This window comes from Beta vulgaris, chromosome 2 (assembly GCF_026745355.1).
Source record: "Beta vulgaris subsp. vulgaris cultivar EL10 chromosome 2, EL10.2, whole genome shotgun sequence".
In the NCBI taxonomy this organism is placed as follows: Eukaryota; Viridiplantae; Streptophyta; class Magnoliopsida; order Caryophyllales; family Amaranthaceae; genus Beta; species Beta vulgaris.
The window spans coordinates 19,235,822-19,307,910 of NC_079203.1; the positions used below are offsets into that span (position 1 = coordinate 19,235,822).

The window sequence follows — 72,089 nt, forward strand, 5'->3', positions numbered from 1 at the left end:
TAATTTCTGAATTTTAATTAAACCTAATAAACCAAATACCCTAACTAATTAACCTACACTAGTTGAAATAACCTTAAATGACACAAAAAACTCATCTGTTTCTACCCAAACTGAATCCCTTAATACCTATTTTTCTACACGTAAAAAAGTGGATCAACTAACTAATCCGGTTGGCTTTAAAATGGGATCTAACATTAAATGATCGTTTTTTAGAGTCGGATCAATTAGCTATCGCCCTCTACAAAAGGCACATATGAACAGAAGCCCGACCCTCATTTTCCCTCTCTCACACAAACCCTCCCCCACACACTCTCTCTCACCTGCTAAACCCTAAACCCCCCACCCCTTCTCCCCCATTCTTCCTCTCCCACACACCGCACCAACAGATCAACACCCCCGACTCCCCATTCTCCCTCCCCATTCATCCTCTCTCTTCCCCCCTCTTCCATCAGTCGTCGTACCAATCTCCCCCCTCTCCGTCAACTGTGGATCGAGCTTAACTCCCCTCACTCAACATCCTCATCATCTGCGAGTCAAAGAATCTACCGTTTTCTTTCTCGCTCGTCCTCGTCCTTGTTCTATTCGCCGCTTTCCTCTTTAATTCGGCCGCACTCGTCCTCATCAAGGAATACCAACCTCGCCATTAACGAACATCCATCGTCGTTTATGTAGGGTTTTAGGTTTTTTAATTTTGGTTTTGATTAATTTTTGGATCTAGATTGTAAATTCTGAATTTTTAATTATTTTTTATTGTAACAATAGGAATTGTTTTTTTGGATCTAGGTTTGAGTTTATTTTTGTTTCCTAGTTTTCTTTTTTTTTTTTTTTTTTGTTACATTCTTGTATAATTTTTCGTTTCATTTTTTTTATATTCTTGTAAAGTATATACTTCCTCCGTTTCTAAATAAGTGCAACATTTGCATAGTGTTTACTATTCACAGTTTAAACTTTAATTAGCTTTGGTGATTTACATTTTAGGAAAAACATAGTCATGTGGGATCTTGTTAGATTCGTCTGAATATGAATTTTTATAATATCAACTTTGTATATTTTTTACTTATTGATAATTGAAGATATTAATGGTTAAAATGATGCATTGGCAAACGTGAAAACAAGAAGTGTTGCACTTATTTAGAAACAGAGGAAGTATAAGTTTTCGATCGTTTGATTTTATTTTTGTTTCTAAATTTCTGTATAATTTTCACGTTTTTAATTTATGTAAAAATTGTTGTATATGCTTGCTATACTCAATTTAATTTAGTTTAATCAAGGATTTTTTTTTACTTAGAATAATACAAACTTTTGGCCATTCGCTTGCAAAAATATAAAATTTTGATTTTTATGTAATATAATAAACTTTACATCAAAATTTTCTATAGTAGGTCAATGTGACTTGTAAAAGTTGTTTTTTCTTAAAAAAAAATATCTCTCTCCCCCCCCCCCACCAAGTGAAACCACCCCCAATCCTGGCCCCTCCCCCTGCCGAGACCTCCGCGATCATCCTCCCACAGTTAATCGAAAATATTCTCCGGGTTCACCCATGCCTTCCGCTTCGCAAATTGCCCCACCAACCTCTCTCCAGTCTCCGTGTACGCCACCACCGACGGCATCATGTGGTACCCCTCTACTTTGATCACTATCATCGGCTTCCCTCCTTCTACAGGTGATCATTTTGGCCCGGCTTGGCCTATTTTTGGGCTGGGTTTTGGGCAGATTTTTCGTCCTGCGGTCGGGCCCGACCCGAATTTTTTTGGCTTTGGGCGGGCATTGAACAAGCCAAAAACGACTTTTTAGTCTATTTTTTGGCCCGCAAAACCCGCTAATTTAGGCCCGAAATAGCGGGCTTTGGGCACAAAAATTCGGCCCAAATTTAGGCTCGGCCCGGCCAATGGGAAAACTTTTTTGCAACGGCCCGACCCAAAACCGGCCCCGCCCATTATCACCTCTACCTCCTTCCATTGTAGAAATCGTTGAATTCGTTGTTCCGAGGTCGATTCCTACAACCTTCTTGTTAACGAATCTTACTAGAGCTCTTGCGGAGTCGGAAGAAGGCAGATTTAGGGGGGTCGAAATAGGCTCTACTAGGGGATAATTTTTGGCCGAAGAAGATTGAGTTTGGCCGAAAAGAGGAAGTTTGAAGTTGAAGATGTGGAAGGGGTGCCTTCAAGAATGTGGATTTGAGGTCATTTCGTGAAGAAAGTGTGAGCTTTCGAGCTTTCTTCAATGGAGTGTTGGTAAGAGAGAAATTAGGATTAGCTAAAGAGTGAAAGTAGAGGAGTGACGATAAGGATAGGGGGCGGTTGTGGTAGGTGGGGTTCATGCGGGTGGTGGCGGTTGGTGGCGTTGTCGGCGAGGGAGATGCCGATGAGTGGAGGCCATGAAAGAGAAACGGTGAGGGAGGGTTGGGTAGGGGCCAGGGGTGGGGTGGGGAGGAAGGCAGGAGAAGAAAGAACAAAAAAAGTTTGTTTTTTTTTCCAATTTAAAATAAAATTTTAAACAACAACCAATAGATGACGATACATGTCTTGGTCAGTGTCACGTCAGCTCATGTACCTCCTATAATAAGTTAACAACCATTATTGACTTACTGAGGAATTTTTTTAAAAAAGTTTGACATATTACTAAATAATCAAAAGTTTGTCTTATTATGAGCGAGCAGACAAAAAATTGTATTGTATCCTGTTTTTCAATTTTATGTATATATGTTAAATTATTATGTATGAAAGTATCCAGATCTTTGGTTCTGATTTGTAATGAAAGAGAACTTGAGTAGGCGAGTTATTCTGTGCTGTTAACTGTTAACTTTTGTTTCTATCTGATTTAGCACGGCATGGAAAGTAAATTAGTGAGCGCCATATAATGTAAAGCTTAATACAAATTCTACCACGCCTCACTAGTGTACCTGTTGTGAATCTTTTTTTTGTAGCACATATTCCGTAACTGATATGGTTAGTGGAGAAAACTAGACCAGTTTGAGTGCATTAAGTGGTCTGGGTTTGAACCATCACTAGTATAGAATCAATGATTTGCGTAGGATACTAGGGCCCCATTAGCATCGTATCAAACTTGACACAAATATGAAACTGTTTCCATCAGACCCTAACGACGTCCGACGCACATGAGGCTTGATCCCAGGCATCAGCAGAACACATCATGCATGAAACTTGGACTAACTAAAACCTGTTCTACTACATCTCAATCAAGCAACCAACCAAGGTTCAATCAACAAAATATTTTTCAACCTACAAATACAAATACTAACAATCTAGTTTCTTCGACGACCGCTACAAAGTGTTCCCCCCGAAGTTCTTTGATTTCAGTGATCCCTCAAAGAAGTATGGCTTGGTACTTCTTGGAAAATCCTATACTTAAAAGTTCTTTAAGTATCAAACTTATTACAAATAACGAACGAATTTACAACACATATATACCTTACTTAATTTATCTGAATTATTGTAGAAGCGAATAATGTCAACCATGTATTTCATCACGAAATAGCCGCATTCGGTTCCTTCCGGTTGTTGAACACACTACACCAGATTATATATATATATATATATATATATATATATATATATATATATATATATATATATATATATATATATATATATATATATATATATATATATATATATATAGGGTTGGGTTCTAATGAGAACCCTCTTATGGTGAGAACCGTGAGAACCACTTAAAATGAGCAAAAACTTCCTAAATGAGCAAAAAAAAAAAAGTAACAAATGAGCATAAACATAAAATGAGTAAAAAACATTAAGTTATCAAAAACGTAAAATGAACAAAAATGTAAAAGAAGAAAAACGTCAAATGAGCATAAAAAAGTTCAATGAGAAAAAAAGTAAAATGAGCAAAACGTAAAATGAGCAAAAACGTTGATAAATGAGCATAAAATTGTTAAATGAGCAAAACCATAAAATAAGTGAAACAAAAAATGAGCAAAAATATTATGAAATAATCAAAATCTTCGTAAAATGAGGAAAAATGAGTGGTTCTCACGGTTCTCACCATAAGGGTGGTTCTCATATGAACTTAAACCTATAGAATAATCCTTTATTGCTGCAATCTTCCAATGGCATATTGTTGCGGTTCTCGCACTGCCGCAAATCAAGGCGCGACAATAGGTTAATTTAATATCTCGAGTTTTAACTTTATTTTATTAATAACTAATCTTAATTATTAAACTAAAAATGACCAAATTTTAGTAAATAATAATCAATAAGTTGATTTTAGTTATATTGGATTTCTAAGTTATGAAAGTGTGTTGAATAATTTGATAATAATGATAATGGATTTTGTTTGTATTTAAGCCATACACATTTCCTTTCTAATTAACTTTGCAATTATCATAGGATTTGGAACTTTGGTTATTTTGTGAACTTCAATAGTCCTTAGTATAAGTCCATATGCCCAAACAACAAAAAGAAATTCATACGCTGAAAAAGCCCAGCAATAGTCTTCCCAAACTTTAGAAAAACAAAATAAAAGGAAAAGAAAATGAAAAGAGAAAAAGAGAAAAGAAGAGAAGACCATCATCAATGGCGTGTGAGACCAACACACCACAACCATGGTTTTGCTTCTTTTCCCTTATATCATAAAATCAACAACATATCCTACAAAATCTTACTCTCACGTTTGAACCATACCCACTGAATTCAGTTAAATTAAGCCCCTGCTTTTAGTCCCTGTTTCTTCGAATTCCATGGATTCCCCATGATTTTGAAATTTTTAATTGAAGGAAATTGGTATGGAGTTGGACCTTCCTCTATAAATAGGGGAGTTTGAGTTCGTGTTAAAGTTTTGTGCCTTGAACTCGTCGAAATTCATCAGTTTTTGTTTTCGCGGGCCTTCGTGATAGGGCGTCCGTCATGAATTATGATCGGGTGGACGTTGTCCGATCAGGACCGAGGCGTTAGCATCTTTGGAGAGATTGACCGCCCGATCGGGCGGCTTAGCAGCTACGCGTTTTGACTTATTCTGGTTTTCTGATTTATCTTTTAGGATTTGTATGGGGTTCCTTATGTTTTAAAAGGGCTTTCTGGTGTTCATTATGAAAACACACAACTTTAGAAACACTTTTAGCCTCTAATATTTTTAGGACTCGTTGTATTATTCTCTATGGTTTTTCTCCATTATAGTGAAGAAGCTCTAATCCTCCATATGTGGACGTAGGTAAAATTTGACAATAAATTGGTTAATAAATCTAATAATTCTGCTCACACAAATGCTTTGGTTGCTCATGGTGGAAATAATTCTGGCAAAATCTGTAACTATTGTCATGTGATGGGTCACATTAAATCTTATTGTTGGAAATTAAAGAAGAAAAATAGAGAAAGGTCCAATGAGTATCAATCTGCAAATATTGCCGACGTTGTTCTTGATGATGATCTTGCACTTTAGGGTTACAAGATTTGGGGTTGCGGTTTCTACGATCTCTTTATGTTTGGTACCCTTTTGAGATATCTTGGTAAAACGAGAAACCGTGTAAATTTTCTTTTTTGGAGTCTATGATAGATTGTTTTTGAGTTTGTAATAAATTAACAATCTTGGTTATGCATTAGATTTTTTTTTTGTTTCTAGTTATGCTATTTCTTATCTCAAATTTGGTACTTTTGTGTTTATTAAGTACAATTGCAATTCGAAAATTATTGTTGTCATTCAGTTTTCTAGAATTGCTTTTGAGTTTGTTGTGGAGATGAAGATGTGTTTGAAGAGAGTTTGGTCAATTTGAGGGAGCATGTTTGGCGTTGGTGACTTTATACTCTCGATCTAGGCCATGTGATAATTTTTATACGGATTTTTTGTGTTCGAAGACCCATCGGTACACAATTATAGAAGATGTCCATTTTCTGGTTTGCCTACAATTGATATATAGGTTTATGAAATTTTGTTTAAGGTGGAGGTTCTATGGCTTTTTGGGTGAGCATTACTTCTTGGTTCAATAGGTGGAGTTACCTTATATGATTGGATCGGGCACGTACGCCCTATTGCGCCCGAGGCATTAGCAGCTTTGGAGAGATTGACCGCCTGATCAGGCGGATGTTGCTCGACTCGATCAGGCGGCTACGCGTTTTGACTTATTCTGTTTTTCTGATTTATCATTTAGGGTTTTGTATGGGGTTTCATATGTTATAAAAGGGTTTTCTGGTGTTCATTATTAAAACACACAACTTTAGAAACACTTTTAGCCTCTAGTATTTTTACGACTCCTTGTATTATTTTTTCTGATATTTCTCCATTATAGTGAAGAAGCTCTAATCCTCCATCTGTGAACGTAGGTCAAATTTGACTGAACCACATAAATCCTTGTATTCTTTGTCCTTTCATCTTTATTGTTTTTCTCATCACCTTTATTATTTCTTTGATTTTGTTCCCCATTAATCAAACTACAATCTGTTTCCTAACCATTCGAAATTTCATCAAAAATCAAGAAACCTAATTCAGAAAATAAAATCAATTAAAAGAAATTGGAAACAAAAATTCAAATTTTAATTTTCTCTGTTTTCTTCGATCACCAGCACAACCACCACCTCAACCACTACTGCCCCCACTTCTCAATCACCACTATGCACATCCTCCACGTGCACATTTTCAGCACCATTTAATTTGTAACATCGTTGTTGACGTCAACGGTCGACATTCTGCATGTCAAATTACGGTTACGTTGTAATAAAATCGTATAACATTCCCATTTCCCGTATCCTACGCTCACACTCATTTTATAAATATTTTTCACCATTTTTAGTTTTCAATTTACTTAATTCAATTTTTTTATTAACGATAATTCCTAATTTTAACTATAATTTAATCAATGAATCCTTAAATCCCTTTAATCATTTTTAACTTAAAACCATGGGGTTAAACATTATGGTTCAGAACCGTTTGCTCTGATACCATTCTGTAACGCTTCAACTACTAATTCACTATTTAAGATAATCTAATTAGCAGCGGAATACCTATTTAGTCGAGGCATTACCGCCGCACCTTCGGTTAGAAAGGTGCAAGGCTACAATCATATAACATATTTAAACATTAAGAGATATAATAATGATAATTTAAACATCTTATATTATATATTAAAGTAGACAACGTTAACGTTACTTGACATAACAATGATAACTTATGTTAAAGTATATGGTCTTACATTCTAGATAAGTTAATGTAACAGCCCGAATTCTCCCGACCAGCTTATAAAAGATTAAGCACAGCGAAAGAGACTCTAGTCGAGATAACCCGAACTATTACCATCACACTCACCGAACTACATCGGAAAATGTGGGACTCAATTCCTAACTCTATTCAAATAAATTAACTATTATAACTATGCTCTGATTCTCAGACTCTATTCTCATGAATTTCTACAGAAAATCCGGCAGAGTTTCCTTTGAAAATAGGACAACGCTAAAGCGAGAAATAATATGAACCTGTTGCAATTTCAATTTATAAAATATTTCCAAATCCCAAAGCTGAACAACCTCAACGCTTTCGCGGAGCAATAACCAACAGAGAATCAGAAGCACTAGTTAACAATTCTTAAATGAAGAAATAAATTATAGAAAATAAACGATTAACTATTACAAGTGGAGCGTCCTCACTTCAATAATAAATATAATACTGCACCATCTCGTATCCGCTTCAGCTTGCAAAAGAATAACTCACGGCTTCAATCTGAAACATATAAGATACTGCCACCCACCAAGTGACAGGCCACAGAAATGACAAAACAACATACACACATCAGCAAAGCTGAGTACTAACCCATAAACAAGAGTAACACATGCTTTGGTGGCTTTTACTTGAAAACGACTCAGCCGTCAACATAAGTTCAATAAACCTCCATCATAGCATGCTTAGCAACAATAATCTTGTTGAACATACATACTATATTTCTAATTCCACATTTCATAATACATCATTAATCACATAGTGACAAACACGCTAAGGTGACTCTTAACAATGATACGTTTCATATATTCTTATTTAATCGACTTTTCAACTTACCATGATTCCATAATAGGAGTTTGAGGTCACCAACTTTGATATAAGCTATATACTTTATTTCCTTTAATTGATTTCTTATCAGAATTCCAAACTTATGTTTTCATACTCTATCAATCATTCTCCTATATCGTCCTACACAAACCCTTATCAGGCAATAAATAACACAACGACTTTCATCATAACGATTCCTTATCGGGAATCCAATAACGAGATACGATTCCTCATCGGGAATCCACACAACAAGATACGATTCCTTATCGGGAATCTAACGTTAGTATCACTTACCATGATATGCCTCCTTATCAGGAAACTAATATCGATATTCATATTCATATACTGAATAAACATTCATTACTTACCTGATATGATTCCTTATCGGGAATCCGATATCGAAACTACTTACCACGATATGATTCCTTATCGGGAATCCATTATCGATATAACTTTCATACTTTGAAATGACATTCCTTTTTAACCAGGGGGAAAGAGAACGCGGCGGAGGAGACAAAGCTTACACTCCGACAGTGGGGGTCGTCACCCAACCATTCGCTTTACTTTTGGCCAATAACCGCGACTAGTCCGGAATACATTTTTTCCGCTGATTTCATCAGCCATCCACAGTTTCACATTACCTGATATAACGCCCGATTATCGCCCCACAGAGCAATGGGCACGTTTCCCTGTGGGGCCCCCAAGGTTCACAGTCCATGGGGCACTGTTCATGTCACCTCATCCGTCGACTCAGACAAGGCTACTTTCCCCTCTCAGATTCTTTTTGATTATCGTTTATAACCTAATCGCCATTCTTAGAACTATTCCATAGTTATAGTAATCCTTGACAATCATTGAACAACAAGTAAGGCTTCTTCTTAGAGAGTTATAATCGCTTTAAGTATTTTGAGGCCAATATAGTTATGCATTTCGATTCAACTCAATTACAATTACAAAACATACTTACCACACAATAATGATAATACCGTTATCAAACACCATCAACAATTACAATAAGTCTCTCTCTTAGAATTAACTAAGGAGAGTTAGTGTAGATTCCACAACTCGAGATTCATGAAACAAAGGTCGATTAGACATAATCGAATATGGGTCATGTCTTCTCGTAAGTTCGATTCCAATAACAACCTTTAGTGGATCATATTCTTACTTAGTATAGCGAGTCATATTCCCTTGTAATTAGAAGTTATTTCATTGGGTAACTCAAACTACTTTAAAGTAATGCACAAACTTGCACTTACTTAAGTAATCTCATAAACCAACTTAATCTTCCGAATTCTAATCAATCAACATCACTTCATTATATTATTCTATTTATAGTTATCCAACTAAAATACTTTATCAAACACATTTTCACCGATCTACTCCATAGTTAAGTAATCTAATTCTCATACTCTTCATATTATTATAGTATCAGTTAATCCTTTCTTTGACTTCATGTGAGGTTATTAATTAGGTTGACCCATTTAAGCAGTCTACTCAAACTATTCTTCCCCATAGTATCAATGATTAACTATAGTCAGATTTTCATAAAACTAATCTTTTATTTATAGACTTACACCCAACCAATGCTAGAACATTTAGCTATAAGTAGAACACTATCACACACTTACCACATCAATCAACTTATTAATATAGTATATATTTTAACAAAATGATAACGTACATTTAGAATTCTAATTATATATTAGGTATACCACCTTCCACAATTAAGTAAACTTCTATCAACAACGTAGAAACAACTTTCACGTATCGCATAAACAAAATCAATAACATAATTTCATTACTATATCAATCTGGTACCCAAGTCGCCTTTAAACGCTAATAAAGACCATTTAAGCCAAAACCAGGACTTTTCTAACATAATTAACAATGAACTCGAACAACTATTCAGATTGATAACATGAATATTATTCAAGGATTAACCACTTTCTATTAACATTAGAACTAAGAAAGACAGATTGTCTCTTATTAACTCACCACATTCCAATTTAACTAATAACAAGTATTTCTTATCTAGCTTAATTACGTAAAACTAGCTCAATTACTTTTCTTAAATAAAGAAATTCTCTCTCATGAATCTAACATGTTCATCCTTATGCAAATAACCTTCTAAGAATAATCATGGCTCCTCAAATAACTATTCGCTCCATAACTCAATCCATGATTCCACTTCAATAATATTAAATAATATCAATTATTATTTCTTACTACTCTTAATATAAAACATCCTACCACTCTAGATGACAACCCCTTATCGAATAGGTAATTCCATCACACAACTTACAATTCGATATAACTAGAACTAGGCTTCCATTAATCAAGCTAGACTAACACAATTTACTAAACTAATTTCAGAACTTATAATCACAAATAATTTCCAAACCTAACAATACTCCAACTTAATTCATCACTTGATTAAGAAACAATTCCAAACCAAGTTTACCAACAATGACTAACAATCCAATAATACAACACTTATGAAATCACCAACACAAACACAATCAATTGAAAATAAGAATTCACATCCAACTCTGATTTCATCAAGGATTAACATTAACCAAGTCTTCCAGATTAATTCAAATAATACTAAAAATTAGCACACTTGTAATACTTAAAATAACTCAAGAATCAAATTCAAGCATCAACAATTAATACTCCAAATTTCAGAATTCAGAATCTCAATGATAACTTCTAACATATGAAGAATAGTAAGAGGAGAAAAGGAGGGTATAGTACCACTAAGTCCTGCCCACATCGAGAGGCGAGCAAGGAAGAGGAGATCCGGCGAGCTACTGAATTGTGGTGCCAAACTAGAGCAACGGCGACAACAACGACCAACAGCAGCAGCGCGAGCCGATGAGGGAAACTCCGGCGAAGCCAACGGCTGTGGTGCGACGCGACGCACGAGGAGCAGCAGCGCAGGGCGACACCTCACGAACGACACTAGCAGCGACGAAACAGAGGAGGAGAGAGTGGTGCGGATTTCCGGCAGCCTCGGAGAACACCAGCGAGGCGAGAGTGCAGGCTTTTGAGGGATCTGGTTTTGGGTTTTCGCAGGAAAGATGAGGGGCTTCGGGTTTTTCACGAGGAGGAGATAAATACGGGGGTTGGGTTTTGGCTTCTTCGATTAATTGAAGAATTAGAAGGTCAGTTTTGGTGGAAGAGTGATGATTTTGTGAGAAACCTCTGTGGCACCTTGAACTGAAGACACGAAGCAAGAGGAAGAAGGAAGCAGTGGGTTGATTTCTTTGGTTTCTTGAACATAAGACACGAGAGGAGAGAGAATGAGAAAGATGGGTTTGTTCTCTCTTTTTCTTTTGGACTACCACTCTAAACGCAAGTGGACTTATTTTATTAAAACATAAAACATAAAACACTAGTATAATAGATCATCTAGTAGCTAATATTAAATTATTAATAACTTCATAAAATTAAATTAAATAATTATTTTACAATACGACAAATAAATTTCATACTCCATAACTCAAATAAAATAAGATTTTCGGAACATAATTAACTCAATAGTTATAATTAACTTTTAAATAAACGCTCTTAAAATTAGGGCTATTACAGTTAACCTTACAAGTTAGTAGCACTATTACTAGATGATTTAATAAGGTGGTAATCCTTGCCAATACGCAGTACCATCGTCCCCAGCAGTACCTAAAAACATAGATACAAAACGTTATGAGCCGAGGCTCAGTAACAAACTACCCTAGCAACGTAAACTCATTTCAACTCATTTTATTTACAAAACAGGGAGAAAGAATAATTCAAACATTTACAAAAACAATACTCATTCAATTCACTTTAATATTGTATGATTCCATTTCATCAGTTTTTACTCTGGTTGATGTACATCAGTCAGTGCTGGGACGTCTCCCAGTATGTGTATGCACCACTGTGCAAGGGCCTTGGCCCCGGGCATTACTCTACACCAGTAAACAGTAGTGGGCCAGTGCCCCAGTAAACAGTAGCGGGCTAGTGCCCTAGTAAACAGTAGATACGTGCACGACCTTCAGTCAGTCAGTAGGTACAACCAACCAGTTCTTTCACTTTACTTTATCATGTTACATTTCTTTTATTTTAACAGTGACCAGTGTATTTCAGTAACTCAGTAACTTCCATGAATATTTCATAAACAATATCATTTTCAATGATCAGTATACCTCTGTAACTCAGTATCTTTCAGTCTTTTAGAATTATATAAATCTCAGGATACGTAATCAAAACATGTAATAATATTCCCGCAACTCAAAAACACATGTTCATAAATCATCATCTCAATATCATATTAAAACACATTTCAAAGGAGTTGCGGGTACCAACAGTAGTTGTTACCTTGATTGCAGAATAATAATAATAATCCTCTTCTTATGTCCTTGATATTGTCCTTACTGAGCTCCGAGGAACGAGTTCTTTTAGGTTTCAAAACGAGTATTTTTATAAGTTAGAAATTAATAGAAAACATTAATATAAGTGCTCTTTAAGTATGATTCTTAGTTTATAGTATTGATTATATAAGTTATATAATCTAACTTATTTAGCGATTACGTAATACGTTGAAGTTATAATAATTTATCCAAAAATCTTTATACTTAATACAAGTAATATTACTTAAAAATCGAATTAAAAGTATTATCCCTTAATTAGTCATATTATCATGTCATAGTTTTATAATTTAATAATTGCACTCATATAAGTTAGTTACTTATTAAAATTACAAGTGATTATAACTTTTAAACTTATATAGGAGTATATGTTAAAATATGCTATAACTTAAATAACATGAGACTTGATAACCTATAATTTATAAGTGATTTTTGGTTTAACTATTTGCATGAGTATATTAATCTTGGTATAACTTAGCAATTAGGAATATGTTACATGGGAGCTGAGTATATCATGTAAAATCTTTAAAAAAAAAAGAGTGATTTAGTAATATGAGCAGCATTATTAAGTGGGTCATTTTAAATTACTACCTACATATACATTTATAAAAGGTTGAGAAACAAATTCCACAACATAAAACTTACCCAGAATAAGGAAAACTGATTTTCCTTCTCGACACACACTCACGCACAAGGAAAGAAGTAGGGGAGGAAAGACGTGGGTCTTTCAATCACGATGGAGGGCCTGCCGGTGGGCGGAAATTCGCTGCGGTGAAGGGCGACGGAACAACAACGAGTAGAAAGGCAGTGGTTGGTGTGTGGTGGTGCTGTGGTGTCACGCAGAGGAGAGAGAGTGAGGCGAGTGTGTGTGGGGGGGGTCGAAAGAGACGAGGGGGTGCGCGAGAGAGGAGGGGAGATGGTGGGTGCGGGTGGCGCGACTGGGTGCGGCTGGGTGACGGCGTTCCGCGGCGGAGGAAAAGGTCGGCAGGTGGGGCGGTGGTTGTTGTGTGGTGGTTGTAGTGGTGGCCGAAACAGAAGGACAGAGGAGTTGAAAGATTTGAAAACTTTTGTTTCAAATTCTTTTAGTTGATTTTATTTTCTGAATTGTTGTTGATTTTGTGATGTAAAAACACAATCCATTCTTCCCTATTTATAGAGAAATCCCCATCTCAGTAGATGATTTTCAGAATTTTAAAATCCTCAAACCACTTGAGTCCATAGAATTCAAGAAATCAAGTGGCTAAATTCAGGGGGTTTGAGAAAAATCCGGTGGATTAAGGGTGGTTGAGAGAGTGAAATCTCAATTAAGTATACTGAGGTGGTTTTTGACTTTGTTGAACAATCTCCATTCTTGTCCTTCCACGTATGGAGGAGGAAGAACATGGAGTTATTTCTTTTCTTTTAATTTGTGTTTTATTTTCTGATTTTGGAGGAGATCGAATAGTGCTGGGCTATTTTGGTTTGTTTGGGCTTCAAAGAATTTGGGCATTGGGTCCAACAGCATTTGTTACTAACCTTAAGTCTTACATTATTTACAAGATTGATGCTATGGTTTAGTAATTTAATTTATGAACTTCAAAATTACTAAACAAAATAACTTAGAAATTATCTTAGAAATTTTAATTTACTATAATTGGTTCACTTTTAGTTTAATAATTAAGATTAGTTATTAATTAAATAAAAGTAAAACTTAGGATATTACACTAAAAAACTGTTCTAACATTATATTCAGATAATTTGGACAGTTTGTTAAATTTCCTGTAATTTGATTGCATAATAATATGTCACCAAAAATTAGTCTTTTGTTTGTTTAATGAACCAACATAGATTAATATTCATATTGTATCGAAATAATATTATGTGGTTATCTATACTCATAAATAAAAATATGAATCAATATTAAGTAGAGTTAATCAATGGGAAAATTTGATTCTTTCATTTATTCGTACCCTCACCCTCGAACTCAATCTTAGGTTCATTGACCATTAATTGAGTTATAACGACGAAATCTACCTTGGATAAGTCCATAAATTGTCCATATTATTTACTAATATCTAATTAAGCTTATGAGTCTTTCTTTAAAGAGTTGTTGGCGACTTCCAAAATAATTTTCAATCAAAACTTTTACAATGAATAAGTCAAATATGCATTCATCCAGCGTGTGTAATGAAAACCACGCCTACAATAATGTTCTTATCATTTGTCATAACTCGATGTTTATTTGTGAGTCAATCTTATATCCATACACACACTTTAAATATGTGTTCATGATCTTTAAATATGGACGTGTCCACCATCTACAAATTACCTATTTAAGCGTACACGTGTTCCCATGTTATTCTAAAACGTGCCGACATCTCGCCTACACAGAATCGACGGATTTGCAACTCATCTATTAACCCTTTCACTGTTAACAGTTAACAGTTAGCGTCCTCAAATCTCAATCAATCTTTCAATTATTGCTCGTCGACACAACACATTACACACCCTCCTCTCATTTCTCTGAAATTTTCGTTGACTGGAGTACATAAATCCCACATAAAATCAGAGAGAGAATCAAATTCAGATCATCATCAAAAATGGAAAATCCCGAAAGTGAGACAACAAGTGTCAATGGTGAACAAGAAGACGTGTACAACAAAGACAAACGTAGAGTAGAACCCGATGATGGTGAAACTTCAAAGAGCTTATACGGCGCCGTTTCATCTCTACTGTTGCCGATCTTCTTCCCAGATCCTCACTCTTCCTCCTCTTTCTTCCACCGAATTAAAGCGTCTTTCAGAGATAATCTTCCGCATATTCGAGAAGCTTCTACTGCTACTGCCTTAGATGTTCTTAGCTGGGCCCGCAATGGCAGCTCTTTTCGCTTGCTCCTTGTTATCTCAGTCAGTCCCCTCAACTTTTTCTTCGTCATTTCCTGTTGTAGCCGATTTCTTGAATTTCTTGGATATTATTCAGATTTTAGAAATTTGTTTCTTGTTGACTTTAAATATTTTAGAAAAAACTAGTTTTTTTTTTCTATAAAATAAGTGAAATGTTTATCTCTATGTGTGTTCTTTAAGAGAAGCATTTCATTTATTAATTCTAAAATGGAGGACGTATCACATTATTAGGTAGTAGACTAGTAGTAGACCAGCATGGCCGCATGGGCGAAGCTACATGGGGGGATGGCTGCAGCCCACCCCCACGGTCCATATTGTTAAAGTTAGGCTCATGCATTTATTTTGTTTATACAATGAATGAAGCTTTTATACATCTAAAGGAGATTGTTGGCTTGGTGGTTTATGGCTCGGTGAAAAGTTTGAGTGGTTAGGAGGACTTAACAACAAAAAGTAAATTCCTGTCCCTGCCGTGTATGCTAGTAGTACACACCTAACAAGATTAGTTACCTTGTGTGAATTCCAGAGGAGCGAGAACTACTGACCCAACTTGTGTTCATGCTACCAAAACTCAAACAGCTCGTTTGGTCAGTGGTAATAGTAATGGTTTTTAGTGTAAATTTGTGAAGATATTTCCAAGTTAATATCCATGGTAATGAATTTGATGTCAAAACATGGCTTTTCCTTTATAAATTGTTATTATCACTCAATACCACCTTATTCACTGGTAATAGATGGTAATAAAATTTTAGGAAGAAAATTGGTATTTTGTGATAAAGTAGCATTACCATGGATGTTGACTTGAGAATGCCTTCATAAATTTACACTATAAAACATTACCATTACTATCATTTAATACCACTAACCAAACGGGCCGAAAGTCCAATGAAGTTATATAATAAAGTTAAAATTTGACAAGAACGGTCCCAACTATTGGTGTCATGTCGTAAAAGGTTCAAACTTTGAATATCTCACAACAAGCCGAACTTTATGTCATATTTTACAAAAGCGGTCCTTGTAGGTCATTTACTTGCTACAACAGGTAAAATGATCACGTGTAGTTCACATGACCATCTTCCAAACACTCCCTTCCTTGTTATTTTGTATTTTCTTCCTACATCATTAATTTTTTTGACGGAAACACACCAATATATCATTAATCAGCAAACTTGTCACAAATTACAGCATTAGCAACCTCCATGGGTGCTTCCTCAATCCACACTCTCAGCTCCATGGCAGATTTGCACATTTGAGCTAAGAGGTGAGCTACTTTGTTTCCCTGTCTTTTAACATGAGCAAATGAAATGCAAATGAAATAAATGAACATTGAGAAGCATACTCTAAGATATCTGCAACTATTTTCCCAAAGGGAGACATCTCATAGGTTCGCGCCTGCAAATAGTTAAAGAGCTTTTTGCAATCAACCTCCATAATCAAGTTCCTCAATCCCGCTTCCACAGCAATTTGAAGCCCATGTCTCGCGCTTAAGGCCTCAGCTACCTCAACATTTGTTATACCTATCATTCCACAGCAAGTGGCCAACATAACATCCCCATCGGAATCATGAACCACTCCTCCCATACCAATACCTTTGTCCTTTATCATTGACGCATCAGTATTGAGTTTATAAACATCCCCTATTGGAGCTCTCCAACGAACTTCTTCAACCTCCCCATCCGAACTGCCTTGCTGTCGTGTGGCTACCATGTTGAATTCCATGGCTCCCCCACTGCTCTACTCACCATCTCCGTAAACGAGATTTTTTTCCTCTCAAAGGCCCAGACATTTCGGCTTAACCAAATATTCCAACACAAAAACCAGAACATAGCCCACCACTCATCTTCCCGTTCCCTAGCCAGCTGCATCTCCACCCAATCACGCACCGTTCCTGCCTGAATTTTGTCCGTCTCCAATCGAAGGGGCGAGCCATACCACACCCGTATACTCTCCTCACACTTCATTATCATATGTTCCACCGTCTCAGCTTTGTCTCTGCATCTCTGGCAAACTCTATTAACCGCCATACCTCGATTTGCAAGATTTTGGTTAATTGGTAGCCCATTATTAAGTAATCTCCAGCCAAACATCTTCACCTTCTGTGGAACATTTGCTCCCCAAATCATCTTCCACACTTTCCTACTAGGTCTCACCGACGCCGATGGTTGTGAGCTTCTCACACTAGTTAACTCAATGAAATATGCATTACGTACCGTAAATTTGCCATGGGTCGTATGGCACCACATCCACTCATCATTGGTACTGAACTTGGGCAATGGTATGCATTGAATAGCATCACATTCATCTGGACTGAACAGCTTCTGAAGGACCTCCACATTCCACATCCGACTCATCATCAATTCACTCACTTTTTGCGGCACTCCTTCATCCTCCGCTAGTGTCGATTCTTTCACACGGCATTGTGGCAGGCCTCTTCCAGATACTCGTACTCCGTCCATCTCTAATCACCCGACACATGCCTTTTAGAATCAGGCTTTTGGCCGATAAAATTGACCGCCACGTAAAACTAATGTTTGAGTGAGCCTTCATAGTGGGGAAATACTTGGCTTTTAGAACCCGAGTCATCAGCGATCTTGGCATCGTTAGAAGCCGCCAAGCTTGTTTGGCCAACAAAGCTTTATTGAACACCTCGAAATTCCTTATACCCATGCCTCCTCTTTTTGGCAAAAACATTTTATCCCATGCCACCCAAGCTGGCTTTCGTTCCTTCGCTCTTTGTCCCCAGAAAAAGTTTCTGCCCATATTTTCAATTTCATCCGTAATACTTTTCGGGAGCTGAAAACACTGCATCGCATAAGAAGGGATTGCTTGAGCCACCGCTTTTAACAACACTTCCCGTCCAGCTTGTGAGAGATATTGTTCCTTCCATCCTTTTAACTTTTTCCAGACACGATCCTGAATTGATTGGAAAACTCTTTTTTTGGAGCTCCCTATATAGGTAGGTAACCCAAAGTATTTATCATGTCCCTCTACGGCCTTAAAAGTTAACTTCATCTGAAGGATATTAATCTTTTCTGGCTCTATATTTCGGCTATAAGACATTTCAGACTTTTCCATGTTCAGTTTCTGTGTAACTATTAACTAGCAGTAGGATCCATTACAGGGAAGAATGGTGGGTGGAACGCACTCCCAGAGGCTCGATTAACTAGAGGCAGAGGTGGTATCCTTAAAAACCACCATCACTGAAGAAGTAACTAATGTTGGCCGTGAATTTGGAGAAGAGGACCTCGCAATTCAAGGAGGACTTGAAGGAAACCACCCTCCAACTAGGAGGAAGGATTGACCAGAGTCGTGAACAAAATGACTCCATGGTGGCTCTGAAGCGGGATCAGGAGAAGTTTCAGAGTGAAATCCAGAGAACAATGGAGAGTGGGCGTCACGTGAACAGAGAGCGAGAAGACGAGAATGGTGGAGGGGATGATGGTGAGTTCAATTGGAGCAGGGGAAGGGGAAGCCAATTTCTGGAAGACGGTGGCGACGGAGACCCAGATTTTGGTGGTGGTGTTCACGGAGGTCCGGGAAAGGCGAGTTGGCGATATAGAAAATTGGATTTGCCCATGTTTGACGGGACAAATCCTAATGGTTGGATACTTAGGGCAGAGCGATACTTCAAATTCCACCACCTGGACGAAGAAGACAAGGTGGAAGCCGCGGTGGTGGCGCTCGAAGGAGATGCGTTGTTATGGTTTCAGTGGGAAAGTACAAGGATGCCGATGATCCACTAGGATGAACTGAAGTTGATGCTCCTCTGGCAATTCCGGCCGACCGACGCAGGAAGCTTGTACGAGCAATGGTTAGATATAACACAAAGAAGGGACGGTTCAAGAGTATCGGCGACGGTTTATTGAGCTCGTCGCTCCTTTGGTGAGGGGGCCAGATTAAATAGCAAAAGGAAATTTCATAAAAGGGCTCAATCCAGAACTGAGGGCTGAAGTCAGGTTACATGGGCCTAAATCCTTGGATCAGGCCATGGACTTAGCACTAAAAGTGGAAGACAATTTGAAGTGGGCTAAGGTCCAACAAAGGGGACCCACGCGTTTCACTTACAAGGGTGGTACAGGGTTTTTTCCGTATAATTCAGTGTCAACCCACAAGGGGGATAGTGGGCTGAATATAAAAAAAGGGTCCAACTTTTATAATGGGAGTTTGTCAGCTACAAGCTCACCTGCCCATAGCAAGGCCCATTTCAGAAATTAGAAGGTCAAGTGAGAAGGAGGTCCAAATCAGAAAAGAAAGGGGTTTATGTTACGCATGCGATGACAAATGGAACCCTGGGCACAAATCCAAGAAAAAGGACTTGAGTGTTCTGCTCATTGGGGATGACGATGATGACGTCACGGTGGAGATGGTGGTGGCACATAACGCAATAGATCATAAAGAAAAGGAGAAAACAGAAGTTCAACACTGGAGATTTGCCTCAATTCTGTCATGGGTATTACAAGCCCAAAGACATTAAAGATGACAGGCACCATTAATGGACACGAGGTGGTGATAATGGTGGATCCAGGGGCCACCCATAATTTTATCTCCACCGACACCGTGGCGGAGCTTGAAATTCCTCTCCTTCCAACGAAATCTTTTGGAGTGGCGTTGGGTATCGGAGAAGCGGGACACGCGCAGGGTGAATGTAAGGGCGTGGTGATTGAAGTGCAAGGAATCACAGTGGTGGAGGATTTCTTGCCGTTGAAGCTCGGGAATTCTGATCTGATATTTATCATACAGTGGCTTGAAAAGCTTGGCATCATGTCTACCAATTGGAAGACACAAACATTGAAGTTCCAAGTTGGGGGCAAAACGGTCACACTCAAGGGGGATCCCAGTTTGGGAAGGAGCAAGATTTCATTAAAGGCTATGATTAGAACCTTGAAAAAACAAAAGCAGGGGGTGCTAGTTGAATATAATACAGGAGGAGGAATTTATGAGAAAAATTCCTGATCTTTTGCAAGGGGTATGCAGCAAGTATCGCAAATGCGTGCTGGATTACCTCGGGAGAGAGGTCATGAGCACTCCATAACTCTTAAAGAGGGGGCGGACCCAGTTAGCATACGACCATACCGTTTTCCCCAAGCACAGAAGGATGAAGTGGAGCAGCTTATCAGGGATATGTCACAAGCTCATATCATTCAACCTTCCCGCAGCCCCTTCTAGAGCCTGGTTTTATTGGTGAAAAAAAAGGATGGATCGTGGCGATTTTGTGTCGACTACAGAGCCCTTAACAAGGTAACAGTTCCTGACAAATATCCTATAACCATCATTGATGAATTACTTGATGAGTTATATGGTGCTAAGGTGTTCACAAAGTTCGACCTCAAATCCGGGTATCATCAAATAAGGATTAAACCTACTGACATTCCTAAAACAGCCTTTAGGACTCATGAGGGTCATTATGAATGGTTAGTCATGCCCTTTGGGCTAACCAATGCACCGGCTACATTCCATTGATGAACGATGTTTTCAGGCCCTTCCTTAGGAGATTTGTGTTGGTGTTCTTTGATGATATCTTGGTTTATAGCCAAGACTTCGAGACACATGTGGGAGCAAGTTTTGGGTTTATTGGCTCAACACAGGTTGTACGCTAATGGGAAGAAATGTGATTTTGGGCAACAGGAAGTGGCCTACCTTGGTCATGTGATCTCTAGCGGAGGGGTTGATGCAATGCTCAAATGGCCTGCACCTTAGAACCTTAAAGAACTCAGGGGGTTCCTAGGCCTCACCGGGTACTACAGAAATTCATAAAAGGCTAAGCTCAAATAGCCCACCTACTCACGGAGCAATTGAAGAAAGACAGCTATGGGTGGAGTTCGGAGGCCACAACAACTTTCAATACTTTGAAGCAAGCTATGACACAAGCCCCAATTTTAACAATGCCAGATTTCACTATGGTTTTTGAGGTGGAAACAGATGCATCAGGGTATGGATTAGGTGTTGTCCTAAGTCAAGAGGGACATCCTATTGCGTTTTTCAGCAAGATACTCGGCTCAAGAGCGAGGCTTAAATCCATTTATGAAAAAGAACTCATGGCAATTGTTTTAGCAGTTCTTAAATGGAGGCATTATCTTTTGGGTAGGAAGTTTGTGGTTAGAACGGATCAACAAAGCTTGAAGTTTCTCATGGAACAACGAGAAGTGGGGTCAGAATACCAGAGATGGGTTAGCAAGCTGTTGGGGTATGATTTCGACATTACATACCGAACTGGCACCTCCAACAAAGTGGCAGATGCTTTTTCCAGGGAGTTTCAAGGAGAACTCAGTTTCAATACAGCTATAACTACATGTACAGTACAATGGGAGGAGTTATTCAGAGAAATACAGCAGGATTCCTTTATTGTTCAGCTCACTAAGGACCTGCAGGGCTCAGAAAGTAGTCCCAAAAGGGAATTACTTGGAACAAGGCCAGCTACGATACAAAGGCAGGCTTGTCATCCCTCACAACTCAACCTTCATTCCTACTTTCCTTCAAGAATATCACGCCTCTCTTGTGGGCGGCCACTCTGGGGAGTTCAAGACGTACAAAAGATTGGCACATGAATGGTACTGGAGGGGCATGCAAAAGGTCATCACTAAGCTTGTGCGACCTGTCAACAGCAAAAACACAGTACGCTCCAGCCAGCGGGACTCCTCCAACCCCTTCCAATCCCTAACTCGGTGTGGGAAGACATTTCCATGGATTTTGTAGAGGGCCTCCCTATGTCAAAAGGGGTGAATTCGATTCTTATGGTGGTGGATCGATTGACTAAATATAGTCATTTCATTGGCTTGAAGCACCCCTATATTGCATACACAGTGGCTATGGTCTTCCTGAAAGAGATAGTCCGCTTACATGGGTTTCCCACAACCATTGTCACAAATAAGGACCGGATATTCATGAGCTTATCTTGGAAAGAGTTGTTTAAAATTCAAGGCACTTCATTACACAGGAGCACTGCTTATCATCCTCAGTTGGATGGCTAAACCGAGGTTGTGAACAAATGTCTAGAAACATACCTGAGGTGTTTTATTGAGGGCACTCCTCACAGCTGGGCCACTTGGCTCTCTTGGGCTGAGTATTGGTTCCACTCACTCCACTACTAACTGCACGCCTTTCAAAGCTCTCTATGGTAGAGACCCTCCTCAACTTTTGAAGTTTGAAAGGTATAGTAGTGCTGTGCAATCTCTGGAAGATACTCTCCTGGAGAGAGATGCAATATTTGATGACTTAAAAAGCCACTTGCTTCGTGCTCGCAGAGGATGACAGTGCAGGAGAATTCACACCGTCGGGAATTGGAGTTTCAGGTTGGGGATTATGTGTACATAAAGCTTCAGCCATACAGACAGGGATCACTGGCTAGGAGAATCAATGAGAAGCTCTCTCCAAGATATTATGGGCCTTATGAAGTCATCCAAAGGGTTGGCAAAGTGGCTTATAAGCTGCAACTCCCTCTCCACTCTAAGATCCATAATGTGTTTCATATTTCACTCTTAAAACCAGCTGTGGGCGCCAGCATTACTCCACTCACCCTCCCTCCTCAACTTTCTGCTGATTTGGTTATGGAAGCTGAACCTGAGGCCGTTCTTGGCGTGAGACCCAGCGCTTCAGCTCCACAAACTGATATTGAAGTACTGATTAAATGGAAGGCCCTCCTGGATTTTGAGGCTACATGGGAAGATTATACTTCTCTCCTCACGTTGTTCCCTTCCTTCCACCTTGAGGACAAGGTGGCTGTGTGGGAGGGGGGTAATGCTACATCACGTGCCAGACCACCTATCAGGTTCACATACACAAGGAGGTCTAGGGGGAAGAATACTAAAATATAGAGTGAGCTGGCAGAATACTGGAATGAAGAGTGAGCTGGCAGATTGTTAGTTACTGTGATTCTAGTGGGCGTGGAAATTCAGGGAGTTGGTTAGAGAAATATCTGTCCAGGGGAAATGTAGCTGACATTCTAGAATCTACTCTAGGATCTATAAATAAAGAGAATATGTTAGGGAGAAGGGTATTCAGAAAAGTGTATGGTGATAGACTTGGAGAGCTCACATTCCTCTCGAATGAATGTGATTGTAATTGATTCTCTTCTTTGGTAAATCAATACAATATCTATCTGGTTCTATATTCTCTGTTAATATTATTTGATCACTTGTTGTTGGTAATTCCTGGCAATATGTTCTCATATAAAGATTGTTTTCATGGGAGTAGGGTTGGGTTGCCATGTATGTGTCCTTGAATTAGAACATAAACACTTCATTCTTTTCAACCAATATGTAAACCATTTTGGCTAAATTGTAACCATCTTTTTCCTTATTGACCAATCTTTTAAAAGAATTATATTTTTAGGACAAGGGATTACCACAAAATATCTTTACAAAGCATTACATTTTCACTAAAATGGATTACAATTCTACTGTTCTCAGGTTCTCATATATCATCCTATAATTCTCTCACATTGAAAGATTCCCATGAAAATAAGGATTGGGTATAATATTGATGCATTGACGAAAAATGTCGGGTTCACAAATATGAATAGTTTTTGTTTATATCTATCCCGATGGTACATTCAACAAAAAATGTTAAATAATGATGAACAAGTGAAGACACTACTATCTAGTCTTGGAGTCAGTGGAAAATGCATTGCTTTTGTTTGTTGAATGTTTACATCTGTTATTCTATAGGTATTTATGTGGTAACTTAATCATTCTTGGGATATTGTTTGTGTGATCTTTCCTTCTTTTCCTGCAGGTTGGGACAATTACTCTTCTGACCCTGACAGGGGTGCTAGTTTTTTTGCTCTTTTTGGCAGCTGCAACTGTTAATGCAATCATCCTATCACTTTTCATGTCTTTGGCTGCTGCTGGTGGCTTCTTGGCTATTTTCTTTGCATGCATGGCAGGAATTTACATTGGGGCATTGTCACTTGCTGCTTTAGTCATTTCTTTGGTGACTATATCAGCAGTAATCACCACTCTTATTGTTACAGGTAAGCCTTTTGAACCCTCTTTTTCTTTGACCTTCTGCACTGGTGCTGTATATGTCGAGTACTTTGACAATATTGGTCGGTGGACGACTACTCTGCTGATAGTCAGGGGTTCCGGCTCCAGCGTCATGCTTTGACTTCTAATTATCTTTGACCTCTAATTATGTTTGACTTGTTATATCATTATCATCATGCACTTCATTAGACTTGCAACCCTTTTTCGTTAAGAGAAGTCATGCACTCTTTAAGTTTTAATGAGTAGTATGAGATGAAGACTAAGAGCTGAAATTGAAGGATAATTGCCAGACTTGTATCATCTGTGCTGTGAATTCGTATGGGAGGATGATATACAGAATATTGTCTTTAGTCTTTCCAACTATGCCTTTTCATCTAAATAGTAAAACTGCAGAGTTTTATCATGAAGGATGTTGCATAGTGTTCTGCCAACTGCATACTTAACTCTGGTCACCACTATTAAATGTTACAAATCAGGTTTTGGTATTGATAGGTGAACTTTATTGTTCGTGAGCTGTATGTATTTATCTCCTATTTTTTATTCTGCGACTTGGAAACCTCAATTTTGTATGCTCAGTTGAGAAAGTTGATTGTATTAATTAGCAGCTGTCTGAACCTCTGTGTTCTATCTTGTGCACTTTGCATTTAACATTGTTTGGGCCCCTAGCCTAGCCCAATAAAATACTAAAAGGCATTTCACCCAAAGCCTAGCCCTCTCACATCAAGGAGGATTCACCAGCTTTTAGGGAACAAAAAGCTGATTACCTTAAAAAGGTGGTGGCTCCCCTAGGTATTGGGAGGCTCCCAAAAAGGGTTTCCTGTCTGGGAAATCCCCAACAACTATATATACCAACAATCCCATCAATGAACAGGTATTCAATTCTCACCTAACAAAACCAGAGCATCTCTCTCTAGACTGGATTACTTTCTCTCTCTACCTCAATCTCAACTGACTTGAGCGTCGGAGGGGTTTCCCGGGAACACCCCCGGGCCAGTTTTTCCTTGTTTTGCAGGATTGGAGACTACGAGACTCGGGATTCTAACCTAACTCGGGATTTGACTCTCACCTTAAACATATTACTCTTTTGACTAGTTTCTAGGCAGAAACAGTTTGGCGCCGTCTGTGGGATACTACATCTCAAAGTCACGTACCGAGAGCAACATGGCACCCGAAGGAAAACCACCCGAGGCTCACTTCTCGTCAACCCACACCTCTCCAGTCTCACCAACCCAATGTCTTGGTCGAATCCCTGGCCATAGACGACGAGGGGTCGACCCCCCGTAACGATGAGCATTCTGCTCCCCGAGATGACCCTATGCCGGTCACGATGGCGGACATTGAGCGGATTGCCCGACAGTAACGAAAACATGCAGAGGAGTTTGCAGGAGCTCATAGCCGGGATCCCCCAGCTCAATCAAGGGGAGCCTCGAGAGCTGACCAGGGCAGAGCCTCGTGGCAGGGACAATCCTCAAACTCACGTTCCTAACCGGAGCGACCAACGAGTGGTAGGAGAGAGATCCCGACAGGCTCACTCTCAGAGGACACAGAACTCGGATGCCAGGCGCATCATCGAAGAGAATCGGAGGCGCAGGGCGGAGCAGGACGCTCGCATCCTCTTAAACAAGAAGAGAGAAGAAAGGGAAAGGACGCACCGTGAGGAGCAGGCTCACTCTCAGACCCCGAGGATGGAACGGAGAAGTCTCCTGTCGGGTCCAAGAGGACGAGGCAGGAGGACGAAGCGGACTCAGGGCCCCCTCGGAACAAGGCCAACACCTTGATCAATCGGGGAGTCCTCAACTTCATGACCCCATTCAGTCGGGAGATCATGGAGGTACCTAACCCGGGAAAGGTGAAGGTCCCCACCATTGAGCAGTACTCGGGCAGTAGTGATCCCGAGGATCATATGGCAGCATACAAAGCTCAGATGAGTGTACAGACGGGATGTGAGGCCACCTGGTGCCGTTACTTTTCGACAACCCTCAAAGGGTTGGCGCTCAGTTGGTTCTCGGGCTTATCACCTGGCATCATTACCAACTTCTCGGTTCTAGAAGCATTGTTTCACCAACACTTCATTGCTGGACGCAGGCACAAGAAAACCAGCATCCATCTAATGTCCATCAAACAACAAGAACACGAGAGCCTTGCAGATTATATTAGGCGATTCAATGAAGAGTCGCTGAAGATTTCAGATCTTCAGGACGGGGTTGCCTTCACCGCCTTGATGTCTGGACTCTGGCCGGGAAAGTTCAGATGGTCCCTCGCCGAGAATGAAGTAACCACCTTTACCGAAGCCATGAGTCGGGCTCAGAAATTCATCCAAGCCTCGGATATCTGTAAGCCTGTCGGGGAAAAGGCTAAGAAGAAGAAGGAAGAGCTCCCTTACCGGGAACCAAACAAAAGCACGAGGAATCACCAACAATTGCTCCCGAGAGCAGTAGATAACGGGAATGACCCGCGTTTTAACAGAAACAGGCGGGAGATTTACTTGAATCTTAAACACAAGTCGGTATTACCCATTCCCCCACCTATCAGAACTTCCAAAGATAGGCGGGATCAGAGGTTATGGTGTGAATACCATCGGGAGTGTGGTCACACCACGAAAGATTGTCGGGAGTTGAAGAAGGCCTTGGATCACTTGGCTGATCAAGGAAAGTTAAACAGATACATCAAACATCCCCGAGAGGAGAAAGGGAAGGAGAAAGAAGCAAGAAACGATAGTGACAACACCAACGGGTATGTCGGTGTCATAGCCGGGGGACATGCCTCGGGAGGATCATCTGGCCGCGCTCGGAAGGCCCACCTTCAAGCAATGACACACCAGGTGCTGGATGTAGAACCTGCAAAGACGAGATGCCCGATAATGACATTCGGGGAGCCTGACCGGCACTTGCACACCCCTCACGATGACCCCTTGGTCATAGAAATGAAAATAGCAAACTCTCGGGTGAAGAGGATCCTCGTTGACAGTGGGTCCTCAGCCGACATCATCACACTTGATTGCCTACTCAAACTGAAATATACCGAGAAGGATGTAATCCCTACTAACCAACCGTTAATGGTTTCGGAGGCGGGTCGGTCTATCCTCTTGGCATGTAAACTGGCTGTAAGGCTCGGGGAAGAGGAAAAGGTAGGAGTCTACCAGTAGACTTCCTAGTTGTTGACACCCCGCTGCCTTACAATGTCATTATGGGTAGGCCCACCATGAACAAAATAAAAGCCGCCATCTCGGTATATCAGTTGCTGCTCCAATATGAGACCGACGATGGGCAAGTCGGGAAGATTTATGGTGATCAACAAACGGCCCGGGAGTGTTATATCAACAGCTTCCGAGCCAAAGCACCCGAGGAAAAGAGGGAAAAGAAGAGGAAGAGAGGAACCGGTAGAAGTCCCCGCAGGACTCGGGGTTTATATATCTGAAAACCCCAAGTACTATGAACGCCCCCGACCTGTGGAGGAGGTCGAAGAGGTCGTGATAAATTCAGAAGTCGGGCACACATTGAGGATTGGCTCAAACCTCAATCCCGAGATTAGGGATCAACTGGTTCAGACCTTGAAAGAATTCAAGGATGTATTCGCTTATTCAGCCGCAGACATGCAAGGGTTGAACCCCGACTTCGCTTCCCATGAGCTAAACATCAAGGAAGGGTTCCGCCCTATCAAGCAAAAGCTTAGGCATCAGGGTCCCGAGAGGAACGCCGCTGCTGCAGAAGAAGTGAAGAAGCTACTAGAGGCGGGAATCATTGAAGAATGCCAACACTGAGTGGTTAGCTAATGTGGTCTTGGTGAAGAAGGCCAGCGGAGCTTGGCGTATGTGCGTCGACTTCACAGACCTTAACAAAGCATGTCCCAAAGACAACCATCCCCTCCCGAAAATTGACAGGTTAGTCGACTCCACTGCAGGTCACGAGTTGCTCAGCTTCATGGACGCCAATGCGGGATACCATCAGATCCCCATGGCTGAAAAAGACCGAGTCCACACTGCCTTTGTCACGGCCCAAGGCGTGTACTGCTACAAGATGATGCCCTTTGGGCTAAAGAACGCAGGGGCCACATATCAAAGAACCATAAACAAGGTCTTTGCAGAGCAACTCGGGAGGAACATAGAAGTTTATGTGGATGACATGATTGTGAAGAGCAAGAAGAAGAAAGACCATGTAGAGGATCTGAGGGAGACCTTAGCAACACTTAGGCGCCATGGTATGAAGCTAAACCCCAAGAAGTGTGTATTCGGGGTAACTGGCGGTAAGTGTTTGGGGTTCCTGGTAGATGAGAGGGGGATAGAAGCCAACCCCGACAAGATTAATGCAGTGTTGAACATGTCATCACCCCGGAACGTTCGGGAAGTACAGAGGCTGACGGGGTGTCTGGCTGCCTTAGGGCGTTTTCTGTCTCGGTCAGCAGACAAGAGCTTGCTATTCTTCAGGGCCTTGAAAAGAAAAGAGTTCGACTGGGACCCGGAAGCTGAAGAGGCGTTTCAACAACTAAAACAACACTTAGCAACGCTGCCGAAACTCATATCTCCCTTGCCGGGAGAGACTCTTTACTTATACCTCTCGGTATCAGAGCATGCACTCAGTGCGGTGTTGGTTGCCGAAAGGGAAACATCCCAACACCCCGTCTATTTTATCAGCCATGCGTACCGAGGGGCAGAGTCGAGATACAGTGAGGCTGAGAAAATGGTGTTCGCCTTGGTGATGGCAAGTAGGAAGTTAAAGCCGTATTTTCCGGCGCACCAGATCATCGTCCTAACCGGACAACCTATTAGGAAGTTAATTGAGAACAGGAATCATTCAACCAGAATGACTGAGTGGGCCGACCAGCTAGCCGATTACGGGTTGGAATATGAACTTCGTCGGGCGATCAAGGCGCAGGCCTTAGCGGACTTCATCAGTGAATGTTGCTCCCGACCGGAGGATATCGAAGTAAGGGAGTCGTGGGAATTACAAGTAGATGGTTCCGCAACCAAGTCGGGAAGCGGGGCTGGACTGGTCATCCTTCCCTCTGTCGGGGACGATGGAGTACGCGGTGAAATTCGATTTCCTCGCCTCCAACAACGAGGCCGAGTGTGAAGCACTGATCCTGGGCTTACAAATTTGTATCGCAGCAGGAGCCCAGAACATCTTGGCAAAGTCCGACTCCCAACTAATAGTCGGGCAGGTCTCGGGGGAGTACGAAGCTAAGGAGGATAATATGAGGATGTATCTCAACAAGACCCGACAACTAATTCAGAAGCTGACTTCCTTCAAAATCCAACACTTCCCCCGGTCCGAGAACCAACAGGCTGATGCCCTGGCCCGTATGGCTAGCTCAGCTGAGGGGTTAGCACCTCGCAGCATAATTTGGGAGGTCCTTGAACAACCAAGCATCAACTCTTTGGAAGTGCACACTTTGAACCGCACCGACACCTCGATGGCTGAAATCATAGGGTATCTTCGGGACGGATCCTTGCCCATTGATGAGAAGGAGGCTGGGGCCCTTAAAAAGAAGGCGGGATGGTTTCTCTGGCATGAGGGCAACTTGTACAAAAAATCGTACACGCACCCGTTGCTTAAATGCGTCACTCCATTTGAAGGGAACTATATTCTAAGGGAAATCCATGAAGGGGCTTGCAGCAGCCATCAGGGGGCCAGGACAATAGCCGGGAAAGCTCTAAGGGCGGGGTACTATTGGCCCACCCTAAAACATGATGCAGAGGTCCTGGTCAGGAAGTGCCCTAATTGTCAACTTCACGGAGATATACCTCGGGCCCCGAGCAATCAACTCACCACTATCCAAGCTGTTCTTCCATTTGACAAGTGGGGAATGGACCTCATAGGTCCCTTTCCCGCCGCCTCGGGGCAAAGGAGGTTTCTCTTGTGCTGAACGGGATAAAAAAGTCTCTAGAAGGAGCTAAGGGAAGCCGGATTGACGACCTCCCGGGAGTGTTATGGTCAGCAAGGACAACAGTGAAAGAGGCAACTGGCCATTCGCCTTTCAACCTGGTTTACGGAAGCGACGCTGTCCTCCCTATAGAAGTCGGGATACCATCCCCGAGAATGACATTCTACGATTACGAGCATAACGAAGAAGAAAAGCCGGTCAATCTCGTCTTACTTCCCCAGACAAGAGGCAATGCTCTGCTGAAATCCATTCACAACAAGCTACGAGTAGCCAGACAGTTCAATCAAAGGGTCAGAGCTCGCCCTATCCTAGTCGGGGATTGGGTAGTGAGAAAGGTGGAAGCTACTGGCCTCACCCACCTCAAAGGCAAGCTCGGGTCAAAGTGGGATGGACCTTACAAGGTTGTCGCCGAGGTCAAGCCCGGGACATACCGACTTGAGTCACCAGAAGGCACCCCCCTTGCCCGACCCTGGTATGCCGACAATTTGAAAAAGTATTTTATCTAAGTTACCTTGTAACATTGCCACACTTGAGCCAATTCTGTAATCAAAATGCAAGCCAACTCGGGGTATTCGCCAGTCCCCTTTTGAGTTAACATTGACTAAAGCCGCCTTGACAACAGTTGAGCCGTCGGTTTTATCATTCGTTACAACTCGGGGCCATTAGCAATACCTTATTAGAGCTCGGTATTATTGCAATAGTAATGAAAGTTGGCACATTATCTCATATTTGCAACGAATGATAAACATCAACAGCAGAAATTTTGGCAACAGAAATGAATCTTGTAAAGAAATACTTCATTTCATCAAAAGAAAAGTACAACTTAAAGGTCCCGAGAACAGACTCTCAGGAACCATAAGAAAAACCTAACCCGAGAACAAACACTCAGGATTTAGTACATCCAAGTTTAAAACAACATATCTAAACAGCAACAGTCTTGGTAGGGGAGCTGTCGGTACTGCCAGTACCATCCTCATCATTGGAACTCTCCGACAGAAGATCCTCTGGTTCAACGTCCACCTCGGGCTTTGGAGTTGGAGCCTCGGGAGGTGTGGAAGGAAGATCAGTCGGGTCCTCAGAAACCTTTGAAACCGAAGGCTGAGGCGCCTTGGAAGCAGATGATTGAGGAGGATCTTTCTTTGCAGCCTTTTCGGCATTCACTCGCTGCTCCTCGGCTATGCGAGCGTCAAACTCAGCCTCGACCCTCGACCAGTCCAAAGAGGAGTCGGGACCGACCAGGATGCCCTTTAACCGCTCCTTCGTTTCCCTGACCGCCATCCGGTAGGAACGAGAAGCCATCTGTCCCAAGAAATCCAAACCCTCGGGAGACCTCTTCCATCCCTCCAAAAACTCAGAGTGCTCAGCCTTTGCCTCTTTGGAGGCCTTCTTCAGCTTGTGCGCGGAGCGCTTGGCTTTCTTCTCTGCGGACGACAGCTTGACGCGTAGCTCGTCCAACTCCTTCTGAAGGGTGTTCCTCTCGAGGGTAACAGCGTTAAGGTTGTCAGTTAACACCTTCTGATTATCCTTCAGTGCTTTATGTTCCTTAACAGCAGTGGAGGCTTCTTCGAAGGTCTCCTTCTGAGAATTTAACTCGGTAGTGAGCCGGGTAACTTCAGCGTCCTTCTCCTAATCTGCTTCTTAAGGGCGTCAATCTCCCCTTTCATTCAATAACGCCCTCCTCAAATTGGGAGCGACGATTTATCACAGAAGTCATACGAATGGAGGTCTGCAAGATAAAGCAAAACATAAGGAAAACCCGAAAGAGAAATAAAAGAAGTCGGGACAGGTAGTCACCTCGAGCCAGGACTCGTACAAAGCATTGATCTCGCCCATGCCCAAGTCCAAGAGTGCCTTATCATCGGCATCGGTATAGAGGGTATGAAGAGCAGACCTCACCCTAGCCATCTTCTGCGCCGGAGAAATAGAAGTAAAGGGAGTATCAATCCCAAACTTCTCGACTCGGGTACGCTTCTGTAGAGGCTCCTCAGAGCCTATCAAAGCATCCTCGGGAAAGCTCGGAGCCTTCCGCTTGCTTCCCGATGAAACCCCAGACGAGACCTTGTCAGAAACCTTCGAGACTACAAGCGAAGGCGCCTTAGCAGCCATCTCCGCCTCGGCTTTTGCAGCAGCCTGAGCCTTCTCCACATCCGACTTCAATTTGCGGGAGCGGACGTGAGGCTTCTTAGCCCTCTTGGACTCGGTATCCTGAATGAAAAGGTAGTTAGCAAAACAGAAGAATACACTCGGTGTCGGGATTAGGTCGGAATTAAGATTCACCTTTGGAGCCGGGGGTACAGACATAGTCTCTGCGTCCAGTTCCGCCAAGAGCTTAGCTGCCAAGTCGTGGCTACTGATGAATCGCTCAGCCATTACGGGATCGAGTCGGTGTCGGGCTAGAACTGAAACAAACAAAATGTCAAAATTTAGCATAAACAAGATAAATTGCACATTTGGATAAGGAGTTTACCCTTATCACAGTTACAGCTCAAGCCTACAGCCGCCAAGAACATCTCGTTCCGGATATCATGGCGAGTGGGCAACCAATTCGAAGGCACATAAGCCAAGTCCCCCGAATGTATTCTCGGGGTAGTAGAAAGGTATATCCCAGCAACTGCCTCCTCCCGAGACATCTCAGGAACCGTCTGATTCAATCTAAATCTGGGACCTTCCTCGGGGGGTAGTATGGGGATCCCCCAATCGCCGCTGGTATAAACATGATAGAAGGTTCTTCTGAATCCTTTTTGGTTAGAAGGGGGATCACGAACCACTTTGTAACCTGGGCGACACTGAAAACGGAACCACCCCGGACCATGGCGCTCAGCCGGGCCAAGCATCAATGTAAAAACATTGCGCCACAGGCGCAAGCTCGGGGCCACCCCGAGAAGATCACAAACAGCAATGAATCCATTTATAGTTAACCAGCTGTTTGGAAGTAAGTTGGTCAGAGTAAGCTGGTAACCATTCAGTAGGTCCTTGATGAATGGGTGCAAGGGAAACCTAAGGCCCATCTGCATGCTATGGTGGTACACTGAAACACACCCAGCAGGAGGAGTCAATACCGACTCCGCACTCTTGGCCCTCACCACAAAGTAAGGGTCTTGGATCCAAAACTTGGTCCCAATATACTTCGCATTTCTCTCCATATAAGTCATGAAGCTGGCCTCGGGAAAGAATGTATGAGGGCCTCCCTCGGGATCTAAGGAAGGAACCTCTTGTCCGGAGTGGTCGGGGCTTCATCTTCGGGTTCCTCAGAAACCGTCACCACCTTGTCCGACAATAACCTATCCAGATAACTCGAACTACAGGTTTATGGGCCAAGGAAACATCAAAAGGTCCCGGACAACCCCTTCGTCTTCCTCGCTCAGGGAATCCGATGGAGTGGTAAGAGGAAGGCCTCGGGAACGGTGGAAGGGTCCTCACAGGGAACCCGAGTACTAACCAAGAATCCATCTACCCCCCGTATCTCCTCAGAAAGTCTAATGATAGGAGAAGAAGAAGACTCACTAGGATCCGACTCGGGATCCATCCTAAACACCTAATAACAAAAGTAAGAAAAGAAAAGGGACACGAGGGGGCGTACCTTCTCAAACACAGTCGGGAGCGGAAACGAGACGCGCGCTAGGAGGACTCGGGATCGGACGAAATTCTAGAGATTCTAGAGAAATTCTAGAGAGAATTCTAGAGAGAGATTCTAGAGAGAGAGTGAAAGTGATTGCAAATGATTTGGGATACGGACAAATTCTCTCTCCATCTCTATATATAACCTCAAATCTCCCCTCCGCGTCGCGACAACCTCTGGACCTTCAATGGGCCCTCAAAAGATTGGGCCAAAATTGAAGAAGCCCAATTCAAGTTCAGGCCCCCAAAAGTCCAAATGGCCAAAAGTCAAAAAGTCAACGGTCAAAAGGGTCAACCCAACTCTCAAAAACCATGACTCCCTCCAATCACCCCCGAGTTGGGTACCCCTACTTGGTCAATCCAAGGGGCTCAATACTTAGCCAAATAATGAGCTAAGTTCACCAGCACCAACTCGGGATTACATGGAAGGCCTATTGGCCCCCGAGTTGGGTACCCCTACTTGGTCAATCCAAGGGGCTCCCATACTTAGCCAAATAATGAGCTAAGTTCCATCATAACCAACTCGGGATTACATGGGAAGGCCTATTGGCCCCCGAGTTGGGTACCCCTACTTGGTCAATCCAAGGGGTCTCATACTTAGCCAAATAATGGGCTAAGTTCATTCATGCATAACTCGGGATTACATGGGAAGGCCTATTGGCCCCCGAGTTGGTACCCCTACTTTGGTCAATCCAAGGGGTCTCATACTTAGCCAATTAGCTAAGTTCCATCATAACCAACTCGGGATTATATGGGAAGGCCTATTGGCCCCCGAGTTGGATACCCCTACTTGGTCAAACCAAGGGGCTCTCAATACTTAGCCAAATAATGAGCTAAGTTCAACCAGCACCAACTCGGGATCACACATGAAGGCTCATTGGCCCCCGAGTTGGGTACCCCTACTTGGTCAATCCATGGGGCTCTCAATACTTAGCCAAATAATGAGCTAAGTTCAACCATCACCAACTCGAGATCACACATGAAGGCTCATTGGCCCCGGAGTTGGGTACCCCTACTTGGTCAATCCAAGGGGCTCTCCATACTTAGCCAAATAATGAGCTAAGTTCCATCATAACCAACTCGGGATTACATGGGAAGGCCTATTGGCCCTCGAGTTGTGTACCCCCACTTGGTCGAACCAAGGGGCTCTCAATACTTAGCTCAATCATCACCAACTCGGGATCACACATGAAGGCTCATTGGCCCCCGAGTTGAGTACCCCTACTTGGTCAATCCAAGGGGCTCTCTTATTTTTGGCTATGTTCTTTCTAGACCAACTCGGGATTGCAGGGGAAGCCTATTGGCCCCCGAGTTGGGAACGCCGGCTCGGTGTAGTGTGAGATCTTTGAGGGTCCTGCCATCCCGGGGTCGGTGGTGACACCCTCGTTCCGCACAACCAAAATCCATTCGGGATTCTCGCAGGCCACACTCGGGGTCGTCAGGGTGCTCTCGGGTCGGGGGCGGCATCCCTTGTTCCGCACGACTAAAATCAATTCGGTACTCTCGCAGGCCACACTCGGGGTCGTCATGGCGCTCTCGGGTCGGTGGCGGCACCCCTTGTTCCGCACAACTAAAATCCTTTCGGGACTCTCGCAGGCCACACTTGGGGCCGTCAGGGTGCTCTCGGGGCGGTGGCGACATCCCTGTTCCACGCAATTGCCAAAATCCCATTCGGGACTCCAGCAAGCTACGCTGCGAGATATCACGAGGCTCTCGGGTCGGGGCCAACGTGTATGGCACACAGCAGAGGTTCCTCTCGGGATCCAATAATTCCCCTCAAAAAAAAAAAAAAAAAAAAACCCCTACGAATGAGAACACTCGGGTCGGGCTCCCGGACTGAGAGTAAGTCCCTAAAAATTCGCCAACCAACCGTATTCTGAAGCAAGGGTTCGGTTACGATTATTTGGCGCGGGGCTAATTGTTTGGGCCCCTAGCCTAGCCCAATAAAATACTAAAAGGCATTTCACCCAAAGCCTAGCCCTCTTACATCAAGGAGGATTCACCAGCTTTTAGGGAACAAAAAGCTGATTACCTTAAAAAGGTGGTGGCTCCCCTAGGTATTGGGAGGCTCCCAAAAAGGGTTTCCTGTCTGGGAAATCCCCAACAACTATAAATACCAACAATCCCATCAATGAACAGGTATTCAATTCTCACCTAACAAAACCAGAGCATCTCTCTCTAGACTTGGATTACTTTCTCTCTCTACCTCAATCTCAACTGACTTGAGCGTCGGAGGGGCTTTCCCGGGAACACCCCCGGGCCAGTTTTTCCTTGTTTTGCAGGATTGGAGACTACGAGACTCGGGATTCTAACCTAACTCGGGATTTGACTCTCACCTTAAACATATTACTCTTTTGACTAGTTTCTAGGCAGAAACAAACATAATCAATGAGTTCACATTCTTCTCTCTCGTGATACTCAAATGATTACTTGTCACTCTTAAGGGTTCAATTTGAATTGGACAAATAATTCATGTTGATCTCAATTCCTGTACTGTCACTGTAGCAGTAAATATGATCTGCCGAAGCTTGACTTTTGCCTTTTGTGTCTCTAGTTGTTATTTCCTAACTGAACCCAAAAGAGTGAAACTGCTTCTAGTTCATTATTTCTCAAATGAGCAGTAATTATTAAAGGGTTCTAGAATCAACAATATTTTGGCATATTATCTACCTCTTGATTTAGTTGGTCTGTGATGTGGTCTTGAAGTTGGTTCGTTTCAGTCCGGGGTCCTAACATCTGTGTTTGGGTTCAAGGCATCAGAATTCATCTTAATATACTTAGTAATCAGTCCCGTCTTTTTTTTTTTTTCAAAATAAGGTTTGATGATATATCATTTGATAAGGTGGTGTTTAGCATGTTAAGCGTCAAGATAGTTTACTCTGAGTTGATTAATGGATTGTATTAGTGGGACTCATTTCTAAGAAAATCTGTATTTAGGAACATATGGTTTATTGTGGCAAGTTGATATCCTTTTTGTTGTCATTGCAAGACTGGTACGTACACATGTTGTCATTTTCTGATGCTGGTATGTATACATGTTGTCATGTTCTGATGTTGATAAGGTTACCATAGAAGAGATTCCTTGGAAATGCCTGTGAAGACTAAATATGCAAAATAGCGCATAACTTTATAAATTGAAAATTCTACGAAGACCTTGGCGGTAACTTCATCCGATTTTTCTGAAAAGTTTGAAGAACACAACTGTTGATTATATTTATGAAGATGAAAATAATGTATATGGGACACTTAGGAACCCAAAATGATGATGCCAGAATTTCTAGCATGATCAAGCCACTTATAGTTACAGGTTACTCACTAAGCATGATCAAGCCCCTTATAGTTACAGGTTACTCACTATCATGTAAGGGTGTAATAGATTGGTTTAAGGGGAGGGTTTATATGGGTAGTACAATATAATTAGGTTGGCTTGGGGAGTAAGTAAGTAAGTTAGCTCTATAAATATAGGCGATTAGTGGTAGAAAGGGGGGTATGAAGAATATACTGGAGAGTTTATGTTAGTGTTAGGTTTGGGTGTGTGTCAAGTCACTCGAAAACATGACATTTGTCCTTTTATTTTCTGTTATTTCCATTATCATCAATCAAAATCATCTTCTTTTAATCCTTTTGGATTGGCCTGGAAATTTGTTGGACATCCTTTTGGATTGGCAGAATCAGTCAATTATCATTAAGATTTGTCATCTCAGATTCCCGAGACTGTTGATTCTTGTTTTTAACCAAAAACAATAAACTGCAGTTTTGAGTGAATAATACTAGGCTACTAGCCATGCAGTCCTCCTGGAACCAATGTTTTACATTTGTTACCTCACCCTTTGAGTTGTCGGAAATCGAAATATGCGATGTACTGTGAACGCTGGACTTTTAATTAGCCTTTAGAATCTTGATGACGACACTTTGATCAATGACGTTTTGGTATGATATAGAACAAGCATCGCGATGTCCTCTTTTTTCACATTTTTCTGCTTGATAATAGTTGTTTACACCTTTGCTGCAACGAGGTTCTGCCAAGATCTGCCTACCACTTCCATCCTCTGAAGCAATACCAACTCTCACTAAGGATTGTTATTGAGGGTGCTCTCCTGAAATTGAATCACTTACCATTGTTACCTGTGCTAGATATACCTGTACTTCGTTTGAATCAGTAGTGCCTGATTTGTTTTTGATACTACTGTCTCATCTAGATGAGTTTTAAGTCTGTTCATTCCACCTACTGATATTTTTGCTGCATTGTCAGGTTGGATTGGATTCTTTTGGACTCTCTGGCTGGTAGTCAAGAAAAGTGCCTGCTTTGCCAAGCACTCAGTGACTGTCACTGGGTCAGCACTTACAGCTTATACCTCGGGTAGGCATGCTCGTCACCATGACCACCATCACGATTGATAGCGACCACAAGAATAAGCAAGTATTTTCTGAATTTTGGAGCCTGTGTATAGAATGATAATAAGTCTAATATGTTTGTTGCATAAACGTCTTATTGAGCGGTAAATATTCCTGAGCACAAAACACTGTTTGAGTTTGCTGTTTGTATTACTCAAGGGCTGGAGTCGCAATTTTTGCTGCTCTCGGGTTATGGGCATCGATCAAGCCTGTAGTTATGTAGCTATTGTGTAATGTTATTGAATACGGATAATATTGCTCACGAATTAATGCATCCAGTACACGGTAAAGAGGAACATACTAATGAGTGCAAAAATCAAACTCAATAAAGTGTTGGCAATTTAGATGCGCAGACAGCATATTTTGAACAGTGGTGAAGGCCTGCTATGGCATTTGGCTCACCTGTTTTAGGTACCAGCTGTGGGTCGGATGTCAGCGAAACTGAAATGTCTGAAAATTCCAATATAGTCCTGATTCAAAAATCACCGTGGGAAATAGAGCAATGATATTCTAATATCTGATATTGGCAATTTGTCCAATACTATTGCATTCTCAGTATTTTTTATGACAAAATTAATATTCAAAAATTATAAAGAAAAAATAATAATTATTTTTTTCATATATTTTTATTGGGGATTGTTAGTTGAAATATAGTTGATGCATTAGATGACTATTATATCATATCTTAACACCATTTTATCATATCAATTAGCTATTGTATCATATTCTGGTTGCATCTAATCATATCATATATATTGTATTGTATCAAGTTGGCTAGTAAAGTTACAAAAATACCATGGTATAGGACAAGTTATCCAATATCGGGTATAGGAGAATACTTTCTCGTGGGAAATGTGGGGTCACATTTATGTAGCCATATGTTTTACTTTCTGTTTATCCTTTTCTTTTGTTTGTAAATGGTTTACAAACTACAAAAATCCGATTACTAAAAAACGATTTATTAAATTTCCAAAAGTACTAAAAAATGGATTTTTTTTTTCCAAAAATATGATAAAAGATCATTAAATAATATATAAAGTAGAGTTCAAAACCCAACACACGAGGTTGGATATTTGGCATCATTATTAGACCCCATTTGTTGCGCTTTTTAAGCATCATGTTACTATCCTTAAAAAAGTTAATTAAATTGCAAATTAATAAAAATTAATATATATAGTTTAGGATAAGATTAAATAGAGTTCAGTGTATAATGAAATACTTTTTTTTATACTAAATCCATTATAACTGCTAATATATATTTCGAAAAAATATAATTTTTATATCATTGTAATCTTTAAAACATGATCCATTTATAGTATTTTTCAACTCTGTATTTAAATAATGTATGTGAAGAAATATTTAATGTAGCAACGTATTAGAGTAACATATTACAATTAGGATTAGGAATATCATTTCAACTCCATGGTCTAGGATTGGAGGATGCTCAATTGTTGGCTCTTGCTTCAAAGGTTCCTCAACTGGAGTGGGGTAATTGTATGATACATGCCTAGGGTTTGCTAGCTCAAAGGTGTTGGTGTGCATGGTTACATTGCTTGGTGAAGTCAAGGGGCAGCAACGTAGGTGTGCATGGGAGTAATGTCCTAACTCTAGTAGGGAAGAGTTGGGAGTGCGTGCATTGGCATGATAGTTGAGTTCCATTTAAACTCTTCATATCTTTACTTGCTTACTTGTTTGGAGTACTTTAGCACTCTGTTTATGCTAGATACCACCTTTGCGACGTAATCCAATACGAGAACACAACAACAAAATTAATATAACAATCAATGCACGAATATGAAAAGGGAATTTTCAGGAGAATGATGCTGGAAAATGTTGACGCGAAAAATCCCAATGAAGGTGGCTAAAAACCGCGGGTGGAAGTGAGTCCACCAATCCACTATATGCAATTGTCACCCAGAGTGAATGACAATCAATACAATTTATTTGATCTAGGTACAAAAAGGGGCGCAAAATAGAATGTAAACAAAGTACTCCTGGTCCTTTGTGAAATGTAACTAGGAGATATGAAATTTTATATGTGTCTCTCTCTATGTAAATGAATGCTTTCTTTGCGTCTTCTACTGCTTAAATACTCCTTATGCAATCAAGGATCTTCCTCAACGGTCTTCCAAGAATCTCGGAAGTTGCTCCGCATGACTTTGGCTCAATCCCAACTGATTGTGTTAGCGTCAACCTGAATTTTCAGACATAACAATTTACCCCCAATTGTTGAAGTGAGGATGATCCAAGGGCCATGAAACAATTGTTAGATAAAAATACTTCTTGTATGATAAAAACACTGATAGCAGCTAATCATTATTTTGTTAGACCACTTGTCAGTAGATAAAGAAAAAATCATCATAATCGTCCAATTTTGATAAGGCTAAGCAAAGATAAACCAAAAGTCACTGAAAAGATAAAAATCACAATAAAAGATATCTTAGAATTTGCATTTAATACACATATATATTGCATGCTAATGATTATTGTTGGGGCGATGAAAGTTGCGCCGATTGATTCAAACTCACACGCCATCTTTTTCTCTCTTTACAAACGTTAGAATTTTCTCTAGAACTCTTCATTGATACTCGTCGAAATCGCTCTCTGGTGCCAATTAATCTCCGCCACTTTTTAACTCCGACTCTTTATTTCTTTTGATTCTCCTGCACTCATGGTTCCTAGTAGGCATAGTATTAGAAATTTCGTTAAGAACCAAGAGAAAACCAAGGGAAAAGAAAAAATGATAGAGAAGAAAGATGAAATTGATGATGATCAATCAACTATGTCCGAAGAAGACCTAATGAAATTCCTAGACTTAGGAAATTTACCTGTCGACATCGTCTTAAGAAACATCGAACCCCACAAACGACCAGAGATGTGCTCAAGTGGCTGGGTGATACTGTAACACCCCGATAATTCTCTCTTTTCCAGAATACCATTTTAGTATAAAACTTAGAGAATCATCAAAACATTATCTCCCGTTTGATAACATAACGACTTATTCAAAATTTTGTAGCGGAAAACATATAATAACTAACTTTAGAATTGAAATTTAAATAACAATAAAGTCAACTTCAAAAGTCAACCAACAACGTCAACTTTAACTTAAAACCAAACCAATTATAAAGTATTTAAACTAATGTACGATAATTAAATAATAATCTACATAAGCTCTCCAATCCCGAACCCAATGATGCCGCATCATCTTCAAACCCGTATATGAGAATGAACTATTGATCTAGAAAGTCTGTTCACCAAAATGGATCATCACATGATCAATAAGGCATAGCCATGATCAACACACAAACAAAAGCACATAGTCAGCAGAGTTGAGTACTGCATAATAAATAAATAAACAATCTTAACATGATACTAATAAATAGTAAACAGGGATAAACAATAACACAATAACATGCAAATAATTTTTACTAAACTAAACTTTAACAACATTCTTATTAGTTTAAATGGAATATTCACTGGACTGAGTTGTCAAACTAAACCAGCCTTCCCTTTGGAAAATGATATACGGGCGCGACTCCTTATTCCCATGACATACGATATCGAGGAACCTTTTAAAATAAAAAAGGAACGATGATCAATCCGATCCCAGAAAAACCATGGCACGCTTACCATGTACCCCAACTCCCGTTTGTCCAATACTTCAGACATGCACCAATCTAAAGCTTATTACTATTCATGTTTCACTTTACATGATTTACCATCTATGACTTGTTATAACACCTAAGCAACAAAGATAATATATGATCAAACAACCACAACTTTTATTTTTATCTTATGATTAGATAAGTGATCACACAACTTACAACCAAAGATTAATTCGTTCTTTAATCCAACCTTCCTTATTTGTTGAACCTAGCCAAAAACCAACTTACCTTTAAAAGGTATAAAAAGTCCTCATAGAGTAGTGAAATAATAAAAAAAGGAAGAACATGATTCAATCATGATCCATACCAATATATATATTAATTCTCCCATGTGAATTAATAAAATAAAGTTCCCAACCAATATGCTTGCATCAATCTTCCATACAAACATGATTTAAATTTCATAATGTAATTTTCATAATTAACATGTTCGCACAACGGCATGAAACATGCAAAATCCAACGACATAATCACAATCATATATGAACTTAACATAGTTCCTATACATGATACTATACAAGTTTTCTTCTTAAAATCATGATACTACATCAATCAACACATAATAGATATGTACGTACCTTGTGTAAACAAATTGATAGGCCACTTTAACAGTCTTAAAAGTCGCCTAGAGAGAATTCTCCGCCAAAAACAACCAATACAAATTCATAATTAATACTCAAATAATTTCCATCAACTTTAAAATACTTTAAACCTCCTTTAAAAATATTTAAAAGTTGGTTCCATCATTAAAACTTCAATTACTAACACTTCCTAGCATAGTACTACTATACTAGTTATTAAAATCTTTAAAACTCCATGAATAATATCCTTTTTAAAATTCCAGCAACATATAATCTGTTGAAACTCATTTTAAACATGCTTAAACATTCTTAAACTTATAAGAATAATTAATTCCATAGTTTATAACATACTACTATAATTTTTCAATCTTTAACACCTTAAAAATCCACTGCTTTGATAATGAAAAATCCAATCTAAACAGAATAAATAAATCTAAATTTTTATTTCTTCAATACATAAATTATACGATCTTAGATTCATAATCAAATCATCAAACTAAAGTTGTTAAACATAATTAAACTAAAACAAATCTTAAAAAACACAATATTTAAATAAAACTTGAGGTGGAAGAAAGATAATCAAACCAAAACAAAAGGAAGAAGAACAAGGTCGCCGACAGTGTTGACATGACAGCATGTGGCGGCAGTCGGTGGTGGTTCGATTGAGGAGGGGGAGATTACTTGTTGAAGGAGAAAACATTGCTTAGGAAGCAAGAAAGAAAACCGTGAGAGAGAGAGAGCAAGGGAGAAGGGCGCCGATTTTTTGTGGAGTGAGGAGAGAGAAAATTATGTGTGGGGAAAAATTATGGGTTTAATGAATTTATATATGTGATATTTTTGTGGGCTTAGGAAAAGACATTTGGGCTTAAATAGAGTTTAATGATAAGTAAAATTGGTGTTTGGATCTACTAACACAACTAGAAGTCCTTTTCCAATCTAAATAGTGTTTGGGTTCCTCAATCCCATTTAGACTCCTTTTTTAAATCCAAAAAGTATTTCAATTGTTTTTCAAGCATGCCTAAACGAAATATTTTAACTTCTTTAAATCCTTCAAATAATTCCTTTGACCTTCAAATAGTCAACCTTTTAAAGAAATAAATTATATTAATACTAAATTATATATATATATATATATATATATATATATATATATATATATATATATATATACTAAAATATCTTTATAAAATTCATAAATTTACGGGGGATTACATATACTTTACGAGTACCCCTTCAAACTAGGTCTCAGACTACCTTTCCCCCCATAGTCTGGGATTTAATGCAAATCTACCAAATTAGCCCTGTGTAAATCATGCCCCAGGTTTAGAGGATCCTAAGCGTCATCGACAAGGTGACATCGTCTTGGAGGAACCCTTTACCCTCCACGATTTGTTACTTTGTTACGAAATTAGGGTCACAACTAAGAACAGGGTAACCCTGCACGTTATGGTGAGGCTGGACGCGTTAGTCGGAGAAATTCAATCAAACGACAGGGGTTGGAAGAACCATTATGTTTTTGTGAAGAAATCATCTTTGGGAGAAGTTGGGAAACTTTTAATCGGAGGCTGGAATGTAGAAGGTTCGTAATATTTTTATCGTTTGTTCACATGTCATGATGTTAACACCATTCTTACATCGTTTCTCTTGCAGATCTGGACCCAAAGCTGTTGACTCACTGCGAAGAGTCCGAACGACTATGCGAGAAATTTCAAAAGGTGAAGAAAGAAGAGAGACAATTCAAAAGAATCATAATCACTAACCAATGCAAGACAATTGTTCTTCGATGACCTCTGGTAAGGGTTTTCTTCACCGCTCTTCAATTTTGTCGTTGCTGTGACTTTCATTTAGAATATTCCATTGTTTAATCCCCAAGGTAGGCCAATGAACGTAGGGAAAACTAGGTCGTTACTAACTCCCGTAATGTCAAATAAAAACCTAACTATCCACCGAAACTAGTCAAGTGGTAAGCAATGGTCGAACCACAATGATCGGAGGTCTCACTAAGATAAAGAGTAAGCTAAGTCGAAGAAATGGCCAAGTTTTTGTTGAACTAAGTGATTAAAACTATTGGAATCAAATTAGGAAAAGTTAACATCCAACAACCAAGTAGAGATAAGGGGGTTGTCATGCAATGGGGATATGCAAATGGAATAAACAAACCTAAACACTTCTAAAATCGTTGTTATGGAGTTTACAGTCCTAATTCTGGCAATCAAACCTATGTTTCGAGGCGTTATCACCCAACTAGGTCAAGTTAGAAATTGAAATCAAACCTAAGTTAATATCAATCAACAAGTGATGTGCAACAACCAATCAATCAATCATGAAGGTCATTCACATAAAAGTAAACCATTAAATGTGCAACGAAGGATCAAATGGTGATGGAGGTCACATCAACTAAATCACCAATCAACATCAATGATTGAAATTGCATAAATCCGAAGCATAACCACCCCAATAAACTCTATTCATGAAAATAGGATGGAAACAATGATTTGGCTACTCCTAATCCTAGTTGATGAACTACTCACTACCCACTATACTATTATACATTCTAAGCATGGAAAAACTAGCAATAAATCACCAATCTAAAAATAGCAAAAACCCAAAAATTAATAGTTTAAAGCAAGATCTTGTGAACAAATAAGAAGAAATATAGAAAAAAAGAAAAGTCCAATCTAGATTAACTATTAAGCATGAAGATTAAACAATGAAAATATGAAAACTAACAAAGTAGAAATGCATAAAAAAACAATGAGAAAGAAAGAAAGGATTACTAAGGAAACAAGAAACTTCAAAGAAATTATCACTTTGTCATTGATTTTCAATCTCCAGATTACACCTCTTAATCCAAGTTTTCTCTCTCGTACACTAGTAAAAAAGATTAGGGTTCTCAAATCTGGATTTTTTTCCCAAAAAGGGGAAGAGAAGTATTTATACCCCCTTGAATTACAAAAGTCGTAAAACAGAAGAAATCCCGAAAAAGGCCCAACGCTCAGTTGCCTAGGCAGGCTAGACAGGGCCGGGCAGGCCAGTTACAGAGCCCGGTTGGTGCAGGGTAGTGCGCCAATTTTCACAGAAGAGGCATAATGTTTGGGCAATTATGAGCCCGGTTGGGTGGTCTGGCCCAAGCGAGTTGTTTGGAGCTCTGGCGGTCCTTGGGCTTCCCAGGTAAGCTTCTTCCTCCTTGTTTCCCTTTCTTTGTTCCCCTCTAAGCTTGTAGGAGTTTGAGTTCCTACACACCAAAGATCAAATAGAAGAGTATGGGAGGGGGATGCAAATACATCAACTTGAATGTTTGCCTATCCTCAAGCAAAGTGCAGAAACAGATAGAAAGGAAAGAAATGATACAAAGAGGATAGCAACGCAAAGTAGCTAAAACTAAGTAAACATAAAGCAAAAAAGAAACTATATACAATAACTCATTTTCGTAGGAATCACAATCACCTTTAGCGCAAGTGACAAGCCATTTAAACCCCAAAGTTTCCAATGAGGACGAGTAATGCTCTCGTAAGGGTTTTCTAAGAGTTTGACCCATAACTCTAGATTGTATAATGCAAGGCAAATCAAAAATAAATAAACCAAAGAAAGCCAAAGAGGAAAAAAAAAATAAAAAAATAAAAAGGTGCTCTCAAGTGAAATTTTGAAAAGGAGCTAACACAAATGGATGCAAGGATTTCTAAACACTAAAAGTAAGCATGCTTAAAGATGTCCATAGGTTGAGTAAAACATATCATACATTAAGCATAGAGAACTAGATAGAGCATATTTCCTCAAATTCTACAACCATACATACCGTGTTCTCTCAACTAGTTTCAAATTCGCCATTCAAGGTAGCTTCTCTAAACTCCGAAGAAAGGAGCCGATAAATGTAACAAGAAATAGAATAAGAGAAGGTTACTCGACATCTCGACATGGAACACTCACTCAATAGGCTTGATTCCAATCTTCCACCACCGACAATGACTCAACCCTCTGTGGTCAAAAGGACTTTTTTAGAGCTGGTAATTAATGTAGGCTAGGGGTAAAGGGTGTGAATAAATTTGGATAGTGGTGCTCAATCCTAATATAATGAAGTTTTAATAGGAGCGAAAGAGCTACATAATCATAAATCACAAATCATACTCAACCATTTAGGGATAAGATTCCCCCCAAACTTATTCAAAAACATGACAATGAAGAATAATTTTTGGATTTTCTTTCTTTTTTTCTTTTTTTTTTTTTTTTTTTTTCATTTTCCCCGCTTTGACTTTGGGTGGCTTTTTCTAAGAAGTTGCAATTGCATTTATTCAAATATATACACAAATTTTTCACTATACCACAAGAATCTCATTCTTTTTTGCTTTCCCTTTTTTTTTTTTTTCAAATATCACTCGAGACAATCTCTCTAACTTCACTATTCACTACAAGGGTGAAAAATAAAACAAGGAGGTAATTGGCTTGTATTGAGGCAATAAAAAAAAGTATAAGGCTCAAAGGGTTAAGAGGAAGGGTAAGTGCGAATAAAAACAAAATCAAGAAAAAAACAAGACTAAAGAGCTTGAAACTATAAAAATGATAATAAAAAAGGTCGACGAAATGAACGCCTTTATCTTTCCCTAGAGTGGCTCGCTCGCGATCTTGGATAGATTAGAGTTAAGTTCTCGGTAAAAGTATGCAATGTCAAGGATCCTTGCACTCAAAATAGTATGCAATGTTGGCGCTTTTTTTAAAAAGTCCTGACATGGGATTATCAAACAAATACTAACTTTTAGGTTTCGAATCATTAGAGAGAGCAGTACCATCATACCACAATCCATGAATTAAGATTTTGTGCTCTCAAAAATTTCTAACCACTACCTTAAATATGATTCCCTCTTTTGGGATATGTATGCAACCATTACAGAGGAACATATATATATTGAGTCATGCATAAATACATTAGGTCTAGGTGCATCCAAATGAGTCATGCATACATATAGGCAATGTTATCAGGATCCTACTTTGGATCGTAGGGGTTGGTAGGATCGAATCGATGGAATCGGATCGTAGGATCTTAAGATCCTACAATTCCATAAAATAGAGATAATTATGCTAGAATATGGTGATAAACTTATGTTAAAAAAATTACGCAAATTAATAATGACTTATTTCATTAAAAATGGTGATATTTCTTCAATACTATAAGATTTGAGTAACATGCAACCAAAATCTAATACGAGAAGTATAATATGTAAAATTACTTTATGATATTTAAAGATAGCATCGGATCGTAAAGTCGTAGGATCGTACTAAAATCCTACCATGTGATTATTATTTAAGGTTGGATAAGATCGAAAGATCCTATAAAATTAAGATCTTATGTAGGATCAGGATCGGGAGGTCCTTACGGATTGTAGATCATAGGATCTTAACATCTGGATCGGGATTTTAACAACAACGCATACAGGGTTAGGTGCATCCGGAAAAAAAATCATTCATTTAGGATATGCTAAATTGTTTTTAGAAGCTCGACTTTTAAATGAAATTTCTTTTCAACAGATATATTCCATCATTCCCTTCCTCTCTCTCCATCATCACTCATTCTCTAAACTCCCACTTGATGATCCATTGTAGGAAATACTCAACATGTTAAGTACACTTCAAGAACATACTGATAAGTTGAAGAGTATACTAGTAGATCTTGTGGCACATGTCGTCAAACTAGAGGCAAACTACATTGTTCTTCAAGAGAATCAATGCGCATATTACAAGGCACTAGATAGCTTCGATGTAATGGTAGCTGACTCACAAAGAATCAATAAACTTAACGACATCATACCATATAACTCACTTCCAAGATCTTCAATCAAGTCCAAATCCATTGTTACTACAATTGGAAACCTTCTAAGCACCTTCATGTCACTATATGTCCAGAAGAAACCACAAAGAAGATATACCTCACTAGACATGAGTTATGAGGTTGCTTTTAACCGCCTTCACACCAGAGGCGTAATTTTTCCTGTAGGGCCTACACCAGAACCACGTTTCAAAAAGAAGTCCAAAAAGTGGAATTCAAATTCATATTGCAAGTATCATCAAGGTAAAGGACATTGAACGTCTGAATGTTGGGTCCTTAAGAACCGCGTGCAAGACATTATCACTGATAATGAAAGACTTTCCATTTCTCCTACTACAAAAATACCTAGATTCAAGGTCACTTATCACCCGCAATGTAGAAATCTAGACTTGAGATTTCATTTTTTGTTTTATTTCTCTTATATGCCCATTCTAATATAAGATTTCCCTCCTATTGCATGTATTCATAATTTTCAATCAATAAATGAGTATTTATTTATTTTCTAACCTCACATTCATGAGCATCAATGGAAATCACGATTGTCATCTTAAAAGGAAGTAAATTTATAATTCTCACGACTATTCTAATAAAGGCAATGAATAATTGGCATAAAAGAGGCATCTCTCCCTTTTCAAGTCCTTATGATCCACTTCAACTTAAATACATAACACCCCTATCCCTTTATCCTACCTCATGGGAAGTACATTTGACAAAAATTCAATGTGAAGGGCAAGCAATAAAAACAATTGAGAGCAAGAACAAAAATCAAAACTATTTTTTTTTAAAAATAAAAAAAAAGCAAAAAATGATAAGAAAAAGTGTTGCAAATAAGTCCTGTTGTAGCCTAAAGATCAATAGCTTTAAAAAGAACACGTGGCTTCATCTAGCCCGTACACGTGTCCCTTCCCTGCTGCAGAAAGTACAGGGTCCAAAAGACAGATGGCTGAAAGTACAATTCTCAGAATAAGAATTGTACTAGTCCACCTTTCTGGCCTAGTTTGTACTTAGGCCCAACATCTCAAAAGGGCATTTGCACAAAATTGGATGATGTGTACTCTCTAATAAATGCTTGCCACGTGTCATGATTTCATTGCTTAGCCAATTAGGTGCTCCCAAATTAGGGTGACCTCAGGGTACAACAATTATTTCACACACTATAAATAGTCCTTGAAATCAGGAGAAATATATGTTTTTCAGGGCATTGTACTGTTATTCTGTCATAAAGTCTATCTCTCTCTACTTCCTCTCTCTAAAAGTTTCCTTTTCTACTCCCGATACCCGACTTAAGCTTCGGAGGGGGAAATACCACCAAAAACCTCCAGGGTGGGTCCCTTTTTGCAGGTTTGGAAATAGAGCTCAAGTTCGAGTTATTTGAGTCCGGGTGTTGTTGCACAAGTCTTCTATTGAAGAACCACTAGTAGAAAAAGGACGATTTGCGTCCCCTCAATTGCATCGCACAGAAACGGAAACGACGCACAATTGGGATTTGCGTCGCATGTGTGGAAGATGTGCGACGCAAATCACAAAAATATGCGTCGCACCCTCCTCACATGCGACGCAAATTAACAATGTGCGTCGCATGTGAGGAGAGTGTGACGCATATATCGCGCTCATGCTGAGAGATTTTTGGACCAATGTGCGTCGCACCTACGGAGGATGGGACTCACATTGCTAATGTGCGTCGCACCTATAGAGCATGCGACGCACATCACAATGTCTTCACCATATAATTAACGCGTCTACCTTAAAATTTCTCAAACCCTAAACTTTCTCTCCCTATCACCGTCTCTTTCTCTCAGCCTTCAGCCTAACCCTCTTCAGCGTCTCTTTCTCTCTCACTTTTGTCTCCCTCAAACCCTAAATTTCTCTCAGTTTCGCCTAACCGTTTTCGCCTTGAGCCGTCTTCGCCTTCAATTCTCTCAAATCCGTTCGCCTTCAATTCTCTCTCATCTCTCTTTAATTTCTGAACTCTCTCTCAACTCTCATATCAACTCTCCCTCAACTCTCATCAACTGAATTTTGTCGATTTGAATCTCCATAGTAGCAGTAGCCTCACACCGCTGCTTCAAACACCAACAGCGACATCAGAGTTTTTCTAAACTCAGCCGCTTTAAACACCAACAACGAAGTACGAGCAGCGATGAAAATTGAAAAAACACCAACCCTTTATCAGATCTAACGTTCGAAGAAGAGCAGCGAATTTCTCAGGTATTTTTTAGTTCAAATTTTATTCTGAATTTCTTTGTTTTGTCATATTTATGTTTATTTTTTAAATTTGAAGAATGAGATTTCTTTATTTTAGATCTGGTTTTTGGCGATTTGAAGAAAGAGATTTGAAGAATGAGATTGAAGAACGAGATCTGGTTTTTGGCGAATTTCGTTCGTTCCATTTCGCGTTTTTTTTTTAGATCTGTCTGTTAGATTGGTTTTTGGCGAATTTAGATCTGTTTTTTTTAGGTTTAGTTTTTTAATTTCGTTTTTTTTGTTGTAAGTTAGATCTGGATTTTTTATTTTTTGATATTTGTTAGATTTTTTTCGTTTCTTAATCGACGCAAGACAATTTGTATGTTATCTCGTTTAATTTCGTTTCTGTTACATCTCTTTTTTGTTACTGCGTTTAATTTCTGATTTCGTTTCTTTTGGTACTGCGTTTTTGTTCTGATTTCTTTACAATTTGTATGTCTCGTTTTTTTTTCCTCAAATGCAGTACTAAAGCATTCATGCTTTGGTACTGCATTTTTTTTTTATTTTTTACATGAGGTCATTTGCGTCGCACATGGCGCAAGGTGCGACGCAGATGACTGATTTGCGTCGTACCTCCTGCTATGTGCGACGCAAATTCCACTTATACTCCTTTATAACCCGCATGTAGTTTGTTTGGGCTGGAATGACCAATTTGCATCGCACCGTATACTAGGTGCGACGCAAATAGCTCAAACATCTGCGTCGCATGAGAAACGACGCAGATCAACTCTGGGTCATTTGCGTCGAGACCTGTGCCGTTGGACCAAAGTCCGACGCAAATGGGGGTCCCAGGTCCAACGCAAATCGACCTTTTTCTACTAGTGAACCTATTGTTGCGGATAGTAATATTTTATGAAGTTTAAAACTACGTAACATTTGGCGTCGTCTGTGGAGAGACGCAACAATGACTTGATTGTCACTCATCTAATGTTGCTAGAAACAGGAGTTTTGAAATTCGAGTAGAAGATACGGTGAACGATGAAAGGCCACTGAGAGGAAGAGATAGGCCCCCGGCTGTTGTTAATCTCTCTGGACGAAGCAGGGAGCCTGTCATCCAGGAAATCTTGAGCGTCTGGTGACAGCTGTCCATCTAGAAAACGTCTTGAATGATTTTCAGATTAGGATGGCTGCTTTCGTTGAGGAGCAAATCAAGAATAACATGCTATTTATTCAGTTCAATCCAGACCCAACTGCTGTAAATCCGCCAAAGGGACATTCCCAAGAGGGTCGGCCAGGTACCAGTTGGCCTCCTCGTCAGGAAGTGTCTAGAAGGGTGTCGAAAGGAAAGTAGCCGGCAACTAGTGAGCAGAGGAGGAAAATGGATTAGAAATTGGTGGTCCAACCTGGAGATGATTTATATCCTAGTGATCACAAAATTTCATATGCTAAGGAGTATCTAGAGGCAAAGAAGGCAACAACTCTACAACGCTCAGCATCGGGGTCCACTCCCTATATGAGAGATCCGCCATTGAGGTTGTCGTCCAAAACTGCGGGAAGAAGTCTCGGACCATTTGCCATTCAGCCAAGGCAAGAAAAAACTGTATTGCAACCTATGATGTATAGCCGTACATGCCTTACAAACACCTCTTCTAACCCTATGCTAAGGGAATATCGTCGGGAGCACATACCCATCGAGGGACCGTCGGGGGCACTCAAGATTAATTGGTCGACTCCATTCTCAGCCGTAATCATGGAGTCTCCCCCGTTCCCAAAGGTTAAGCTACCCACGATAGAACCCTTTGATGGAACTACTAATCCAGACGATCACCTATCGGCATACAAGCATCAAATATATGTTTAGGCAGTAGATGATGCTACCTGGCGTAAGAATTTCCCAGCTACTTTGAAAGGGTTGGTGCAAAAGTGGTTCAATAATGTTCCCTTAACTCAGTGAGTAACTTCACGGAGCTTAGCTATCTGTTCACCAGCCATTTCGTGGCAAATCGGCAGGAGCAGAAAACTAGCATGCGTTTGGGGAATGTCATCCAAGGACCAAAAGAGTATTTAAGAAGTTTTGTCATGAGATTCAATCTAGAGGCATTGCAAATTCGGGATCTGTATGCAGGAGTGGCCTTTAACGCCTTTATCAGTGGTTTGAGGCCAGGAAGTTTCAAGTTTAATCTAATAAAGAAAAAGATCACCATTCTAGCTGAAGCCCTTCGGGAGGCTGAAGCGTTCATTCACGCAACAAAAGTATGTGCATAGGCGAAGCACTCAGAAGCAAAAAAGGATGAAGAAAGTGTTCAGCCAAAGAAGAATAATCCCAAGAAGGCTGAAACTTGGGCATTGACTTCCATGACGACCTTGTCCAGGAGAAGTAAAAGAAGTCAACCGACAACTTCGGCGGAACCTATAGAATTCAGTAAGGATCAATACTCCATTCTCATGGAGATAAAAGATCAATATGAATTAAAGGCGCCGACTGAAATGAAAACCCCCTATAGAATTAGGGACAAGAGTAAATATTGTCACTTTCATAAAGAATGTGGCCATGAAATAAATGAATGTAAACATTTGAAGAGAGCTCTGGAAGATTTGACTCGCAAAGGGAAGATGAATTCATACCTGCCCCAAGGGGGAAGAAAGTTTCAGAAAAGAGATGATCGTCCAAACAAGAGAAAAGAAAGTGAAACTACTGAGAGGATGTGGTACTAGTCATATCCGAAGGTTTTGCAGCTGGAGGACCAACCAACCGAGGGCATCGAAATTACCTAAGGGAACTCGGCCAGATCATGCTTACCAATAAAGCAGAGTCCGACCCTTTTCCTAAGGTGGTCATTAGTGAGCTGTATCGTGGGAAATGGAGAACCCCTCATGACGATCTCTTGGTTGTGGAGATGAAGATTGCCAATTTAAAAGTAAGAAGAATCTTAATTGATAATGGGAGCTCGATGGACATCATAAGTGCGGACTGTTTGTCAAGGCTAAAGTTCAATGAGGGGGATTAAGTCCGAGGTCATCATCCCATAATTGGGTTTGGTGGAGTAGTCCACCCTATGGGAACTGTTACCTTGCCCGTCAGGGTAGGGGACAAGGAAGCATCCAGAACGTTGTTCATTAAGTTCTTGGTTGTTCGAGATTTGACGGCTTAAAATGTCATTCTCGGATGACCCACCTTGAACCACATCAAAGCAGTAATTGTTACCCATCTGATGCTGATGAAATTCGATTATGATGGGGGAAGAATTGGATTTCTATATGGAGACCAACAAGCAGCTAGAGAATGCTACCTCACCACTCTGAAACCCTCATCATGGAGGGGAAAAAAATCAGAGCAGCCAAAGATAACTGACAATGAGGCGGCCGAGTTTATGAAAGGCCCGGTAGATGCTCTGAGGACAGTGGTGGAAATACCTCAGACGAAGGCCCCTCCAATGAGCAAACCGTCCAGCCTCTTGCCGAGCAAGAAGAGGAAGTGCATGACCATCAAGGAAGAAGTTATGGCCATCATGGGAATTGGGTTAGAACGTCCAAAGCCAGTAGAAGTGCTAATGGAGATTTGCTTGGATGATAGACGTCCGGAAAGGACGCTGAAGGTTAGGTCTGTTCTAGATCTAAGGATAAAGGACGAGTTAGTCAAGCTGTCGAAAGAATTTGAGGATGTTTTTGCATATACGGTAGAAAAAATGCCGAGGATTGATCCTGAGGTCACCGTTCATAGATTGAACATAGATTTAAATCAAAAACCTATTAGTCAGAAGAAATGACATCTAGGTCCGGCTAGGAATCAAGCCGTTGATCAAGAGGTGCAGAAGTTGTTGAAGTCCAAATTCATTCGGGAAACTTATTACCCGGAATGGATGGCAAATGTTGTTATGGTGCCTAAGGCTAACGGTACTTGGAGAATGTGCATATAATATACTGATCTAAATAAAGCTTGTCCCAAAGAAAACTTCCCCTTGCCAAAAATAGATCGGTTAGTCTATTTTACGACTTAGGCATGCATTGTTAAGTTTTATGGACGCCTACTCTGGTTTCCATCAAATCCCGATGTGGCCAGAATATCAAGATAAGACTTCATTCATAACGGAGAAGGGGGTTTATGGTTGGGTGAGGATGCCATTCGGCGTCCGTAATGCGTCGACCACCTTCCAACGGTTAATAAACACAGTTTTTCAGTCTCAGCTGGGGTGTAACATGGAAGCATATATTGGCGACATGATTGTCAAGAGGCGAAAGTGCTGAGTCGTATTGATGATCTTCGAGAAACCTTTGAAACTCTACGAAAATACAAGTTGAAATTAAATTCTGAAAATGTGTGTTTGAAGTGGTCGCAGGAAAATTCTTGGGTTTTATGGTCGACCAAAGAGGGATTGAAGAAAATTCTGAAAAGATTCAGGAAATACTAAGCATGACATCCCCATCCAAGGTTAAGGGAGGTCTGACATCTGACCAGGTGTTTGGCAACCCTAGGACGATTTCTTTCTAAATCAGGGGACGAATGTCATCATTTCTTCTCAACTATCATGAAAAAGGCCAAATTTGAGTGGATAGAAGAAGCGGAGCAAGCACTCCAGCAAGTAAAAGAGCACCTCCGTCAGCTGCCTAGGTTGTTCAGTCCAGCCGAGGGCGAAAAATTATTCGTATACTTGGTCGTCTCGCCTCAAGCAGTGAGTGCAGTTCTCCTGGCCGAAAGGGAATCAGTGCAAGTCCCTGTCTACTATGTAAGTCATGTATTGAAAGATGTGGAATGCAGATACTCATTGGTAGAGAAGTTCGATCAAAGGGCAAGCCTCGGCTGATTTCATCGTAGAGCTTACTCGGCCTGTGATTGAACCCGTCCAAGATCCAGCTCGAGGCAGAAGGCATTGGATGCTTATGGTAGATGGATCTTCCACTGCGAATGGTTGCGGGGCTGGGATAATTTTCCAATCGCCAGAAGGGGACAACTTTGAGTATGCTCTCAAATTTAAATTACAGGCATCAAATAACGAAGCGGAATATGAGGCACTCTTAGCAGGAATTAAAATGTGCAAGGCAGCTGGGGCCTTGGAGATTGAGGCTAAGTCAGATTCTCTGCTGGTCGCCAGTCATGTAAATGGAGATTTTGAGTGCAAGGAAGCCTCCATGAGTAAATATATGTAATTAATTCAAGAAGAAGTCCAAACTTTGAAGCGGTTTGTGCTCGACTGGGTTCTAAGGTCTGAGAACCATCAGTAGATGCTCTTTTAAAACCGGCCAGCTCGGTCGAGGGGAATGTGCCACAAACTGTATTTTGGGAAGTAAAACCAACGAAAAGCATTGATCAGGAACAAGTCTTGTTTCTTAGTCAAAGGCACCTCTGGATGGACCCTATCATTGAATTCAAGAAAACAGGCCGGCTGCCTGTGGATCCGTTTGAGGCCAAGTATGTGAAGGAAAAGGACAAGTGGTTTGATCTCTGGGATGAAATCCTTTACAAAATAACGTTTAACCGTTCTCTCCTCAAGTGTATCACTAGGGAGGACGGATTGGAGGTTTTAAAGGAGTTGCATGAAGTAGCATGTGCCTCTCACATTGGGGGAAGAGCGTTGGGAGAAAAAGCGTTAAGGACTGGGTATTACTGGCCCACCTTAAAGGAAGACGCCCTTGCTTATGCTAAGAAATGTGATAGATGCCAATGGCATGGTAACATACACCAGAAGCCGTCCAACTATCTGACCCTAATCTTTTTCCCACTTCCTTTCGCCAAGTGGGCATGGATATTCTAGGGCCGTAACCTATAGCGGCTGGCCAGAAAAGTTCGTGTTAGTAGCAGTGAACTACTTCACTAAGTGGATTGAAGCTGAGGCAATGAGAGGAATTACCACTAATGATGTAAAAGGCTTTATCTGGGAAAACATCATAACAAGATTTGGCATGCCCCAGTCTATTGTTTTTAATAATGGGCCACAATTTGAGATGCCTACGCTCAAAGACTGGCTAGCCGAGCGTGAAATCAAGGCAGCTTCGCGGCCGTTGCCCATCCCAGGCAAACGGGCAAGTGGAGGCATTCAACAAGATCCTCTCAAGCGGCATAAAAAAGAAGCTAGATAATTCGAAAGGTTTATGGGTGGAAGAGCTGCAGTTGGTTCTATGGTATATCACAACCACGACCAAGAACTCAACTGGGACACCACATTCATGCTTGTCTATGGTTCTGAGGTTGTCTTGCACATTGAGATAGAAGATCCCACTCTGAGAGTCATGTTATACTCAGAGGAAGCCAACTGGGCTGCCCTTCACACGGCCTTGGAGCAGCTACCAGAGGTCAGGGGCAATGCCCTGTTAAGGATGCAGTAATATAAGCTCCGAATGACTCGAGAGTTTAACAAAAGAGTTACCAGACGACCATTCAATGTGGGGGACCTGAACCTAACGAAGATGGAAGCGATCGGCAGAGCCAAAGAGCTAGGCAAGCTCACGCTAAATTGGGAAGGACCTTATAGAATCGTCCAGGAAGTACAAAGTGGTACCGTCCTTCTTGAAGCCATGGATGGTCGTCCCATTCCTCAGACTTGGAACTCAAATACTTTGAAAAAGTACAATGTCTGATGTAAGTAAGTAGAAGCTTGTTGCTCTCCAACAAAAGTGCTACGACACATAAATGAAAAAGTATTGTTTATGCCAAATTCTGCACAGGCAAAACTTAGCTAAGGATCTACAGCTACGAAGGTGCACAACTAGCAATAAGAAGAAGATCAAACTGCGAAAAAGAAAGAAAATGGAGGCAAGACACCAAAGATGGTAACGCAAAAAACCCCAGGACTTAGGGTGAAATACCGTGGGTGGCTACGAGTCCACCAATCCACTATTTCAAGATGTTACAACTTAATCTAAGTGTTTGTGCAATGCAAAAGAGAGAAAGAATAATACTGAATGTAAATATGGGAACAGGTATCTTTATCAGATTATTTCTCCTATATTTATACAAGTGAATGTATACTTAATGTTACTCAATTTGCCCTTTGGGAACTAATCCCCTCTCCTTCGCCATTTTCTCCTAGAATCAAGGGAGTACTTCCATTTCTACTCGATCGTGGGCTCCGTCCAATTTTTTAGGCTCGGCTTGTTACAACGTTTTTTCTTTGACTAACTCTCCCTTTCTAAACGCATACTTCGTCGAGTTATTTGCTTGATCTCCTTACGCACTCACGATCACCATCTGGCCCCTCTTAGCTGACTCCAGGTAGCTGTAGTAATTGCCTTACCTGTGATAACCAGCTTAGGCAAATATTTAGGACTTAACAATTGCCCCTAGCTTGGGATGTTAACCTGTGCACAACTTTTTTAAATCGCAAGATACCAAGATATACTCAGCAACTCATTAGCACAAAAAAAATAAAATATTAGTCCTTGAGACGAAAAGAATAAGATAAAAAATCTTACGACTGCAAATTTTATCCCTTAGTTAAGAGATAAACTTTTTACCTTAGTGAGATATCTTAGTCTCCTTAAAGATAAACCTTTTTACCTGATCTGACGCGGGCGGTAGAAAAGATAGAGTTTTGGCCTATTGAATTTTTTATCCGTTCTACCGTTGGACTTTCAGTATTTAAGACTCTGAATTGACATGAAAGCACTACACTCACTCCGCTTATTAAACCTTCCTCTTCGCAGCTAAAAATTTATTTTCTTCTTTCCTTTTTCTTTCTTCCTTTGAGCTTTCAGAGCATTTTACACCCTCATTCATCCATTAATGGGTAAAGCTATTGAAGATGTCCCTTCTTCCATCATCGCTCAAGACATCGAGGATCTTAAAAAGATGGGTAACTTCTCCGATTGCACCCAAATCATAATTCCTTCCTCCACATGTAGGCCTGAAACCTGCCCTGAAGACTACATATGCTTTTACGAACATCCCTTTCTTCTTGGCTATTCTTACACTTTTTCGCCTCTTACCTGATCATTCATGGAGGTTCTCCATCTCTCTCCTGGCCAACTGATGCTAGCTCTTTGGAAAGCCTGTCTAGTTATAGAAACTCTAAGCCGCACCTGGGAACCTTCATTTTCATTAAAGCACCTTATCCCCCTCTAGTAGATGAAATCGTCGCTTCTGATTCTGCGTGGAAGACTAGATACTTCTACGTAGTAAAGGAATCCTTGGGCGAAGCTGGGAAATTTCTTGTTGGGGGATGGTCTACCAAAGGTATAGTTTTTGTTCGATGTTTCTTTTATTCCTAAAAATGAATTAACTATGTTCTTACCTTGTCTTCTTTGCAGGGCTTGGCACAATAATTTCGCAAATTCGAGAACAAGCTGAGAGACTACCTGGACTGTTCAAGATGACGCTCTTAGATTGCATATACCCTACTCCTGCCAAAATTTTACCGTTAGATTCCAAGGTCTCTTGCACTTCTTACGCAGGTTCAATATCTTTAGGTAAATACTCGTTGCAGATCTGCTTTCTAGTTTTGTTCCTTTAGACTTGGCCCCAGCTACGTGCAGCACAAATCAGAACTAGCAATCTCTCTAATGAAGATGTCATGGATAGACTCAGGGGTAATAAGAGGTCTGCTGCATCTTCTGGTCAGTCACAATCTGAAAAGCCACCACGCAAGCATCTGTGTTCTTTCACTACTCCTACCGTCATTACTGTCCCAGGTGAGACTTTTGAGATTGAGAAGGATGAATTCATCGTTAGCCTCCCTGCTATTTCCTTGTTGAAGAAGCCTTGGAGGGTGGCATCTGACCGTCAGCTGAGAAACTTCTCTTCCTAGCTGCACAAAAGAGAATTAAGTGGCAGGACCCCGAAGTTACCTTGAATCATGCAGTGCAGCTATCCTTGCAGGTAAACCATAACTTGTCAATTACTTTCCGGCATATGTCATAGCATCGTAGCCACTTTGACACTTGCGTTGCATTTCATGTTAGATTGCCCAAAAATGTCTCGCCGCCAAGGACAGCTTACGGAACATAGCTTCCCTGTCTACCAAGGTGGCTTGTCTTCAGCAGGAAAAGCAAAACCTTCAAGGGGATCTTGAGAGAGAAAAGAAGGCGAGGCAAAAAGGTGAAGATAAGCTGACGTGGAGGTACACCTCATCGAGAAAGAGAGGCTAGATATAGATCAGAAAGAGGTGGCGGTTGAGAAGGAAGTGGAAGCTGCTAAGGAGGAAATTAAGCAGCTTAAAGAAGAACTAGATGCAACCCAAGTAACCATCAAGGATGTTGAAGAAAGAGTCTTAGACGTCCAAGCTGAAGCACATATCATTGAGACTGCTAAACTGGCGTATCTGATACGTTTTAAGAAGCTGGACGATAAGGGGTTCAATTTCTACATTGACAGATACCGGCGACTGGATTCTATGGCGTCATTGGAAGCCTTAGTTACTGGAGGGAAGCCAGTTGATGCCAAAGCTTCTACAGCATAATCTCCAGATGTAGCTGCTCAGCCAGAGGGTGCATTCCTTGGTGACAAAAGCAATGTTGCCGGAGATGACACCAGCATAGTTTCTTAGTTATTCTTTGTTGACCCTCTTCTCTTATTTTAAACAATATAATTTTACCGTTGTCCATAGGGGCAATGTGTCTTGTTGGAACAATTTCACTTTTAGCTTTTTGACTCTCAGTTAGGAATAATAACTCTCTGCATATATGTTTGTGTCTATTAGCTTCTTTTGAATACTTACTTGATGTACTTGAGATATGCTTTTGTTAAGCCCATATCCTTGGTGCTACTACCTTTTAGTTAAGATCACGTGCTTCGACCTTTAGCTGAGACTAGGTGCTGCGACCTTCTTGCGTTACCTGCACATGGGATCATACCAAGATTGGTCGTTGGTATGACCAACGGCCCTCAGATGCTTAAGTCAGTATTTGTCTTATGAAATGTGTAAAAACTTTATAACTATGAAAGGACTATACTTACCTGGCATACCAACATCCTACCTAGGGATGCTGGTTACCTTTGCTTATTATCCTGGCGTTTACAGCCAATAGGCAACCTGGTGCTTTACCTAGGTTGATTAAAAAATGGTACAACTTGAGATGTGAAGCGTTTAAGCTTTTAGGTATAACTTTACCTTCTTTGGTAGCTAGGCGATACACACCTATTCCAACCACCTGCTCAATCAGAAAGGGGCCTTCCCAGCTAATCCCTAGCTTACCAGCGTTAATTTCTTGGGTGTTCTGGAATACTTTCCTTAGGACCCAATCTCCTACTTTAAACACCTTGGCTTTCACATTTTTGTTGAAGATGCGGGCTACTATTTGATGCTGAGCGGCCATTCTTATGAGTATGTTATCTCTTAGTTCTTTAATGGTGTCGAGGTCGTAACCGAGTTCATCTTTGTTAGTTTTAGCAGTTAGCAGGCCATATTTGGCTGTATGAACAACTACTTCTGCGAGTAGCACAGCTTCGCAGCCATACACGAGGGAAAATGGAGTTCTCCCTGTTACTCCTCTAGGCATCGTTCTATTGGCCCAGAGTACCTTGGGCAATTCTTCCACCCACTTACCTTTCCTGGCTTTTAATCTCCACTTGATGCCATTTGATAATTACTTTATTGTTGGACTCATCTTGCCCATTTGCTTGCGAATACCTGGGTGTTGAGGTCACTAGGTTGATGTTCCATTCATGACAGAACATTCCCGTCTTGTCACTCATAAACGGTGACCCGTTATCACAAACAATCTTGTTAGGTACTCCAAACCTGCAAATAATGTTAGTGTGCCAAAGAGATATAAGTTCCTTGTCGCTTACCTGCTGGAATGCCCCTGCACTTAGAGAAGTAGTCTGTTAATGCTAGCATGAAGACCTTTTGACCTAGGGCAACATGTAGTTTTCCCACGATGTCTATGCCCCACCTCATGAAAGGCTAAAGGGTTAAGGTGGGATGTAACACTTCAGTTGGTTGGTGAGACATACCTTCGTGTTTTTGGCAGCTTTCACATTTATGCACATATCTTTTGGCATCCTGATGCATCGTTGGCCAATAATATCCGTAAGCTAGGATTTTGTTTAATAAGCTCCTACCTGCTGCATGGGATCCGCACTCCCCTTCATGGAATTCCTTAGAGTGTAGCTTCCCACTGATCTTGCTCTAGGCATCTTGCAGCAAGTCATGCATGGCTGTCAGAGGCTTGTTTGAATAAGACACCTGAAATTACGTGGTACCTGGTAGCTTTCATTCTGAACTTCTGGGCTTCCAGCTTGTCTTCTGGTAGGACATCCTTCTCTAGATATTCAAGTAATTGATGGGTCCAGCTGACACATCCTGTATTGTTAGCACCATCATGTATTATGTTTACCTATTTATTGATGGCTGGCTCTGCTAAATGGGGGATTGGTATTAACTTAAAGTTGCATTTCCTGAGTGCTGACCCTAGGTTGGCTAAGGCGTCAGCTTTGGTATTCTGGTCTCTTGGGATCTGCCTTATGTCGAACACTTCAAACAACTTTGCTTTCTCTTTGACTAGGTCTAGATATAACGCCATTTTGGAGTCTTTGGTTGCGTATTCACCCTTTACCTGGCTTACTATCAATAAAGAATCACTACACATGTAAGTTGTTAGCTTTTAGATCGTACGCTAGGATCATGCCTGCAATTAAACCTTCGTACTCAGCTTCATTATTAGTAGCTTTAAAATCACAACATATGGAACATACTATCATGTCCCCTTGTGGTGACTTCAGGACTATACCTAAGCCAACTCCTCTGAAATTCAAGGATCCATCTACATATAGCTGCCAGGTACCTGCCTTACCTACTTGGTTGATATGGCATACTTCTTCTTTAGCTGCGGCTGCTAGGTCAGGACTGAAGTTTGCCATAAAGTCAGCTAAGGCTTGTGATTTTATAGTTGTTCTTGGTAGGTACCTGCTATCATGTGCACTTAAAAATATAGCCCACTTGGCCATTCTTCTTGAACATTCAGGTTTTCTTAAAACAACCTTAACAGGGTAATTAGTCATAACATGTATGGTATGGGTTCAAAATAATGACGTAATTTTCTCGATGCCATATATAAAGCTAACACTAACTTTTCTAGTGATGTGTACCTTTTTTCAGCATCTAGAAAAGATTTGCTTACATAATAAACTGGCAGTTGCTGGCTCTCAGCTTACCTTGTAATACTGCACTTACTGCTTTGCTGCTAATAGCCAGGTAAAGCAAGAGCGTCTCGCCTGCGGCTGGTTTTGAGAGTAGCGGAGGCTGAGCCAGGTAAGCTTTCAGGTCTTGCAATGATGTTTCATGCTCAGCTGTCGAGTCGAAACCTTTGTTCTTCTTCAGCACGTGGTAGAATAGGTGGCCCTTGTCTGATGATCTAGATATGAAGCGGTTGAGTGCATCTACACTACCTGTCAGCTTCTGGACCTCTTTTAAGTTCCGGGGTGATTAGACATTGATCAATGCTTGTACATGGTTGGGACTAGCTTATATCCCTCGCTGGGTGACAATGTAGCCTAGAAACTTTCCTGCAGGTGCTCCAAAAGAGCATTTAGTAGGGTTAAGTTACATGCCATACCTCTTTAATACCTCAAAGGTATCCTGCAGGTGAGCAACATGGTCCACATCTTCTACTTATATTACGCCACATGATCATAAGGATCTGCTGATCCATCATACAACTTATGAGGTTGAGATACATTGATCTTCTTAGGGATCCTAGCCTTCGCGATTTCATCAACGAAAGGAGATCGCGCGTAGCCATTGGGAGATTCTTCGGCTATGGGTGTTGGTACTCCAGGTAACTTCGCCAGCATGCGGAGTATTTTCTTGTTCTGAGATTCCAGGAGCGCTAGCTTCTTAGCTGCAGGATCGATCTCCTCTTCTTCTAGGCCCGATCTGGCATTAATTTCCTCCTCTTCGTCTTCGCTGCTACTTGAGTCAGTTAGGATGAGAATGCGAGGAGTCATGCCGTGACCACGGGGCATGGGTGCCTTATTGCTTTTGACAGATTTCAGCTCCATCCTGAGATTATCAATAGTCTGCTGGGATTCAGATTGGGCGCGACGAAGATCTTCTTGAGCTTTCTTTAAAGCAGCTTGTATTTGCTCAACAGTATCGTCAGTCATTTTTGGAGTGAAGTATATTTTTTTTTGAGATTTTTCAGAAAAGGTGATTGTATGAAAATTTAGCTGTAGAGCCCCACGGTGGGCGCCAAACTGTTTATGCCAAATTTTGCACAAGCAAAGCTTAGCTGAGGATCTACAGCTACGAAGGTGCACAACTAGCAATAAGAATAATTCCTAACTGCGAAAAAGAAAGACAATGGAGGGAAGACACTAAAGATGGTGACGCGAAAAACCCTAAGAATACGGGTGAAAAACCACGGGTGGCTATGATTCCACCTATTCACTATTTCAAGATGTTACAGCTTAATCTAAGTGTTTGTGCAATGTAAAAGAGAGCAACAATAATATGGAATGTAAATAAGATAACTTGTATCTTTATCAGATTGTTTCTCCTATATTTATACAAGTGAATTTCTACTTAACATTGCTCAATTTACCCGTTGAGAACTAATCCCCTCTCCTTCGCCGTTTTCTCCTAGAATCAAGGGAGTAGTTCCTTTTTCTACTCGATCATGGGCTCCGTCCTATTCTATAGGCTCGGCTTGTTACAACGTTTTTTCTTTGACTTAGTCTCCCTTTTTAAACGCAAACTTCGTCGAGTTATTTGCTTGATCTCCTTACGTACTCACGATCACCATCTGACTCCTCTTAGCTGACTCCAGCTAGCTGCAGCAATTGCCTTACTTGCAATAACCAGCTTAAGCAAATATTTAGGACATTACAGATATGTATACATGTATCTTGGCTCTCGGCCAAGCAAATTCATATAATACAATTCTACTTTTGCTTTATAACTGTCTCTTTGCTTGTTAATTAGTACCATTTAATTAAAGGCATCTTACCACCGGCCGAAACACTGGTCTAAAATAAATAAGTAACAAAACAGAGAAATATAAACCTTAGTAAAGGGATCTTACTTTCCATCAAAAGGCCACTCAAGTAATAACCACCTTACTAAAGGAATAAGTTATTACAAAAGAGAGCAGGAGGCTTTACTAATATCCTGAATGCTTTATCTTGCAAAAAATGTCACTATTAGGCATGGGCGTTCTCCTTCTCGGAACAAAGAGGATTCGTCGAATTCACTTCGTCCAAGAAGGGGGGGGGGGGGAGAGCCAAGACATAGTGACTAGCCAAATGAAATTAAGACATCTAGTATAAGCGTCAGTTTATGACCTTAGATCGTAGACGACTTGAACATCTTATTTTGTTCTCTATTCTCAGACGAACAACACTAATACTTGTGCAAATTTAGAAAACATGGACCGTCCAGAAATGGATTACGTCCGAAATTCTGTTTTAAGTGAATCGTTTCTTTAATCAAGGACGAGTAACTTATAACTTGGGTGTTCAATTAGATTTTGGATTTAATTAGTCCAGGTTTGAGAACGTCCAAAATTCTGTTTTAAGTGAATCGTTCCTTTAATCTAGGACGAAGTAATTTCGATACTTGGGTATTCATTTAAGTCTTGGATTTAGCTCGTCCATGTTAATTCAGAACTGGACAAGGCATTGTGATACTTTGTAAGAAAAAAATTGCAAGTAGAGACAAGGATTGGAAAAGTGATTCCGATATAAAATTCAAAAAGGATTACAACCTAATGTATTACAAACAAAGAAAAAAAGCTAAGTACAAAAAGGCCTCCGGCCAAGATACAACAAGCCCAAGGATATGAGCTCTATTCTGTAGGGAGGTTGGTGTCGTCAGCTTGAGTTTGTGGGTCGGCCGCCTCCTCCCCTTCTTTTTCGTCAGAAGACTAGTCAAATATTAGAGGCTCCTCGTCGGCCACCATGGCCCATTGAAGGCTTTCTTGGAATTATAGACGACGTTCGTATCGAGGAACATCGTCAGTTTCAGCCAGCATTTCAAATGCCTTCACAGCCCAGGACTTGGAGGTGTCAATAACCTCATTCAGGGCCTCTTTTGCGGAGTTGAAGGCTTGATCTGCCTCCTCCTCGAGTTGTTGGTTCTGATCCCTTAGAAAGCAGTTTTCTCTTCTAAGTTGAACCGCCGTCAGGATAGCGATATTTCTCTCAACTATCAAGGCCAACTCTAACGCATCCTTCTCTGTCAAGAGTTCGATGAGTCGGATGAGGTACTTCTTGATGGACGCCTCCATCATGGCCGACCGCAACCCCATGCTTCCCTTGACTGACGATGCAGGATTTCCTGCTTCGTCATGTCATGCATAGCTTTGTCCCCGACCGTTGTTGCATCACAGACGAGTTGTTTATTCTCTTTTCTGAGCAACCTTGCCTAGTCCTCTGTTATTATGCTACTAACGAAGAGCTGGGGAAAAGAACGAAACATCAAAATGTCAGGACGACCATAAAAGAAACAAATCATTTCACAAGTATAAAAGATGCACAACAAGAAAATATTTTCCATACCTCAGCAACAAGCTGGGACATGTATCCTACATGCCCAGAGGAAGCGCCTCTAAAGCCTTTGATATAAGGCTTAGGAAATCATTTGAAGAGCTCCTGCATGAGCTTCTCGCGATCGGCCGGGGTCATCCTGGCAAAAGCGGTCGAGGATTCGTCGTCCGATAAAGTCGGTGAAGTTTCAGGAGCTGCTTCAGCTGCTCCTTTGCCTTTATCTGAAAGCGGAAAGTCGTTAGTGTTCCGGACGGGTATGACCACTGCTAATCTATTGGACGGACTCATTGGACGCTCGCCAACACGCAGGGTTTTAGCTATGTTGGAGTACTAGGACTCACCAGAAGACCAAGAAGCATATTTGTAGGCATGAGGCATTTGTGATACCAACCCTGCTACCGGCCTGGAGAAGCGTAGTCGTCCTTTGCCGCGTCTGGCTGAGGAATCTGTTCTTCAGTCCCTTCTATATCTTCCAACAGAACTACCGCGTCCGGTTGTTGGGATGTTGTGGAAGGCGTCATACCAACCCCCCCCCCCCCATCAAAGGGAATAATGGTTATCTCTTCCACCTTAGGAGGAAGTTCAACCTTTGGCAAGAGGGAGCGGTCCGCCTTCTTCTTCTTGGTTGTGAAGCCTTTGGATTTTTTGGGAGGAGGAGCTTCTCTCACCGAGGTCGGCCTCTTCTTGGTGGTTCCCTTCTCCGCCAACGCCTTTGACGTTGGGGCATTTTTCCGAAAGCCAAGAAAAGACAAGTTAGGAAGTGCAAACGTCAAAAGAAAGAGACTTGTCCATGGAAAAATAAGAATTCAGTTCTTGGACGAAGCTTGCCCAAAGAACGAGAGCGGCCAAGACCGGCTAACCCCTGATCATCAGAAAAAGTGACCCGTCTAGAAACGAATAAAATTAATTGTTCCCAGACGAGGCTTACCCGAAGAAGGAGATCGGCCTCAAAAAGCATGGCCGCCTTTTAGTTTGGAGCAAGATTCGTCCTGAAAGCTAAATGTAGTTTCTAGACTAGTGTAAATTAAGAAAGCAAGCCAGCCAAAGAGTTTTAGACGGCTTTCCTTCTGGACAAAACCCCGTCTTTAGAAAGAAGGGGTCCTAGGGACCATGATGACCAACATGGCCGTCCGAAAAAAAACAACTTACCAAAGTATCCGTCCTTTTTTCGGAGCCGGATTTGTTGTATTCTTTCCACAAAGAACTTGTGAACTTAGACATACTAATGTCTCCCGTCCAAGATCTTTTTAGAACGGCTTTAGCATGGGCTGAAAAAGACAAACATAATATTAATAAAACAAAATCCCAGGACTAAGAGTTTAAACAATAAAAGTATACCTCTATCTTCGGCCAACCGCAAGCTGGCGACGACCAGGAAATTGTCATCATAGAACATTTCCTTGAAAGGGATCCAGTTGGACGGACCCTTAAAGGACGAATTATTTGGGGCTGAATACTCCGATATCTTGAAGTATTCTACCAGTTCTTCGGCCGAATCGTCCTCCAGCTCTAGATCGGAAGTTGTTCATCTTGTATCGGTTGGAGCCTGGCTAAAATAGCGGCATCTTCTAGCGCCGCCTCGTTGGGGGCTTGGACGAACAGGAACTCTGCCTTCCATGCATGCATTCTGATGGTCTTTTCCCAAGACGTCAATAAGTCGTGACGATTGCAAACGCTAAACCAGGCTCCATCTACCGTCTTGGGAACTTTAGATAGATAATGTATATAGGTAAAGGCGGCCAAGGAAGGGTTAACACCCTTTAATTCGCAAACGACCATGAAGGTCAGTATATTTTGCCAAGAGTTTGGGGCTAGTTGATTGTGGTCGATATTGTAGTGGTGAAAAAGGCGGCTAATAAATGGGTGAAGGGGAAATCTAGCCCCAATAAACAGCTGGAGCACTAACGATGGTATTCTCTCTACCCGGCAGGACAAAAGAATACCTCGATATAGGTTTTGTAAAGGAGAAGTGCCTAAGGTTTGTAGCTACTTGTCCTAACCAACTGTTGTTGGCTAAAATAAACCTAGGGACAGACAAGGGACCTAGGCGATGTTTTATTTCAGAAGAAGTGGTAGAATGGTCGTCTGAGTCGTTGGACGGACCTGATGCAACTTCTACCTCATTAACCTCGTCCGTCGCCATGTCTTATCCATACGGACTGGCCTTAGAGAACCTCTTAGTAGTTCTTTCCTCCTAGATGCGTTCAGGGGAAGGAGTTTCTTGTGCTGGCCGAGCGCTCTGCACTTCACGCTGCCCTTCTTCAGGGCTTCGACTGGTAGACGCCTCCATTTCTGAGCTTGAGGCCGGGAGGTTTACTCCACGTCTTAGACGATCGGTCTGCTTGACTCGCGCCAGATTATCCTGCACATGTAAAGACTTGGTCGTTTGACTTTGTCGTCCATGTCCATAAAAAAAAATACATGTCTGGCCAGAATAGGCCCAACTCTAGAATGTGCCGAAGATGGAAGTACTAGTAGAATAATTGCTTATTGTTGCGGTGATATTGCCGCGGTTTTACCCATACGCAGTAATATATCACGTAAAAAGAAAAGGAAAAATTTAAAATAACCATATTGCTAGAAACGGCAGCAATATGTTTCGTCAAATAGTTAAAAATATTCAAAAAAATTCTGTTGAAACCGCAACAATATATTAAAATACTATAAAAAAATATTATTTGAACCTATTGTTGCGATTCCTACAAAAAATCGTAGCAATAGGTATTTAATATTAATATTTAAATGATATGGGCTATTTACTTCTGTCATTTACCCAACTAGGGTTTCACTCCTCTCATTCACTCTCCTCTCACTCTCTCTCCTCCTTTAAGCCTCTCAATCAGTTTCACGCCTGTAACTCTCTAACCCTCTAATCATCAGTTTTTCTCCTTCTCTCTTCGTCTAGCCCTCTCACCCTCTCAACCTCCTCTAACCCTCTCATCCTCTCATTATCACCTGATGCTCTTAATCCAGTCATCGGGTCTCGACATACCGCCTTTCGATCTCCATCTCAATGGTGGCGGCGTCGAATACAAAGTTGCAGCCGGCTTGAAGAAGGCGGCCATTGATGTTGAGGACATCGGTGTTATCTGCGGTTGAGGTGAGAGATAGAGAAATCAACTACGACAGCGAACAGCAGGCTCGTGCAATAAACTGGTTCGACTGTCATTCGTCCTCACCAACCACTTTCAACCGACACACAACATTCGTCGTCCTTTCTTTTACATCGTCGCTCATTCGAATCATTCTTCGCTCAATGACAATCTCACTCGCCAATCTCAGGTCTGAAATTTTCAGCTTTTTTCAAATTTCACACTTCACCACTTTGCTTCTTGGTCGTGTAATAAGTACAAAAACAACTACCTATTGAGTTTTGATATTGTTGTAATTCTGAGAATTGTAAAATTTGTTAGTAATGTGTTAATGTTGAGTTAAATCTGGAGAAAACTAACGATCCCGCCATCCGCGAGTCTTAGATCTGAAAAAAAAACTACCTCTTTACGGATGATCATCTCCTTGAGCAAGAGCAATGATAAAAACAACTTTTCTTGTTGATTTTCATTTTTTTAGGATTTCTTTTTTATTATCTGATTGGTGCTTTCCTTCCTGGGATTAGTGAGGTTAGCATAGAGTTTATAATCCGAATGAGATTTTGCATTTGATCATCAAATTACCCTCATCAAACGCCCCAACAGTTTTCTGATTGTTGGGATGTCTAGGAATTACTTTTTCAGGGTGGGTTACTACCACTTCTGGCACAAATGTGCTCGCTTCTTGGCTTCGACTTCCGGTTGATGTTTTACTAATTATATTTTTTGTTTTTATTATATTATTTATGTAATTAGCTTTTTTATCTTTATATAATAATAAGATTCTTATGTTATTTCATTTTCAGTTTGTCTGCAAATTTGGTGGATAATGGATGGGTTGGTTGTCTGGGTTTTAATCTTTCAAATTTGATTGCAAAATGCAAAAAAAAAAAAAAAAAAAAAAAAAAAAAAAAAAAAAAAAAATGTATCAGGCTCTATTGTTGCGGTTTTAAGCAATAACCGCAACAATAAGTCAAGCAATACGTTGTACTTTTCTAATAAAAAATGAACCGATTGCTGTGGTTTTGGCTAGGAACCGCAACAATAGGTTAGCCTATTGTCGCGGTCAAAAACTACAATAATAGGTTAATTACCTATTGCTACACCCTTAATTGTTGCGCGGTCAAAACCGCCGCAATAGGTCACTTAATGACCCCAATAATAAACATTTATTCTACTAGAGAAGGCTCTCTGTTCTAGTGTTAAGGCCAACCCTTAAGCGGTCGGGATTGTTCGATGAAGAGGACAAATTCATTTTTCTAAAAAAGAATGAAAAGCAAAATTTGAGAACAAAAAAAAGAAGGAAAGGGATACCTGTTAAGAATACTCGGACGAATATAGAAGGTTTTCGAGATCTCGAACGGATGCTCTTTCTCTCTCTAAAAGGTCAGTAAAAAATTGGGCAGAGTCTTTCTCTCTAGAAAAATTTACTCAAGCTGTGAAATGAACTTAGAAAGGACAAAAGCTTATATTAATAGGGAGGCAAAAATGACATCCTCTCCCGGTGAAAATAACTTTTGCATTCAAAAAGCCCTCGAGGGTTGACCTGTTGAGACCGGCAAATTGGCGCCCTCTCCATTTTGAAAAAGGTAAAGCAATTATCTTAGGTTAAAAGGAAATTTTCACCGTCTTGGCACCTAAATGGTAAAAAACCTCTTTTCGGGGGAAAATGTTGTAGCCTAAAGATCAACGGCTCTAAAAAGAACACGTGGCATCATCTAGCCTGTATGATTTCATTGCTTAGCCAATCAGGTGCTCCCAAATTAGGGTGACCTCAAGGTACAACAATTATTTTAGACGCTATAAATAGTCATTGAAATCAAGAGAAAGGTACGTTTTTAGGGCAATGTACTGTTATTTTGTCATAAATTCTCTCTCTCTCTACTTTCTCTCTCTAAAAGTTTCTTTTTCTACTCTTGATACCTGACTTAAGCTTCGGAAGGGGTATACCACCCAAAACCTCCAGGGTGGGTCCCTTTTTGAAGGTTTGGAAACAGAGCTCAGGTTCGGGTTATTTGAGTCCGGGTGTTGTTGCACAAGTATCCTATTGAAGAACCTATTGTTGGGGATAGTAATATTTTACGAAGTTCAGCAAATACGTAACAAGTCCATATCTTTGTCAAATGTAGTTCTTCCGAAGCCTATAACCTTCAACCAAAAACCACCAACTTTAACCAAAAGGCCTTGATCTCCATAACCAAAAAATATTACATGTCAAATCACACCTCTGTAATACATTCTCATAAACAACAGACAATCGTATCGCACCCTAATAAGCCATACATAAAGGACAAACTAGATCCCACTAGGTCAAAAACACACAAGGGCGACTTAGGCGAAAGTCAAGGCATCTTCTCATTCATTAGCCTGAACTACGTATAGTTTGATTCTGCAAAAGATACGTAGAAAACCTCACCCTGAGGTCCGACAACTTTAAAACAAACCAAACCTACATCCTTATCCACCCTTGCCAAAGACCTCTTCCAAATCAATGCATATATCATTGCAAATGGCTCGAAGAAAAATGTTCGGCCACAAATTAAAATTGTTAAGAGCTACGACTGGTTTGATTCCATCATGGATGCGTAGGAAACCTCTTTTGAGGCCCATCCATTTAATCGAAAACATAATTTTTCAAGGCTCTCCTAGTCCCATGAGAAAAACGCAATCGCCCCAAATTATGAATTTTGAATGCTCATCCCTACCCTTAGAACTAGACTGTAATTTGAACCTACATAATTAGCCTACCTCATTGCATGATTGAATTCGTTATGGCCCATCCCTTTTCTTATTCTTATCCCTTGTCGTTTTCTCAGCCACGTTATCACCTTCTAAGTCAACCTTAGCATAACTTTTCAACACTCAATATTATGACCGCGCTTCATCTTTTGAATGTTTCTTTCCTTAGCGTTTCATTTATTGTCTTTTTTACCTTAGGAACTCTATATGGAATCTTTGGTCGATACTTCCACTTAGGGTGATGAGATATCTTCAAAATGAAATTAAGTCTGATACTGCATCAACTCCATCTTGCTAGGGTTTCATCACAAGTTAGCATAGAAAGTCAGAGGCTCCAAGCGTACCTTGGTAAAGACATCATTACGAGTCCATACATGAAATTTTGGGTTTTAATCCCATAAGGGTACAGATCCCACCTATTTATAG

General features: G+C 40.6%; 1 protein-coding gene across 1 annotated transcript; it reads left to right on the forward strand.

Moving 5' to 3' along the window:
* The first annotated feature begins 14,840 nt into the window (after positions 1 to 14,840).
* LOC104906257 (uncharacterized) lies at positions 14,841 to 38,470 on the forward strand. Its single transcript, XM_010694993.4, has 3 exons — positions 14,841 to 15,304; positions 24,029 to 24,266; positions 38,030 to 38,470. The coding sequence occupies exons 1-3, from the start codon at positions 14,999 to 15,001 to the stop codon at positions 38,173 to 38,175; spliced, it is 690 nt and encodes a 229-aa protein (XP_010693295.2). The 5' UTR covers positions 14,841 to 14,998; the 3' UTR covers positions 38,176 to 38,470.
* The last annotated feature ends 33,619 nt before the right edge of the window (positions 38,471 to 72,089 follow it).

What these genes read in the sequence shown, in the direction of transcription:
- LOC104906257 (XM_010694993.4), top strand. Translation starts at nt 14,999, where the DNA reads ATGGAAAATCCCGAAAGTGAGACAACAAGTGTCAATGGTGAACAAGAA. An exon ending in GCTTGCTCCTTGTTATCTCA is followed by an intron (nt 15,305 to 24,028) that starts GTCAGTCCCCTC and finishes CTTTTCCTGCAG; the next exon opens with GTTGGGACAATTACTCTTCT. An exon ending in CACCACTCTTATTGTTACAG is followed by an intron (nt 24,267 to 38,029) that starts GTAAGCCTTTTG and finishes CTGCATTGTCAG; the next exon opens with GTTGGATTGGATTCTTTTGG.